Source organism: Castanea sativa, chromosome 11 (assembly GCF_040712315.1).
Source record: "Castanea sativa cultivar Marrone di Chiusa Pesio chromosome 11, ASM4071231v1".
Classification (NCBI taxonomy): Eukaryota; Viridiplantae; Streptophyta; class Magnoliopsida; order Fagales; family Fagaceae; genus Castanea; species Castanea sativa.
The window spans coordinates 45385634-45457722 of NC_134023.1; the positions used below are offsets into that span (position 1 = coordinate 45385634).

General features: G+C 33.6%; 3 protein-coding genes across 3 annotated transcripts; 2 read left to right on the forward strand and 1 right to left on the reverse strand.

The window, feature by feature from the left end:
* Positions 1-7010: 7010 nt before the first annotated feature.
* Positions 7011-22888, reverse strand: LOC142617216 (phosphatidate cytidylyltransferase 4, chloroplastic-like). Its single transcript, XM_075789983.1, has 7 exons — positions 22472-22888; positions 21349-21650; positions 16997-17187; positions 15668-15792; positions 12693-12826; positions 11977-12092; positions 7011-7832 (listed from the first exon to the last, which is right to left on the reverse strand). The coding sequence occupies exons 1-7, from the start codon at positions 22739-22741 to the stop codon at positions 7744-7746; spliced, it is 1227 nt and encodes a 408-aa protein (XP_075646098.1). The 5' UTR covers positions 22742-22888; the 3' UTR covers positions 7011-7743.
* A 14833-nt stretch (positions 22889-37721) lies between these two features.
* Positions 37722-41145, forward strand: LOC142615094 (uncharacterized). Its single transcript, XM_075787789.1, has 7 exons — positions 37722-38209; positions 39050-39145; positions 39300-39461; positions 39575-39635; positions 40037-40161; positions 40518-40630; positions 40743-41145. Exons 1-6 carry the CDS (start codon positions 37814-37816, stop codon positions 40584-40586), a joined length of 909 nt encoding a protein of 302 aa, XP_075643904.1. The 5' UTR covers positions 37722-37813; the 3' UTR covers positions 40587-40630; positions 40743-41145.
* A 7562-nt stretch (positions 41146-48707) lies between these two features.
* LOC142615690 (calmodulin-like protein 1) lies at positions 48708-49832 on the forward strand. The gene is made up of 3 exons (XM_075788450.1): positions 48708-48771; positions 49159-49283; positions 49717-49832. Exons 1-3 carry the CDS (start codon positions 48729-48731, stop codon positions 49783-49785), a joined length of 237 nt encoding a protein of 78 aa, XP_075644565.1. The 5' UTR covers positions 48708-48728; the 3' UTR covers positions 49786-49832.
* The last annotated feature ends 22257 nt before the right edge of the window (positions 49833-72089 follow it).

Here is a 72089-nt window from a genome sequence, read left to right on the forward strand (position 1 = left end):
TACATATTGGTTAAACCTTCAACCAATGCTGTCTTTCTCACCAATGGGTAGACCCCAAAAGTAGTTTTGAGTATGTTTAGAAAGTTACATCAAATGCCACCTTATTCAACTATTAGATTGTCCACACAGTTTTGAGCAAGCCAAATAGTGGAACAAAGCCATTGTTTCTCTTTTGACGCAGTTAAAGAGTTTAATTTTTATTAGAAATGCTTTAGAAACTTTTATTGAAGACGCATGGAATATGGCCTAGGGAGCAAAGAGAATTTTTCTATCTACAAATGGACTTTAATTAAAAGGTAATGTAGTAGAGTCATTTTCAGTTGAGGAATGTGTCAAGTACATTGAAGATGTGGAACTCTTGCCTTCCACAAATTTGTTGTATCCCCACATACATGTTTGGCCAGAGTAGCTTTCCAATGAGCTTATAGTACTTCATTAGGATCAAATCAACAGAAGGATAGAATGACCAATACTTTTTTCGTCTTTATCCAAGTTAATACTAAGAATACTGATTAGGGACTCAATTAATGGAACATGAGATGGTCTCAATGAAATTATCAAAATCTCCTCAATTAATATATATGGTTTTCAGTTTTTGTCTTTTGGACTTTGTGGCCCATTTGGGAGAGGAAAGTGAAAGATCACAAGCAAATTAAAGGAAAAGTGACTTTGCTTTTCTCATTCTCTCAAAACCAAATTTAATCCCTCCAGTATGGACCTGCCATTGTTGCCTTTAGTCACCTCAGTAGTTGAAAGCAGATTCTGTAAGTAAGGGAGTGAGCACCATCCAAGCATCTTGTAGATATGGAAGCCCATAAAAGTGACACTTTTATTTATTTATTTATTTTCAAGCTCTCCATAAAATCAACCTTCCTTGGAAAGTATAATGATAAAAAAAACTTTCCATTAAGGAATTGAAGTAAGCACTTTTGTCATGCAGAAGCTTCCTAGGAGTGAGGGATTCAGTTTTATTATTATGAAGAACAAAGATATGCTAAAGACTTAAAACCATTTGTCAGCTTTTGCATACAACTCTTCAAAGTTCAAAAATGTTGGGTGGGTCACAACTCACAAAAAAATAAAAAATAAAAGCCTAATTGAACAGACACTTTCAGTCCATTAAAAGCCCCAAATCCAATTGCTTCCCAACCTTAGATATCCTCTACAGATTTTTTTTATATTTTTTTTTTATTGTTTGTTTTGATAATCAATAATCTCTAGAGTTTATACAAAGCATAAATAAAAACAAATGGGACCCCATTGCTTGGTTAAAGAATATTATGGCACGTACAGAGAAAACCAATTTCTTACCCCAGGACTCAGTTCCTTTCTTCAAATGAGAGTGAAGCTTAATTAGTCAAAAGTACCCTGTGTAGTTGAATTCAATATAACAGTAGTCGATTACAAAAGTAACATTATTTCCACTACTATTTTATGAAAATGATAAGCTTATTTCTCTTTGATAACCATGAATCTCCAACAGTTCTTTTTTTTAGGTGTTTCATCACTAATAACTACAACCACATACGTCACTAGAGCGAATCTTATTCATGTGTAATCTCCCATCATTAGTCTAAAGATTTATTTTTATGCCTTTTAAAACATCTCAAAAACGTTCTAATTAGGTGCTTTAATTTTTATTTCGAATTTCGAATCTTCATTTGTTTTTTCAAAGGCCCTTTTTTTTTCTCTCACTCACTCACTCTCTCTCTCTTGCACCGCAAATTGGCAACCATGCATGGATGCATTGCACCCTATTACTTACATTAGTTGAGCCATGAATAAGTTATAGGGAACAAGGGTTGCCCAATTCACGTGGCATGAGCCATCATTTTGTCTTAACTCTTCAAGAAGATACAAATAAAATAGATTACAAAATAAGAAATAGTTAAAACAACAATAAATAATATGTAATATGTACATTATTATAAATAAATAAAAAAACAGAAAAAAACAGAGTGAGCTAAAGCCAAAAACCATGTGAGCATCCAAGGCAAATGGGCAAAGGAAAGTAATAAAAAGAAAAGCCAAAAGTTTGGTGTGTGAGGTGGAAAATTGTGTGGGGATGAGATGCATGAGTGTGCGTGTGCAAGAAAAGTTTAGGGTTTTATCATCAGACAATCTTTTACTTCTCTCTCTTTCTCTCCTTACAACTTTAGCTTTTATAGATGCTTGCCCACCATATCTCCCCATCTCTTTCTTTAAGTTTCCTTAAATGATTTTTTATGTTTTATTTCTCTCTCTCTCTCTCTCTCTTTATATCTTTTTCTTTCTATGATTTTTAATAGTCAGCTTGGAAACAACGCATTCCTTGCATCCCACATATTTTTTTTTCTAAATATATATACCAAAAAACCCAAAAAAGTAAGCACTCATATGATTGTCAAAAGTCACTTATGGTAGGTCCTCCAATAACATTACACAAACACTCCCAATTGGTCGCTCTCTCTCTCTCATCCTCTTCATGCTCACGACTCTTTCTTTGTCTCTCATAATAGGTGGAGACTCCTTTTGGCTCCGAAAGACTCAGCATGGGTGAGCTGGCTGCTCAGTACCCTCCAAATCTAATCCAGAGTCGTCTTTCTTTTTATCCTTTCTTCTTTATCATCTCCGGGCCAATATCTTGTACAATATTATCCTAGCTAGGTATGGCATGAAATACAATACCTTATGTATGGTTGAGATAACAAGTCGTTTGTTTTTAACTTCCATCTTATCCATCCAATTAAAGAAGGTAAAAATTAAGAAAGTAAAAACTTAAAAAGTTATTTTTTCACTCCATTCAGACAGCATCTCGACAATTTATGAGTATGCATCTCGTGCAATTCTTATACAATATTGCACGAGATCTAGCTAAATCATCTCCGTCTTTATTGTAATATGAAAATCTCATTAGGTTCAACGTACCTAACTAGCATTCACTTCTCATGTCCTGTCCTGATGTCTACTTTATATCTTATTTTCTTTATATATATATATATAGAGGACTATAAATAATTCAGGCAATTCATAAAAAGTCCGGTATATAAAAAGTTTTTTATATTTGTTTGTTTATAAACAAGCTAAGTCCGAGTCATAATTTTAAGTTTGTTTAATAAATGATTCAAGCTTAAGCAAAAAAAAAAAAAGGTTTATGAATAGCTCGTGAACATTAGAGTTCGATACAAAATAAGCTAAGCCTACACCTGTTTAATGGGCTTGTAATTAGCTAGATATAAGCTTAACAATTAAATCACATCTTACTAAGATTTTAAAGTAATTGGGAGTTGTGATTACTTATCCAAACCAAATAAATTTGATATGAGCTTGATGATGTACTTGTGTTGGATCTCATGCTCTTAAAAGCTTGATATTGAGCTCTAGTTTGAGCTAAATATTGAGCTCAAGTTTGCTTGACTAATGAATCAAGTCAAGCTCAAATTTTTAGATTTTTTGATGAGCTCAAGTTAAGTTCAAAAATTTTACATCCGTTGTTGAGCCAAACTTGAACACTCACTATTGAAAAGGCTCAGCTCATTTATAACCATAGTTACTGATATAAATTTTTTACAACAAATTTAATAATTTTTAAAGTAGTTGATTGTGAGTGATGTATAAAAAGCAATGGATCAGTAAATGTTAAATTTGTTCACCACTCATGGTCAACTAGTTCACTAATTATGAAATTTATTATGAAAAAAGTTGTGTCAATTATACAATTGTTTCAAATATTTAGCTGAGTAATACTATATACACAAACTATTTTACAACATTTTTACAAACTATTGATGTGACCAAATTTTTATTAGTTTTCATTTAGACCCACCATTAATATCACTTTTTCATTTACTAAAAATCATTCACCACATCAGCAATTTTTAGAATTTTTTGTAAAATAGTTTGTCTCTGTCATTATTCTATTTAGCTTAGGTAAATTTTGTTCCTTGTAAATGTTTCCATAATATTATGAATGTATAATGCATAATTTTTTTTTCAAAATTTAATTAAGTCCTTCTCAAAAAAAAAAAAAAGTCCATTAAAAAAACGTGGGTTTTTTTTTTGGGTGATAATTCAATAATGTATGGTATAAATTGGTTCTCTTAATGATAAAAAGGAAGTTATGTCATTGACCTGCAAAGCTCTCAACAACAAAAAGAGAAAATAAAAAGTTGCTCTCAATTACAACAATGCTATGGAGTATGGACATTCCTCAAGTTGCATGGAGTGGCTGCCGAAAGATTTTTTGTTGTAGTGGTCAAATATGAAATATCAGAAACTTATATAAGAAAACATTAATGTTATCTCCTCAAAATAAATAACAAAAAGCGAAAAAACGTCATTAGCTAGCTAGGAAGATAACAAGAAATGATAATTGATGCCTTCGAAAATATCGGAGGGAGAGACAAGTACATAGTTGGGCATGCCATGTCATTATTGGCTGCAAGTAGACACATATATGTAAGGCCAAGAAAAGAAGTTTAAAGAAGCAAAATCTCTCATGAAAATCAAAAAAGCTATGCAACTTCCCACTTTTAGTGATGTCCTTGAGTGGTTGTTGCCTAGAGAAATAATTGGGGACAGCTTTTCATCAATTATTTTAGTTCTTTCGGTTATAAGATAAGAGATTGACTTTCGTCTTTTATTGTTGTTCACTCAAATACAAATACAAAAACAAAAACAAAAATAAAAAAGTTGACTAGTAATGCTAATTCGTTTAGCCATGAAAACTAAACTTTAAAAGTGACATTGGTGGGTTATCTGAGAGCCCTTGTCCCAAGTGGACCTCTCTTTGCTTCTCTGGATTAAGGTTGACATATTTGAAGCAAAACCACTTTGGAAAGAAAAAAAAAAAAGTACTTATAATTTTTATGGGTCCAGGACTAGTGAAACCAATTGAATGATTGATATATTGAATTAATATTGGAAATGGGAAAATTTGACTGAGAAAAAAAGAGACGCCAAAAAGAGTGAGTTAAAAAGCATACAGAGGCCTAGAGGGGTTGGGAGTTGGGACCTCTCTCTCCACACTTTGAAATTTGTTTGTTTCTTTTTTATTTAACTTTGGGGGTGGACCAAATGGTCGTGTAACATAGGGTCATTATCATAACCTCTGAAATGAAAAAGTTTATAATTAAGATAGAAGTAAGGTTGTTATTAAGATTATTATTATAAATTGGTCATGTTTTGTTGACTTTAAAAACCAGTAATATAAATATAGATATAAATAAAGAACATAATAATTGAGAAGCCAACTACATGCCGGGGCACTTTGTTGAGGTGTTGTCTATATATGCTGGCGCACTTCTAGTGGTACAGATTGAGGGACGGACATATATATCATAAAACTGAATGAACATATTTTGTAAGGTGTTCATGCTAAGTAATGCAATATACAATAAGGTTGTCAATTTATTTTTATATACCTACTTGCATAAAAGTATGATGGTTTTATAATTCCAACTCATTAGATCAATCACTAATCTAATTATGACAATATAATGTAGTTGTATAAGTGACGTGATGATCACTTTACAAGGATAAGTTCTTATTGGGAGGGAGGATCAAGAGCCGAGGTTTAAGTTTTCAAAAAAAAGTTTCATACATATACACTTAAATTATGCTAAAGCAAATTTCTATCTTAGATAAAATAAAAAAAAAAAATTTAAAATGGCATTAATTAAGAACATGGGTTTAAAAAACAGTCTTTCATGTAAAGTTTTGCTCCAAAATTGGATTCATGGAACAAAGAACTCTAATCACGGAGAACTGTTCTTTTGAGCTGTCAATAATGCTGTAGTGTTCAAATAGATGCGTGATTCACGAAAAAAACATGTCTGCTCCTTCAACTCTTAAGGTTTTACCAACAAACATTTCAACAAAACATACCAGTTCATCCCATTGGAAAAAAAGATCTTGTGTGGAAATATATTTGGTCCAAATAAGAAAATTGATTTTGAAAACTCATTCTCAATTAGACTACTGGAATTTGGAAAGGCATGCATCATTCACGGCACATGGCAATTGCAGTGAACTTTGTGTGATTGGTGTACCTTTATATGAAAATTCATGATTTAATTATATTTTTTTTATTTATATTTCCTTGTTTTGGTATTGATGAGTTGTTCAATGATACTCGAATATGTACTTGTTGTGAGTGCCTATTTATTTTCTATCGATATCTATGACGTGATCACAAGTCCAAATATGGTTAGAGCCCTTATGCGTCTTAAACTTATACTAAATGCAGTTATATTTCCCTGTTTGGGTCAGTCCTTAATCTTGAAATGAATCGAAATTGATAAGGTATTATTCAATGATACTCAAACATGTACTTGTGAGTACCTGTAAGTCGAAATATGGTTAGGGCCCTTATGTGTCTTGAACTTATACTGAATGCAGTTAATATAAATTTTGTAACATTTTCTGATTTTTTTGATAGTCGCCAATTAAAAGGAAATATTTTTTCAATTTTTGTTATAGCTATTGCAGCCGCTGAAGCAGCTGTTCACGATTAAGTTCATTTTGGTTTATTTTTCAATTTATCTTGTGGTGTTGCAACCCAGCAAAGGAAATATCTGTTGGGATGGTGAGTACTGCAGGTGATAAACGCTCAATACTGCAAACATGTTTTAATCATTGCACCTAGTAGTACACTCCAAAGTGCACTAAGAAATGAGGTTGAATTCTTTGCCCAGAATATGATTAATCCTGCATGGGCTACACGAGCTCCAAGCAATTTCTCAGTAAGTTGGGCTTAGTCTAAAGGTCATTATTGAAACCAGGACTGTCAACGGATCAAACATAATGGGATCTTGAAATGACTACAGTAGATTTAGGCCCGAAGCAGAATTCTAAGTTCAATCAAGGCCTTGTGGGGCTGGTCATACATTAGACTAGTCATATGCAAATTCAGATACATGCATCTAACAAAAGTAGTCAAATCTAATAATGTACACTTCTAATCATATGAATGAAACAGCTCTAGTCAATAGACTAGTATATGCATATACGTCCAAAGCTTAGAAGATTACTGGGAAGAATCCAATGAGGTTTATTTCAGACAAATATAGTAGCCCAAACTCTTAATGACAAAAATAAATGTAGTTGCTTAGTCATAAATGTCTCCAATTCTCCAACAGCTCCACCTGTGTTTGAGGCTCCACACTTGCATCCGTTCAACCCCGAAGTTCTACCATGAATACGCATGATTAAAAATTTCACACCAACATAACATCAACCCTTTAGGAAGAGAACAAATCGCAAAATTTTAATTATCCAGCTATGTAGGGAATTACAGCAAGGCCAACAATACAGGATGCCCAAAGATAGATGAACGTGGTGTTCTATTTTTAACAAAGAAAAAAAAAATGAACTTCAGCACTTTAACCATAAATTTTTATTACAAAGTAGACATCCCATAAATCAAAATTCACTAGCAGGCATTGGCCTTACCAAGAAAACTAGTGTATTCACGGCCAAAAGTGACTTCATGTAGAGATCAGAATGAATGCGTTGACCCAAAGTCAGGCTCTGGTTAGCCTGAAGTGACCTCATTGAAAAGAAGTGTATAAAGTAGGCCCTCTTATATTCAGTGAGGATTATGAAAACCTGGAGTTGCAAATCTAATCTCAAGCCTCATCCCTAATAAGTTGATCCCCTACATGCTTGTTGACATTTAGAGTAAATGCTTATGTCTGTACTAGCTCTCCAGAAGAGAGCAGAAATTTCTCCTTAATTTCACTTTGCATCGATCAGAATTTTGAATTATACTCCATAAAGTGGAAGAATTTTGACAAATGAGTATGCAAGCGCACCAGTGAATATGTAACTGTCCACTCTGTCTAGTATTCCACCTGCACAAAACATCCCAAACAATGAACAAATCAAAATGCAGTCAAATAGATTCTAAAATTCAGACATAATAATACACAGAAAATACCTTTTCTAAAGCTCTAAATTTTACAGGACACAAGAAAGAAAGTTTTTAAGTACCAGTGTTCACTTCACACTCATGTTCAAGGCAACTTTTTTACCCCCCTTAATCCCTATTTTTCATTAAGGCAGCTCCAACTATGTAACTAATGTCCAAATCCAAACCACACTTGATGGTATAAAAAATTAGTCACAGAACTGAAGAGTATCTTTCTTTTTGATAAGTAGAACTGAAGAGTATCTTTCAATGGAGAAGGATGTTGTGGTGAAATCAATATGCCAAGAAAACAGTAAACATGACAGGGTGATTGCAAGAGAGAACAATCATTCCTAAATTTCCGGTACAATTTATAAGGGACATACTACTAAATAATAGGAAGCAAGGAAGCAAATAATTTCTAGTGCAAGAGATTCATACTATTAACCTGATCTTGTTTCTCTGCTTTCAGTAGGTAAAATCAGACGACCTAAATTTGAAACCTTATCTAGCCTCAGTTTAATTCTCGTTTTTATAGGCAACTCTATTCTAAAAATGTGGCTCATAGACCTGTCTTAGATGATGTGGAATTCTCTAGTATCTCGAAGGAAGATGCCCGTATGATATATCCATGGCATGCTTCCAATCTTGCTGGAGTGTTTTGAAGACAGAAATTATGTAAGTGCTTCAAAACCTTCATACTTAGACTCTGTTTGAGAAGAGTCTTAATGCTTCTTTTCTTGCCCTATTTCCAAAAAGGCGGATGCTATAAAGGTCAAGGATTTTCAGCCAATTAGCTTAGTTGGTGGGATCTACAAGATTATTTCTAAGGCGTTGGCTAATCAGTTTCGAAGGGTGGCACATGGGCTTATTTCAGATTCATAGAATGCATTTGTGAAAGGTAGACAAATCTTGGACACCGTTTTAATTGCTTCAGAATGTATTGATAGTAGGTTGAGGACAGGAATTCCAAGGGTGTTGTGTAAGTTGGATGTGGAGAAGGCGTATATCATGTGAGCTGGGATTTTTTAATGTATATGCTTCAGTGCTGTGAGTTTTCAGATAAATGGAGAAAATGGATAAAGTGTTGTATTTCAACTGTCAAATTTTCCATTTTGCTCAATGGTAGCCCATTTGATTTCTATGGAAGCTCTAGTTGGATTCGGCAAGGGGATCCCTTATCTCCGTTGCTTTTTGATATTGTTATGGAGGCATTGAATCGCATGTTAAATGTGGCTGCTAATGCTGGATAGTTCTCAGGCTTCTCTGTAGGTAATACGGCTGGTACATCGATAATGGTGTCTTATCTTTTATTTGCAGATGACACTTATTTTTTGTGATGCTGACCCTACTCAGATAGCTAGTTTGAGGTCGATTCTGGCTACATTTGAGGAGGTATCAGGTTTAAGTATTAACTCGGGGAAATCTAAGTTGGTTCCTGTGGTGAGGTGCACAATCTGGATATTCTGGTGGGGCTGTTGGGTTGTAGGCAAACTTCTCTTCCTTTGAAATATTTGGACCTTCCTTTAGGTGCTAAATTTAAAGAGTTTCAATCTGGAATCCTATTTTAGAGAAGATAGAGTGGATATTAGAATGTTGGAAGAGGTTGTATTTATCTAAGAGGGGTAAGGTAACTCTTATTAAAAGTACTCTTTCCTCTTTAGCTACATACTTTCTTTCCCTTTTGCCTATACCAGGGAAGGTGGCAAATCGTATGAAGAAATTACAGAGAGATTTTCTTTGGAGTGGAATTAGTGGTGAATCTAAATTACACCTAGTTAAATGGGCTAAGGATTGTAAGCCTATGCAGGTTGGGGGCTAGGTATAAGACGGTTAAGGAGCTTTAATTCTGCCTTGTTAGGAAAATGGTTATGGAGGTATGGCATGGAAACAGATGCTTTATGGAGGACGGTTAAAGAGGCAAAATATGGGAATGTTTGGGGCGGTTGGTGCACGAAAAAGGTGACAAGTGCTTATGGTGTTACCTTGTGGAGATTCATTAGAAGTGGCCAATTGAACTTTTCTTAAACTCTTTTTGTATGATGTGGGGGATGGTACTAGAGTGAAGTGAGTGAAGTTTTGGAAGCATGTGTCGTGTGGGGAATGTACCCTCCAAGAGGCTTTTTTGAAACTTTATTGTATTAGTGGGACAAAGGATTCTTTAGTGGCGGAGGTTATGTGTTGGTCTACGGGGAAGATTCATTGGGATGTTCGGTTTCGTCTTACACTACAAGATTGGGAACAAGAATCTCTGGATCTGTTTATGGATATGGTCTACTCTTCGACTATAGGGGGGTTTGGTCCTGATAAGGTTTGTTGGAAGCCAACAAAGAGTAGAGGTTTTGAGGTTAGAGGAATCTTTCTTTCTACCCTCCTACTCTCTTATTTTTCCCTTGGAGAATGATATGGCAATCAAAGGTTTCTCCAAGGGTAATTTCTTTTCATGGTTTGCTTCCTTAGGTAAGATTTTAACAAACAAACAACCTTTGCAAAAAAAATATTTTTGTTCTTGATTGGTGTTATATGTGTAAGAGTTGTGGGGAGTTAGTGGATCATGTTTTGATCCAATGCCCCATAGCTTGTGAGTTATGGTCGTTGGTGTTTTGTTTGTTTGGAATCCACTAGGTTGTGCCTCATAAGGTTATTAAGTTGTTTGAGTCTTGGCAAGGTAAGTTTGGGCAATATTGCAATATAGAATTTTGGAGACTTGTGCCTCATTGCTTGATATGGTGTATTTGGCATTAAAAGAATGCTAGAAGCTTTGAGGGATGTGAATATTCTATGCTAGAGATTAAGTCTTTTTTCTTGCACACTCTCCTTGAATGGAGTATGGCTTTGTCTCATTCTTCTTGTTTTTCCCTTCCTTTTTTTTTTTTTGATATGTAATAAGAATATTATTAAATCAAACTGAAAACAAATGAGAGCCACTACAAGGTGTTCATGATGGTGAACACAAGGAAAGGCAACAAACAAACAAATACCAACAAAGAACCAAGAAAAAACTTAAAGTGCAATACTAAGAGAAGAAATAAACTCGATGATAGTAGAGCAATCCAAGAAGCCCCAACACCTATACCAATCAAATAAAGTCTTCTGGCATAGCTTGTAATTGAACCAAGGATTTCTCGGTATCCTCAAAAAAGCGCCGATTTCTTTCCTTCCAAACAATCCACATCAAACAACTAGGAACCATATTCCATATGTCTGAATTAAATTTTCCCAACCAAAAACTCCAACAATACACCAAGCTTTCCACATTGCCTGGCATGACCCATTGAGTCCCAAAGATCTTAAACATATAAACCCACAGAGAATGAGCTACCAGATAGTGGAGGAGAAGATAATCCACAGTTTCCTCATTCCGATGGCACATTCAACACCTATTTGCCAAAATGCGCCCCTTAAGCTTAAGATTATCCAATGTAAGGATCTGCCCATGAACCGCTGTCCACACAAAAAATATCACCCTCCTAGAGATCTTAGCTTTCCAAACACCCTTCCACGGAAAGTTGGAGGCAGTTGCACCCCTAATGATATTGTAATAGGACCGGGTATCAAACTTGCCATTCCCTTCCTGTTTTACTTGATCATAGTTATTTTGGTTCCTAATTTGTACCCCTTAGTACATCCCCAATGTACTTGGGTTGGCTTTTTTACTAATAATGCTGCATCAAGGCATTTACCACAAATTGGTGGATAAGTTAATTCTAACCTGGTGCCGCATCATGGCATTTACCACAAATTGGTGGCTAAGTTGTACAAATGAAAGATTAGAAGTATGACATCCTCGTATCACAGTACAATGAAAATTGCAGAAAAATATAATAATGAAGTGGAGGGGAAAAAATCTCGATTCAAGTTCTAAGTAAGCATAATGATGATGCTATAAATGGACAGTTGAGTCAGTTGCATGCAGCATTTGAATACGACACTAAACCAGCTACCCAACTTTAGTTGAAATAACACACAAAAAAATGTTATTGAAATTTTTCAAAGCAATGTAACTAAAAATTTTTCCATCATCAGAGTTTCAAAAGAAAAATTCAAAGTTTTCTCACAGCTTACAGCCACAAGCAAAAGATAATTACCATGTCCAGGTATGAGGGACCCAGAGTCCTTGACGCCTGCGTCACGTTTGATCATCGATTCAGTAAGATCACCGAAAATGGAACCGAAGAAATTGAGAACCCCAAAAGCAATTGCACTGACAACCACCAGAAAGATATGTCAAATGCACATCAACAATTTCAAAAAGGTGTATATAAGGATATTGACAATTGATATAGAAATTATGCATGTTCATCTTAAAGGAAATTTTAAAAGAAAGTAAAAAGGAGAAACATTCTCCACTCAGTATAACAGGGGATAGAAGATTGGTCATGCTTTACTAAACGAGTGAACCAAATCATCAGTGCAACAAGAGACACAGGCACAATCTGTTTGTGCTCTGTAAATTTCAGGTTGTTATACCCTTCATGATTTGTTCAAGGAATAATCAGTTCATTGCGTGGTTGGACATAGGAGGTAAAATAACAGATCCATGATTTATCAAAAAGAATAACAACCTATTACATCAGTCTTTATCCACCACCTCATGAAAAACAAAAAAATATACAAACATTCAGAGGAAACTCCTGAAAGAATAAAACCAAAATAATATATAGCCTAGGAGATCTCCATGTAATACCATTGCAACATCCTGCGGCTAACAAGAGTATTACATACAGATACAGATACAAATGATTTTTAAATTAAGGAATCTATGTCCAATGTATAGATTGCACTTAAGAGGAAAATTTAATACCTTATTAAAGATGTTGGCCAGCAAAAAATCTTCGATAATATAATAGAAGTAGCTACACATCCACCCAAGCCTGTGATAGTTCCCTCCCATGTCTTCTTCGGACTGATACTAGTAAGTGGTGTCCTACCAAATGTCTGCATTGGAGTACAAAACTATCTCAAGGTCCTCATAGTTATGAGCCCAACAAATATTATGTGGTAAAGCTGTAAAGGAGTCCTCTGCACACTGTCCTGATGATGGTTATAAATGAATATCTCACTGTAAAATAACCCAAAACACTTGACCAGTTCTCAGCACAAAGTCAGCAAAGCCCTTGTGATTGCAACCCAGTGACCTAAAGAATTGCCATCTTTTTCATAACATAGGTACATACCGAACATAATATATCCACTATTAACTACTACAGTTTTTAACATCTATAGACAAAAACCTACACAATAGACAATTGTGGCCTTGAATGAACTGTATCTCAATAGTATGTCCAAAAAAAATTGCATTTAAAAAATAAAAAAATTGTGTAACAAGTAACAAAAATTTTTTTTTCAAACTGTGAAGTGATTACAAATTAATTTGCTACAACTACATAAATATTTTCACAGATGCCATAGGATGTCAGATGTTTCTTATTATTTTGCTAATTTTTAAATTTTGAAATTTTTTAGGATTTCCCTAGTCAAATCAGAATCATTTTGTGATAGTACATTGATTAGTATCTATTTAGAAATATTTTCACTTGGTATTTCAATTTTATGAAGACTATATACTAACTTTCGAGCCTGTAAACAAAAATAATAGTTTGAAATTCATTAATTGAGTTTCACTACTTTTTGGTGGATTCCAAACCTTTTTCTTATTGATTCAAGGAACCTCTCATAGATATAAGGATTTATGCCTAGCTAGAATGAAAGCTTGCCTATTCAAACTTTTTGTACCATTCAATTAGTATAAAAGACTGTAAGGTTCCAAGTATGCTGAGAGGTGAAGACAAAGACAACTACCCTGTTGATGATGATTGTGGGGCACAAACATTTAGGGTGCTGATTCAAGCTGATGGTGAGAGCATAACTTGTTAACTCCATGAGATTTGTGTCATGATATCGATATATGTTCAAACGTCATACAAAATTTGTGAAGACAGTAAGAATAATCCTACCTAAAAATTTCTCTTGCACTTGATTATTCTTAAATTCAACAGAATTCCAATTCTATAAGTTGATAGTATATCAAAGAAAGAAAACTTTATTAACTGGATTCTTGATCTTCTCAATGGATAAGTCACATTCCATGGCATATATAATGAGGATTGCTATTGCTTGTTTTAGGTTCTTCTACACCTTAATTGGCCATTTTTATTGGACCTTAATAGTAATACCCCCAATACTAAACTAGCCCACCTTAGAAGAAATAAGAAAGCTATCCTTTAGTCCTAGTATTTTTCAACACAAGCAAATATAATGAAAGACGATAATGCCAAAAAACTTCAGTCATCTCTCTCTCTCTATCTCTTAAGCTCTTGTTTCTCTCCCCTAGGCTCTAGCATCAGCATAAACTTCTTTCTCTTTGCAAACAAGGAACCTTCTCCTAAATATAATGCCTGCAATGCATTGGAGATCCTATGGCTGATACAATTCTTAATCAACAAAAGAAAGATCCCAAACTCATTTAAGAATCATATCAATTTTGCCTATATTTTTGGTGTCTCTCTTAGATTGTGGAAGTAATCAAGTATAGCTCGCTTTTAGGCCCATGGAATTTGCTTTCAATGCTTCAGAACAACCCTCTCACATTATCACACATCAAATTTAACCTGATGCTTTGACATCCAAAAATCCTTAAATACTGAGAGCTAAGAAATTTGTTCTTACAACTATATCTAATTTCTGACACTCTTGTTCCCCTTCATCTTCACCTTTTTAATCATTTTTCCAATCCTTATTGTCAGTACAAAAGTTTTTCCTACAAAAAGTAATATATGAGGAAAGGGGTCACATATTCCTTTGTGCAGCATTTAATGAAACATGAGCTAATATGGGAGCTGGAGACGTACATATTCAGATTGTGCTGCCCAAGAGCTTGCTGCAAAGGGCATAATAAAAGGCGAGGAGATCCCCTACAATAGTTCAGTAGCGGGCAAGTAGCCTGTGCTTTGGCCACAATTTGTTGTCAAGACAGATATTATATGTCAAGTAATTTCCTGACCCAGAAGAAACTCACACCACAATAGGGATGATGGCAAGTATCTATGGGAGCAGAATGGCATTATGGGTTTGTGTTTGTGTGAGAGAGATTATCTATCCCTCTGTTCTTAGAATTTGATATATCTTTCTCTTCTTTTATGTAATCCATATGAAAGAAGAAATAAATGGCCAGACTGTTGGCTTCCTTTCTCTCTGTTAGAGAAAAAGTGGAATTATTGTTCAAAAAATTGACTGATAAATTGGGGTGTGGAAATATCACCTCCTTTATATATTTTCTGGAATTCCTAACCATCACTTTTGTGCAACAGATCAAATCAAAGAAATTTTCATTACATGGTTCGTTGTTGATTTGGATATTTCATAAAGGATCTTCTAATCACCATAGTTTTTTTTTTAATAAGTAAAAAGTAATAATAATCACCGCAGCATTTTTTTGACTCGTAGGGCCATTCTGTGAACTTCTGTTGGCAGAGCTCACCAAAGCCCTCAGAAAGGTCACTGACGTGGCAATTTCATATCTATGATTTTCGTAATCCAAGTAATAATAATCACCGCAGCATTTTTTTGACTCATAGGGCCATTCTGTGAACTTCTGTTGGCAGAGCTCACCAAAGCCCTCAGAAAGGTCACTGACGTGGCAATTTCATATCTATGATTTTCGTAATCCAGCATTTTTTAACTTCCAGCATAATTGTAATAAGAATCAGTGAATCACCACATGTAATAATCATACTTAATAAAAATAATAATAATTATCATATTTTTATTATAAAATACCTTGCCGCCCAGAAAAGCATATGTATCAGCTGCAATTATGCTGCTGATAGAAATCAAGCATGCTACAAGACCAATGGTCCAATGAGCTTGGCCACCAAGAAGAATTGGCCATGATGCTCCTATTCCTGCCAAAGATAAACTGGTCAGCAGATAAAGCTTGATAAAAGCACTTACAAGGAGACACATATGCTTAGAGGAGATTTAAGAGAGAGAGAGAGAGAGAGAGCAAGGGGAGGAGAAGAATTGGTCTTCAAATATAAAGAGAAAAAGAACGGCTAGATATACACACTAAAATTTCATCAGCAGTAGAATATCAAATACAATGGATGGAAAACAATTTCTAATTTTTTCCAAGATACCAGTGCATCACGCCCAACATCCTGTTAGTAACATGTACACAAGGAGAAAATTTGATGTCATTAATGGTTGAGTGAGGGCCCAAGTGACCCACCCCAGTGTCCAACTTTCTGTCCAGTCAAGCTCAGATAACTGTGCTCCATACTCTCAGTTTGTAAAATTCTTAGACTTCATAACAAAGAGAGATTTCTTCAAATAACAGAGTTGTGTTCCCTATTGATTGGCCTTTGATAACATAGTTGTCAGATGATATGGCAGCAACATTTAAGCAATCCATAACAAGAGATGCAGTTTCTTAAGCAACTGAAGGGTACAGTAAATCCAACCAACAATAGCAATGCGGAAACCATTGCCATCACTTTCCAAATGTCTCATGTGGATAGCTTATGATCCATTAATGACTTCACTGATATGTAGCTTTAAAGTAACTTCAGGAAAGTCCCCCACTTTATTGTTAGGCAATTAAGCATTGACAACAATAAATTAAAGAACAATGTCATCCCAGAAATGTGACCCCCATAAAATTTGTCCGCATGGAAATAGCTGAAACAGGCTATCATGATAACTGATAAGTTGAGTTCAAATTAAGAAAATTCTGAGTGGGAGATTCAAAATTGTAATCCAAGTCTATTACCTAATTTGATGAAACCCCCTTGTAAGTTTAAATCAGTGGCTTCTACCGCCTCCCAAAAAGAAAGAGTAAGAGCAGAGTAAAGAGAGGGACTGAGTACCCTAGGCAGTCTAAAAAATATTTCGGAAGACTAGCACATGCTGAGTACCATAAACCTATACAAAATAGGAGGATTGAAGCTACTCTAAACTTAGTGAAATTTTCTTTTTTAACACTTAAAATACAAAAAAGCACTCAATTTTCAAGTTTCAAAATTAATTTATCTTTGTGAGTGTTAATTTTTATAAATCTCCTTAAAACTATATACGCTAACAGATAAGCATAAAGGCTCAATTTCTTACTAGTGTTTAAGGCTGGGGCAGCTAAGCCACATCGAAGTTTAACCCAGAAAGAAGGAAGATATCCGCAGTAAAATAGCCCAAACATGGTACTACTGAGCTGTGCGAAACGAGGATTTCCTCTCTGTAAAAGCAATGCCATGGCAACAACAAAGGCAGCAAATGTCACGGAAACGTCAATTTGACCAAAATACCTGGCCACATATGAGAAACACTAATCAGAAACATACATTCATCACCCTCCCAAACCTGAAGAATGCATTTATAAAAAATGAGATAGAAAGTTTCACTATCATGCAAGTCTAAAGAATTCTTTCTGGAGTCAATTTAATGATAGAAGTTCAGTTTCTTAATGTCATTTGAAAATTAAGGGAAAAGAAAGAATAGGGTAGTCCTGTGACAAATATATCCCATATCAGACATCAGAAAAGGCAGTATATCAGTAGTAGAGACACAACCTTTTGAAGTCAAAACAGATTAAACACAATTGTCCAATATCAGCTGTTTTCTCACTCGTTCAGCTACTCTCTTTTTTTGATAGGTAATCAGAGAAATAGTATTAATGAAAAAACAAAAAGGGAAAAGTACAAGATGTTCATCATGATGAACAAGAAAAAAAGAGCACACAACGCAACACAAAGAGGGAGATCAGGAAACTAAGCTACGGGAAGACATAAACTCAGAGAGAGAAGAACAATCAGTAAAACCCCAACAACGAGACCACTCCAAAAGACTGCGATGACTTAAAACCTTTAACTCATCCATCATCTTCTCTTTATCCTCAAAAGATCGGCGATTACGTGCCAACCACACAGTCCACATTAAACACCCTGGAACCAAATTCGAAATGTCCGAATTATACTTCCCAAGCCACTGATGCCAACAATATAACAAACCTGCCACTGAACCTGGCATAACCCAATGAATACCAAAAGCCTGAAGCATAAGAGACCATAGGGAATGAGTGACAGGACAATGAAGAAGAAGAAGGTGGTCCACCGACTCCCCATCTTGGCAACACATAACACACCAATTGGCAAGAGGCGACCCTTAAGCATAAGATTATCCAAAGTGAGGATTCGACCATGAGCAGCTATCCACAGAAAGACTGCCACTTGTTTAGGAATCTTTGGATTCCAAATCCCCTTCCAAGGAAACAAAGAATTTGAAGCACCCTGAATCACCTGATAGTAAGACCGGATGTCAAAATTACCATCACCTTTTAGTCGCCAACAAAGAGTATCTCTCCTCTCACCCCGAGGAATACGGGTTTGGATAAGCTTAAGTAGAGAATAAGATGCAGTCAACTCCCAATCTTCAAAAGCTCTATGAAACCTCAAATTTCACACTCTAGCAGTGCCCCCTTTTGGAATCCACAAGACCTCAGAGATGAAAGCATCCTTGACCGCTGAGCACACATATAGCTCAGGATAGAGATCTTTTAGAGAAATATCACCAATCCTTCTATCATGCCAAAAACGGATACAAGTGCCTTCCCCCGTTACAAAAGATAGACGCTTAGAAAAGCTCTCCCACCCTTCATGAATGCTTCTCCATAGGCCACACCCATGAGTCCTCCCGCAGACTTTAGTGCACCACCCCCCTTGACCCTCGCCATATTTAGAAGAGAACTCTCCGCCAAAGATGAGTAACTTCATGACCAAATCTCCATAACTATTTCCCTAATAGAGCTTGATTCACACTTCTCATCTATGAAGCACGGGTGCGTTTCGGGATGCGGGTGCGGGTGCAGGAGCGGGTGCAAGACTTGGCAATTTTTGAAAAAGTATGGTGCCGGTGCGACGGGGTGTGGCGATTAAAAAATTATTAAAAATATTTTTATTTATATTTTTAATATATTGCTAAACATACTTTTTTCACATTATATTAATATATACCAAATTTAAAAGCAATAGTAAATAATAACTAGAATACAGAGAATGAGAGAGAGCCTAGCTGAAGAGTGAAGGAGGAGTGGGAGAGAGGCGCAAGAAAAATGAAGAGGGAGAGGGCTGGGTCTTGGTTTTTTTCCAAACGGTGCGTTTGCACCTTTTTTTTTTTTTTTTTTTTTCGGCCATACACATCTGTTGTTGTTGTTTTTTGTTTTTTGAATTTCGACTGGTATCGGCAGATTTCGGCCAATATCGGTCGATTTCGCCGGTATCGGTTTTTGCCCGATACGGATTGAATCGGCCCGATTTCGCGCACGTCGGCCCGAATCGGTGCCGTATCGACGCGAATTACGCCGAAAAAATTAATTTTTTAATGACCGACGCGGCACAAACGCGCAGGCAGTGGCGTCGCCTGCGCGTCCCCGCGTCGGACGCAGGTGCGGCGGCCCAAACGCCGCACCCGTGCTTCCCAGCTTCTCATCCCCAATCCACCCATCTCAATGGGTGAGCATACCTTATCCCAAGCCACCAAAGGATACTTGAAACTCCCCTCAGAAGACCCCCACAGAAAATTGCTCTGAATACTTTCCAATCTAGCAGCCATAGCTTTAGGAATAGTAAAGAGAGATAAAAAGTATGTTAGGAGACTAGAGAGGGTACTGTTTATAAGCATAAGTCTACCACCCTTAGAAAGATAGAGACGCTTCGACCCAGATAGTTTCTTCTCCATTTTCTCCAAAATAGGATTCCAGATCGAAGCAGTCTCAAAAGAAGTTCCCAACGGCATCCCCAAATATTTCATAGGCAACCTGCCCACTCTATATTGAAGGATATTAACCAAAGCATCAAGATTATTCGCCTCCCCAACAGGGACAATTTTACTTTTCCCAACATTGACCTTAAAGCCAGTAAAAGCCTGGAAACAAGACAACACCAACCTAATGGGCAGCAACTGTTCCCTAGAGGCATCACAAAATAAGATAGTGTCATCAGCGAATAACAAATGGGAGATACACACACCAACAGTGTTCACAGCTCCCACATGAAAACTCCAAATAAGATTACACTTCTCAGTCTTCTTCAAGAGCCTACTTAAGACCTCCATTATCAATAGAAACAAAAGCGGGGATAGGGGATCCCCTTGTCTTAGCCCACGAGAACTTCCAAAAAAGCCTTCAGGGAAACCATTAACCAAGACTGAAAAACGGACCGATGTAACACAAGCCTTAATCCACCCCCTCCATTTCAGCCCAAAACCCATGCGGCCCAATAAATAAAACAAGACCTCCCAGTTCACATGATCATAAGCTTTTTCAATACCAAGCTTGCAAACCACACCCGGAATTCTGCTCTTCAACCTACTGTCCAGGAATTCACTTGCAATAAGCACTAAATCCAAAATTTGCCTTCCGCCAACAAATGAATTTTGGGACTCAGAGATGAGCTTATCCAAAACCACCCTCAACCTATTAGCCAACACCTTGGACAGCAGCTTGTACACACTACCCACGAAGCAGATGGGGTGAAAGTCCTTAATGTTAACGACCGTCTTCCTCTTCCTTCCTGCCCATCTCATGTCAGGTAGTTATCCCATTTAGTTAGTTGCACAACTGGTTCTTGTTTAGATCTCTTATGTCCTACTCTGGTGTATTTCAGGATCACTTACATGGTTCTGCTTGGGGTACAAGAAATAGTTGGGGGAAATGAAGCAGATAAAGTTGTTGCATTTTTTGTGCTGCTCCAACATTTCATCCTTAATTGATTTCCCCAGAGTTTACTCAAGCATATTGCTTTGCTTTCTCTTACTATTTCTTCCTACAATCTACTCATAATAAATTTGAGTCAATTTTCATTCTTATTTTTGCTCTTTCCTCTCCTCCCTTGTGTGGATCCTTGTGACACCAACAATGAGTTGCATTTCAATATAAATTTGAGTAACTATCTGGATTTACTGTGGGAAATATAGCTGCATCTGGAAGAACTTTTTGACTTAAAGGAAGGATAAAAAACTTAGATGGAAAGCAGCTTGCCTTGCAACCAATTTCATTGTAAATGATATGGACAACAGGAAGGTAACTTGTTGATTAAATCATTCAACTTTTCATTTTATATATTTCCCCTCACCAAATCTTTTTTGTTCCTACTTTTAAAGTTAGCATGCGCAACTTACAACTACAAACAATAAAATGTAACTGCATATGAAACAGAAGCATCTAACATATGAAGCACAGCTTTGGCACTATATATAATATGAAAATAAATCCCTAAATGAACATGCTTCAATTATTCCCACAAACATTAGTTTACTGATGGAAATTGAACAACTCCCCCCCCCCCCCCAAAAAAAAAAAAAGAGGAATTTGATTATTGATGCAATTGTCTCTATTTTCTGATTATTAAAGTGGCATAGTACCCAGAAAAAACAAAAACAAAAACAAAAACCACTAGAGATGCATAACTTACAAGGTAATTATGGGCATGACAGCACAAATTATAGAGCACACTCGTGACACATATCGAGGAGGGGGTGTCATTCCTGCAGTGATTCCACGACTCCTAACTAAATCAAAATACTCACGTGCACCAACAAAAACAGCAGCAGCCATGAATGCCGTGAAAACCCATCCTCCAGCCAATACGACACCCCCAACAGAGACTCCAATGCCAAGTCCGAAAACAATTCTTTTCCTTAACTGACTAGCTTTCTGTTGCTGCTCAGAGAGCAAATCCTCATTTTCTGACAATTTATCACCTTTGTTGACTTCCTACAACATATCCGTTTCAGCGATTCCACTCAACCATACATCCATTCTCACAAAGATACATAATTATTTTAATAAGTAAAAATTAAAAATAAACCAAAGCTCCAAAAAATTTCACATCAACCATGGCAACCATCACAATCTTTTCATCCATAACAAAAAGCCTAAACTTACACCATATATTCCAATTTTCCCTAATTATCCTACATACCATGAATATTTTATGAAATTCTATTATATAAATATATATATATATATATATATATATTTTCTTTATCATCCATTAATTTTTTAGGCTAAATTACAAATTTTACATCCTCTTAACTTTGACATGTTTTCAATTCAGCTCTTTAAATTTTTTTGCACCATTATTTAAAACCTTTATCGATCAAGTTGGACCGAACTAGACGGCATAACTAAATTGAAAACATATTTGATTGAAATTGAAAGAAAAAAAAAATGAAATCTTACAATAGTGAATTGAAAACATGTCGAAATTAGACGCCGTAACTTATATTTTAGCCTTTTCTTCTGACTAGCTTTCTTAGCAGACATTAAATTCAACCAAATAACCTCACAAACACACATAAATTTAAGTTTTTTAAAAGAAAAAATTTATTTTTCAACACCGACACATTTTTTTTTAAATGAATTCTTTGAAAATCGAAAACAGATTAAGTTACAAGCAAATTCACCAAAAAATTTTGAAACTCACAAGCAAATTCAGCAAATAACAACCACACAAACAAACATAAATTGAAGTTAAATTCACCAAAAAAGAATTTTTAAAATTTATTACAATCTCAAATTGAAATTGAAAGAACCTGATTAGCATTCTCCTCGCCGAGCTGTTCCGGCTCAACTCGAGCCACGGCGGTGATGACGCGCCGGCGAGCCAAGCCACCGTCTCGGCCGAGCCGAAGAACGCTTTTGCGGCCGTCAAAGACGAAATTGAGCTTCACAACTCTAGGCCGAGCAGGAACTAGGGCTTTTGACGGCGATGAATGGCAGGGGCAACTGGTTATGGAACACAGAGAGAGCGGAAGAAGCTTGTAGTTGTAGCGTCCAATTCCTGAATACGACGTCGTCGCCATGAAAGCCACCGAGTACCACCACTACTGCTCCTACGGATTTCGCATTGGTTGAGAGAGAGAGAGAGAGAGAGAGAGAGAGAGAAACTCTTTGTAGTGTTTAATTTTGTTTGTGGTGGTTTTGGAGAGAGAAGGAAAGATCTGAGAAACCGAAGAAGAGATGATGGAGCTCAGATCGATCGAGGCTGCTCGTCTTTGCGTGTGATAAGCGATAGGGGATCTGCCACGTAGGATTCATTTCTTTCTTCTTTTAAAGGAATCTTGTTTTCATCGTTAAAAAAAAATTAGAATTTAGAATGAATCTAATAAATTATTTATGGGTATCTTTGGTGTAATAATGGAATAATTATTAATAGTCATTATATTACTTGGTTACGTTTTTATTATTCGAAATTATTTTTTTTTAAGTAGTTGTAAATTTGTAACAATTATTCTTTTATTGCATGTAACTGGGTTTAAAATTAATATATTTCTAAGCTATATAACTTATGAATAGTTATTGTCCTTTTTTATATTGAGTTTAGTGTTATAATGTTTAAAAATGAGATAAAGATAGTGACATAATTCTTAAAAAAAATTTCTAAGTGAGTTTTTAAAAAAATAGTAGAAAATAATATATTCTTAAGAACTTTTTACAAAAATAATAAATTATTCTTTTAACCATTTGTGTTTTAAAATTTTAAATGATTTAACTAAAAGATAGAGATATTTTAGAGAATTTAAGAATTTGTGTGAGGATATTTTAGTATGCAAAACAATGAAACTCAAAATTATTACTTATTAGTAGTATAGATAATATCTTCTATTACCGGTAATAAAGATTAGTATTCTTAATGTAATATTTATTTAGTGGTACTACATGCGCCTTAGAAATTAAAAATATGAGTAGTGTTATGTTAATGAGTCTAGTTAACAGATATCATAATAGTAAATTATGAATTATTTAAGAAAATTTTAATTTCACTTTAATGGGAAATATATAAAATAAAATAAAAGGTCAAAAAAATCAATTTATATTTTTTATAAGAGCTTCTAAGAACATTTTCTAAACCAATGCCCGTAAGGGCTAGGGCATCATTAACTTTTCCCCATGTTACTTACTAGACATTGTTTGATATCGTGTTTTTAAATAACAATGTTTATCAAATTTATCTATGTATTAAAACGTGTGTAAAATAATGTGTAATAGGTTTTATTGTAAAAAGAAAATCAAATTAATTAATTAAAAAAAAACTTATTTATGGAAGCCTCTATATGAATTGGATAAGAGTTATTATACATAATCCAATATTAGTTGTCATTTCCATTAAAAAAACTAGTTGTCATTCATTAAAATTTAAATTTTGTTAAGAGCTATAAAACACTATACATTTACCATACAATATCAAATTATTTATTTCACACTAGTATATAACTCATGCTACCGCACAAGAATGAATATAATTTAATAAAATAATAAAAATAAATATATTGTATTTTATTATTTAAGTGATACTATTGGTTTTGTTTTTATTTTTATTTTTATTTATTAATCATGAATTTAGTCATGTTTTAAAGACTTAGTTTATTCATGTTTTAAAACTTAGCATTATGTAATTTTTTAACAAATAATTTTATCATACAAAATTCTAATGAAAGAATGCTATATAGACATATATATTCAAGGTTGATTCATACACAGTACATATAGCTATGATTAAGTTGCTTTATCACAAACAATTTTTAGCAAAACATTTTAATCAATTAAATGTGAATCTCATATCGTGCATCTCATAACAATATATAACAATAGAATAACGTAAATCTCATAAAAAAAATTAATCAATTAAAAATCATTAAAATTATCAGCATAAAACGTAAAGACAAACAAATAGGATAAGTACTAATTCTTTAAAAGAAAACTTACAGTGAGTTGAGAAAACTACACAAATAATCTTTGATGTTTGAAGAATGATGGGATTACAACTTCCTTTCGAAATTGGATAGAGACTTGTGCTGATAACGTGTTATGAAAAAAAAAAAAAAAAACATGCAACATCAATGATAGGAAAACAAAACAATTTTATAATTAAACAATAAAAATTATTGACAAAAAGGAAAGAAAGTATAGACAGATGAAAGAAAATAAATATGCAACATCAATAATAGGAAAACCACAAAATTATATAATTAAACAATAAAAAATTTACACAAAAAGGAACAACAGTATAGGCAAATGAAAGAAAGCAGTAATCAAACCTTAGGAATGGTTGGAATTTGTTTTGCAGAGCATAAACCAGGACCATGAAAATTGTAAAGACAAGTACAATCGGAATATCTCGAGAACCTCTTCTTATATAAGATACGAAAATACCCAAATACATGCATCATTGTTACCAAGAGATTCTTTTGAAATTCCATAGCATTGATTGAAGAAGAGGGGAGCTGTATATTAAGGTGCCTGAATCAATATGGAAAAGGGAGGTGAACCCAAAAATACGTGGGTGTGGAAAAGGGAGATAAACCTGAAAATACACAAATGTGGAAAAAAAAAAAAAAGCACATCGGAATTACAACAGATGGAGGAAAATTAGACTCCAATTTCATATTTACATTGACACGTGGCACAATATTGATTAGAATTCTAATTTAGAATTGCAATTGGAGCTTCTCTCTACTTCGCCTATTATATTTATATATATATTAGATTAGACACAATCACTAACTAATCCAAAATATATGTTAATTAGGATTATGTCAAAACATTTGAAAAAAAACCTAGGTATATTTATACTAAACACAGTCCTAAGTCCTAACATAATCCTCTTCTAAAAAAAAAGTCCTAACATAATCCTAATTAATATATATTTTGGATTACTTAGGGAGTATGTAATAGATAATTTTTTGAACCATAAGATTTTATAAGAGGTTTTTATATAATTGAAACCCTAATGATTAACTGGAACTAAAATTACCATTCATCAGTGCTAACGCCATAATATTTTTGCTCCTATTTTCTTTTAGAACACAATCTTCTCTTTATAATTGTGCTTTGTTAAATAACAAGATATCTTCTTATTATATAATTGTTGGCATGGAAACTTGCTGAAATTATTTACCCCAGTCTTCCATCACACTTGGTGCACATCTTCACATGATAAAAGCTTGGAGTATTTCTTAATTGGAAATATTACAGTAAACCTATCTGTGTTTTGGCCCATTTGCATTTTGTCTACCCGTGATTTAAAACTTAACACTTTGCCCACCTGAGCTTCATTCGGTTTGCTCCCCGTTACCCATCTCACCTTCAGATGTTAGAAAAACACGTTTTTAATAGAAATCACAACATAAGAAGGCAAAACCACTTTCCCTTAAAGACTTTCCTCACAAGCCCTAGAATCATGAAAAATCCCCATCTACATTTGATATACAAATCATGCTACAAGAATAAACCGAGATGAGCAACAGCTTGTTCAAGGGACCCAAATCCAGGTAATAAATCAGTCATTGTTTGGGTTTTTGAACTATTTTTCTTTGGGTTTGTTTGGATTTTATAATTTTTTGAGAAATTAGTCAATGTTACAAGTATTTATTTGTCAAAGCTCATCACTATTGAGAATGTTACATGAATTTGTTGATGTTTATGAAAAATGTGACCACCTGTGGATATAATTTGTTGATGTTTATGGGCATTTTGTCTATCGTGGTCATTATGCCTCATTGTGGACCCTACGAATCTGTTGGGTTTTAATTTTGGAAAATTCTTAGGTATTCCTGGAACACGGGGAAATGGTTATCCCTCTTCTCACATTCATGGTAGACTCCATCATGAATTTAATGAGTGGACCCCACTATAAATGTGTGAGGAATGAGCACCATTCTCTATGCTCTGGGAGTACCTAAGAATTACTCTTTAATTTTAGTGTTTGCATGTATTTATTAGTAAAACAGAAACATGTGGTCCTTGGCCCTTGTGTGTGTTGCCTCCCAGAAGCAAAACAGAAATATACAAGTGTTTATTCTTTATGTGTCTATTCTTTTACGATTCGTTAATTGTCTACGTGTAAAAAGGTAATTTGTTATTGCAGATGGATGATATAGACTTCAAATTCGAGGTTCATTATGTAGGTACTTTTCTGTGGAACCCAAATTTAGAATATTTTGGTGGGAAAGTTGAAAGTGTATGATAAAGATCCTGATAGGCTTAGTTATTTTGAAATAGAAGGTATATGTGATGATTTAGGGATTGATGAACCATATAGGTTTTATTATTTAGTTCTTGGGGGTAACTTGGAGCAAGACTTGAGGCTCATAAATGATGATGCAGATGTGGTGTCTATATGTAAGTTTCATGCAGAATGGCCAATAGGCACCATCTTATTGTATGTGGAAAATGGTCATACTCCCTTTGCAGTTGAACTTCCTAAAGGGGTTGGTGGAGGGGTAAATGGAGGGTTTAGTGGAGGGGAAGATGAAGATGGCTAATTGGAGAGTGATGGTGATAGTGTGGTGGTAGAAGAACCACACAATGCAGTAGCTGCTGTTGAAGAGGAGTTTGATTGGTTGAATGAAGGTTTAGAAGGAGAAGACTTTGATGATGATGTATTTGGTATGGTTTATCCACCTCACAGTGTTCCGCCTAAGCCTAAAACTATTCCACCTGAGCCTAATAATGATCCACCTCAACCAACTACTAATACATCTTAGCCAAACATTGGTCCACCTTCATATATAGATGTAGATGAGGAGTGGCCTTAAACAGCTCTAAAGAATGACATTGCAAGTATGGATGGTTCTGATAATGAGCAGAGGTCTGGCTACCTAGAATTCAATGAGAAGACTGATATGAGAAACGTTAAATTGGTAAAAATGATGAAATTTTCAAACTCCAAGGTTTTTAAGAAGGCTCTGAGGGAGTATGTTATTCAAAAGCATATTGATATCAAGTGAAAGTTAAATGAGAAGAAGAAGATTTTTGTACATTGTAAGAATAAATGTGAATGGAGGTGTTATGCTTCTATGGTAACTGGAGAGTGCACATTTCAGATCAAGACACTTAATCCTGAGTGTACCTACCCCTTAACATTTCAAAATAGTTAAGTTACATCAGTATATGTGGCAAACAAGTACCTGGAAGATTTTAGTAGAAATCCTAATTGGGAGGTCTCAGGTGTCCAACACCATGTCATGTAGCAAATTTCAGTTGATTTAAGTCTTAGTCAAATGTATAGATCAAGAAAGGCAGCTAAGGGTTTGATCACTGGGAATGAAAAGTAGTAGTATAGCCTACTTAGAGATTATGCAAAAATGATAAGAATGACAAATGTCGGAAGTAAGGTGATATTGCAAACAGAGGTAGAAGATGAAAATGCACAACCCAAGTTTAAAAGGATGTACATTAGGTACAATGCTTAAAAACAAGGGTTTCTAAGTGGCTATATACCATTTTTTGGGTTGGATGGATATCACTTGAAGGGTAGGTTTAGTGGGCAATTACTGTTTGCCACTCCTAAGGATGGAAATGCCAATATATTCCCGGTGGCAATGGCTGTGGTTGAGCAAGAGAACAAGGACAGCTAGATCTTGTTCTTGGGGCAGTTTAAAGATGATATTGGTAGGCAAGAGCAACTAAATCTAGTATTCATCAGTGATAAGTAGAAGGTATTCTCATATTGCTCATAATAATTACTTACTTGTGATGTTCATATTGATCATACTGCTTATTTGTGATTCTGAACTTGCTTGCTTGTAATACTCGGGGCCTTATACCTGCAATGGAGACTCTATTCCCAATTGTAGAGCATAGGTATTGTGTGAAATACATATACTTCAAGTAGGGGTGACAATTCATGTTCGCGTGTCGGGTTCATGTCGTGTCAAGTCATGAGTATTCGACTACATAGGTCAACACTAACCCGACATGTTTATTAAACAGGTCAAGATTCCTCAACCCTAACACGACTCATTTATTAAACGGGTCAGTCGTATCGACCTGTTTATCAGATTTTATCAAAATGAAAAATAAAAATTAATGAAAAAACAAACAAATAAATATTTTTAATATAAAATTCAAAACTAACGAGTAACTGCATCACAAATAATCATTCAAAATTAAAGCATATCCCAATATCACAAATAATCAATCACAATTTGTCAAAGAAAATAAATCACAACAACTAATAAGTTTATATACCTAGAGTTTGAAGGGTATATTGGTAAAATATCATTTAATTAAACGAGTCAGACGGGTCAAACGGGTTCTATGGGTTCAACACTAACCCAACCCATTTATTAAACGGGTTAGTCGTGTCAACCCGAATATGACACGAACCCATTAAGCCTCAACCCATAACCTGCTAATTTCGTGTCGTGTCGTGTCGGGTTCGCGGGTCGTGTCAAATTTTGTCACCCCTAACTTCAAGGTTAACCACAAGGGTATGAAGTTGAAGAGTTTATTGTGGAGGTCTGTTGGCACAACATCAGTTAGGGAATTTGAGAGAGGGATGCAATATTTGAAAGATTTGGATGAAGAAGCTTGTAAATATCTTGCAAATATAAATCCTGCACAATGGACCAGATCTCATTTTAGTCCTAGGGCTTTGATTGATTGTATTGTCAATAATTTGAGCGAGAGCTTTAACTCCATGATTTTAAAGGCTAGAGATAAGCTAATCTTATCAATACTGGAATGGATTAGGGTTAGGCTTATGAGTAGACTTTACATAAAGAGGAGTGGCATAGAAAAGTATCGTGGCAAATTGTGTCGAAACATACAAGACAGGCTGGAGAAGTTGAAAGTAGAGTGTAAGGGCTTCTGTGCAATGTCATCTGGGAGGTTTGTGTATGAAGTTGACAATAAGAGGGAAGTCATGTGGTGGACTTGGTAAGGAAGACATGTAGTTGTAGAGTGTGAGACTTGACTAGAATCGCCTACGAGTATGAAGTTGCAGCCATTTTTGTAAATCGTGAGAAATCAGAGGATTACACCCATCCATGCTATTACAAATATGCTTAAGTAGAGACATACAAGACACCCTTACCTCCAATGCCTAGCCAATCTGAGTGGATTCTAAGTGGCCTACCTGTTCCTGTTGCACCTAATGTCTATAAACTATCAGACAGGCCACCTATAAAAAAAAGAGGGATGTTGATGAGCCAAGGAACCCTTATAGAATTTCTAAAGAGAACAAGCCCATCAAGTGTGAGAGATGTCAAAGGGAAGGGTACAATGTAAGAGGATGCAAGGCTAATGTCACTGGTGAGACACCATGGGAGAGGAGGTAGAGAATGCAAAAAGCTAAATCAGTAAGTATTTTTTATGTGTTCATTTAATTGTTACTAGCAATACATCAATAATTGCTTTAACATGTTGAAATTTGGTTGTAAGCAAGGGGAAGGGCTTTTACATGCAAACAAAGATCCCAGGCCCTATCTTCATCTTAGGCCCCATCTTCATCCCAGGCCCCATCCTCATCTCAGGACCCATCTTCATCTTAGCCCCCATCAATTCATCTACCTTATAATATGGCCTTCTCTAACCATACTTCAGGGTAAGAGCCACCAGCTCAATGGTACTCTTCAGACTTCAAGTACACAGTTAAAGAAGGTCCATAGTTCTCTTCAAGCTAGCCAGCTCTATACACCTCTGCAGAAACATGGGACACTAGAGCACCATCATTACATGTACTATAGTTTTATGTTTGATGTTTATTCATAAATTAGTGAAATGAGTAGCTAACATCTCAATTCTTGTATTTTGTAGCTTACAAGACCACCTGCTACTAGAGGAACTACTTTCAGAGGAAGAAGTAATGCACCAAGAACACAAAAATGTAACACAAGAGGTGGAAATGGCAGCTATGGGAGCAAAGGCAGTCATAGGGGCAAGGGTAGTCAATGAAGCAAGGGCAAAGCAACCATGAGATTATATGTGTCAATTAAGTGTTAGTTTAATATTTTGTAAACAAGGGTAGGGCAAAGTGTTAGTTTATGTACTATTGGGGTTATATGATTAAGTGTTAGTTTATATGCTGTCAAAACATTGTTGGAGTTTGTGTTATTTTTGTAAGATTTGTACCAAATGCATTATATGCAATGGTCATGGTAGGTGCAACTATTTTGTTGTTGTTGTACCAAATGTCTTATTTTGACTGGTGGTTGATGAAAGACAATGTTCAATGTCACTTTAAGTGTGTAGACAAATTCCCAACTTAATGGCAGGTGTTTTATATGATTATTTTGAGTAGTTGTTGTCATGTAGTTGATTATTGCAGTTGAATATAGCAGATTTATATGTGTACATGTTGAATACAGCAGGTTTATTATTTTGAGTAGTTGTTGTCATGTGGTTGATTATTGTAGTTGAATATAGTAGGTTTATGTATATATATGTTCAATACAACATATTTATTATTTTGATTAGATGGCATTGCATTTGTTTTATTTTGCAAGTTGACAAATGGTTGTTATGCACTTTCAACACAAACACCAGACAAAATTCACTTTAAACAATGCAATTTAAACAATTCATTTTCAACACAATTCACTTTACACAATGTACTTTCAACATAAACACTAGACACAATTCACTTTAAACAATTCACAGCATCCAACAAAACACAAGACACAAGTTGCCAATTCACTTTAAACCATAGTGCTATTACAAAACAAAGTGGCTTCAAGCCAAAATTGGCCAATTAAGAAACTACTTATACATTACAACCCACCAGGCAAACTCAATCTCATCATTCCAACATTCTCACTTGAGCCAAAACAAAAAAACAACATAACCAAAAAAAAAAAAAAACCCATTAAAGAATTAGTGCAATTCTGGACTTTCTCTCTTGCTCTAAAGCTCTCGCTGCTATCTCCTTGGCTTTAACAGAGGTAGCTTAAAACTTCCTCTCCCTCTCAATAGATTTAACTGCCCTTTCTTGAGCAATTTCTGCCATTTGAGTAGCTTCTGCTGCTGTTTGGGTAGCTGTTCTTTCCCTTTCATTTGCAAGTTGCAGCTCACTCCGCAATATAGATAGCTTTTGTTGCACTAAAGGGGTAGCTTCATTCCCACATATACAAGTGAGATTATTAATCCAATGAAAGAAAGGGCACTTGGGACTAACCTATTCATAAATTTAATTGAACATATCACTTTCCAAACTCACTTCAATCAACTAGATTAACTAAAAACTAAACTTACCTTATATCGGCTACAACCCAAAAACCTTCTCCCAAAATTATCCACTGTCAGACTTGTTCTCAGTACACAAGTCTCATATGTACTCATATGCCCACTTGAACCTGAGTAATTTACACTTGAAGAAGACATTGCTTATTAACTTCTGCCCAAATTTCCTGTGAATCAAAACTACACATCAATGGACTTCTGCCCAACATAACAATCTTTCAAAAGGTGAAAACCCAACCCAAATAAAGTAGAAAATTCGTTCCTAGATTGATGTATCTTCAAATTAGAAATGCCTCAAGACAACCCAAAGTCAGAATGTCTGGGATGATGAAAATTTTATGAAACACATGCAGAAAAATGAAAAACCTAGCTCAATACAAAGATTTTTCGTGATTCTAGGGCTCGTGAGGGAAGTCTTTAAGGGAAAGTGGTTTTGATCCTTCTTATGTTATGATTAATATTAAAAACGTGTTTTTCTAAAGTCTGAGGGTGAGGTGGGTAACAGGGAGCAAATGGAATGAAACTCAGGTGGACAAAGTGTTAAGTTTTAAACCACGGGTAGGCAATGTGCAAATAGGCCAAATCACATGTGGGTTTACTGTAATTTCCCCTTCTTAATTTGTACATTTTCAACAAAACCACAAATCTTGGTGTAGTTTATTTTATTTTATTATTATTTTTATATGGTTACTAAATTGATTACAAACAGGAATGCACTTACAGTTTTTAAATACTTGCAGGACCTTGTTCAGTTTTGGTTGTTGATGAGCTGTACATAAGTAACAGCTAATAGACTTTAACTTAGTGAAAGAAAATATTCAACAAAATGTTTTGATGGTGTTTACTTAGTATTGTCATTTGTTTATAATGTCAAAATGAATTGTAGTTGTTATTATGTTAAGGGGTTTAGTTTGTTAAATTGTATTTGTTTATTTTGTTAAAAAATTACGGCTTAATTGCTTTTACTCTAACTTACCTAAGTGCGGAATAAGAGTAAATAAAGTGCAATAAACCAAAACTACTTTAGTGCATAAACAATAAATGTAAAGCACAAAAAGTAAGGGAAGAGAGATGCAAACACAAAATAACACCAAGACGTATTATCGAAGAGAAAACCAAAGAACTCGACAAAAAACCTCTCCACGACCTTCCAAGTCGAAATCGATCCACTAGTAAATAAGTTGAAGTACATGAATAACAAAAGACCCTCCAATCCTAGTTTACCCAATATAATTAAGCCCTCCAAGCTCTTGCTATCAACAGACTTTTCAAAGTCTTGCCTTCACTAGCTTTCCAGATCCCGCAATACCACCGGATTGCATTCGCCAAGCCTCAGCGGCTCATTTTGGCAAATCCCTAAAGTTATCCAACCTCCAAAACACTCACTACACTCTGAATAGGTGTGGATTGTGTTTGGTTACAAATCTCCTCTTAAGGTATAAGAATGAAAGAGGGAAAGGAGAAGAGACTACAATGATTTCTTACTAAAAGATGAGTAACTCTCTCTCTAAAAGGTGGGTGTGTTATGTTGTAAAAACCTATCTAGGGCTTTCTCTCTGAATAGTCTCTTTTACTTTTGTGGGTAATAGGGGTGTATATAATATGGGTGAAGGGTAAGAAAGTCACACTTAAAATCCTCCAGGCAGAGAGTTTTGCAGGTACCTCGCAAGATGGCCTGTCTCTTGAAGTACTTGCAAAATGAAGCATAACACTTGACTCTTTAGCTTCTAGCATGTACTTCTCACATGGCCTTTTCGCGGGAACCTTTACTCGCGAACTTCTTGTGGGCTAGTTGCGAAACTGCACTAATCTTCATTTCATGCTCGATTTTTCACCAACTTAATACTAAACCCAATACAATAAAATCCCACAAAATACAAGGAACAAAAATAATACAATTACAACACTTTTTTTCATGGAATAAAGCCAACATAAACCATAGTTGTAAATCATAACTTTTCAAAGGAGATAGAAAGTTCAACTTTTAAGGATAAAAAAGTGTTCCATTATCTTAGATATAGCCTTATAATAATAATAATAATAATAATAATAATAATAATAATAATAATAGGTGAAGATGAAAGAAACTCAAATTAGAATTCCAAATTAGAGGTCTAATTTTGCACAATGTGTTCTAAATTATTTATTCTCAAAGAGTTTTATTTCTTAATTTTAGAATAAAATGTGGGACCACATCATAAATATTCATCCAACTGAGTTATTAAGTACAAAAATCAAAGAGTTTAGAATAAATGAATCGTAAAAAAAAGTGCTTCACAATAAATAAATAAAAAACATGGACAATTTACATTTTATATTACGCATCTTATTGTATATTTTTAAATGTATTCATGCATATGCATGAGGTTATAAGCTAGTTTATTATAAATTTTGCCATCCATGGCTCATATAAATAGGTCAAATTGGCTTTTGGCAATGTATCAACATGCAAGGTGAAACTATTAATCAACATATTGTTGGGTAAAGTAGCTCAATATGAATTCCTATTGAAAATTATATCGTTGGTGGTTTTTAATTTATTTAATTTTATCACATTATCACTTCTAGTATGAGTTAGGGAGTAGACAAAAAAAAGGAAAATTTTATATGTAAAAAAATTTGTTTTTCTTTAATTTTTTTGTTCAACTTTTAGATTTTATGTGTAACTTTTTAAAATTTCACTTTTGTTTTATTTTTAAGTATACGTTTATTTTTGCTCATTAAGAGATATATGTAAAGTTGCTATTGTAGTACAATGGCTTTGGCAGTTTTATTTTTATTTTTACACAATAACTTATTTTTTAAAACAATTTAAATTAAGCAATATACTATGGTTATTCTATATAACAAATTACAATATCTCTTTTTTTTTTCTTTTTTCTTTTTTCTTGCATGGTTAAGTGTTTAGTGTCATAATTTTTCATTCATCCCAATTTGAAGTTTACATGTTTGTCTACTATATTATGCATTTAAAACTACTAATATAACTAGGAGTGTAATGTGACTATCTCTAAAAAATGAACAAATCCACATATGAACATATGATTTCAATGCTATTTCGGTGTTCATATTTTGGAGTTAGTCTCATCACACCCCAACCTTATTAGTAGTTTGTGGTGGGCCTTTTTGAGATGGTGGGCTGGGCTTCCTCCTGCCACACTAAGGCCCAAAGGTTTTGGGTAGAAGAGTCAGGATCGGCCTGATTGCAACTCACCTCAAACCGGCTTATGCGCAAATTAGAGCCCTTTTGTTAATACCTTGGTCACGTGCCTATGGCAAATGAGATTGTTATAAGAAAGTTATGGCAGACAAGTATAATATAACAACGGTGAAGGAAATGCACTTACTGTTAGTCAAAAGAATTCCCAAAAATAAAGCAAAGAGCAGTATGGCAATAAAGATATAATAAAATGACAATAATGAAGATGAGATAACACCAATATTTAATCAATAAGAAAAACAGAGTAGGAACAGTTAGTTTGTCGCACTTGGTTGCCTTACGGAGGTAAGACCAAGTAGGGAACCACTTTCTCAATGTGAGTAACCTCACAAGAAAGTCCTAGTATGGAGACTACCCACTTTGATGGAATGGGCCTGAATGGCTTATGCTCCAGAAATCCTTAATCCTCAAATAAAGGGTAGGCTTTTAGAGGGAGAGAAGATGATTAGCCTATTGGTGTATGCATGTCGTCTCACTCTTGCCTACTCTCTTTGTTTTTCTTTCTTTCTTTTCTCCCTAAGTTTTCTGCTTTATTTCTATTTTACTCTCTTGCTCCGTGTTTTTTTTTTTTTTTTTTTTTGTGGTGATGTGTTGTGTTGCGTGGTCTTTCCTGGTTATAGTTGTGTTGTTCTTTTTGTCTTGTTCTACAATGTTCTTGTTGTTACCTTGCACGGCGGAGGTTCCTTTTATACTACTTGCCGTGACTGGATTTCTACCATTTCACCTCTTAACCACTTTTGTCTGGGTGTGGGTGTCATTCCAGACCACCCACTGGTTTGCCAGCTGTCCTGCCACCACCACTTACTTATGCTGGCTGTGCCACATCCCATTATCAGACAAAGGGTCTTACTTTGTTTGCTTGTTCACCGTGGCATTTCCATTCAGATAAGGGTAAGCATTCTCTATCACTATCCCTCATGGCATGCACCTAGTGATTCTAACTTATCTTTCCCTCTTTTGGGTGGTATGTCATCTTAGCAGGACATTTCCCCCAAAAGAGTTTGAGCGGGAACTCCAGAATAGGCTTCTCCCCCTTCTCCCCATCGTTTGATTATACCCTCTCTTACCTCTGACCTATGACCCACCATTCCTGTATTGGTTGGGTACAGGTTTGTGGTGCTTGAGCCTTGTGCGTGCTTCACTTCTGTGTGTGTCCATAGCTTGTCTGCTGCTCATGCGTTTGCCATGACTTGAAGGCTCGTTTGTGCGTTTTGTTGCTCATTCTTGGCCTCTTGTGGCATGAATGCATTTCTAAGCCTTTGTTCTTTATAGCTTGCTTCCCTCCTAGACCGGGCCTTGCTTGATGGGCTTTCTTTCGAGTTTGTTGTACACTTTTCCTCTACTTAATTCCAAGGCCCAGTGTTATCATTGGGGTAGTATTCATACTAGTTTGGGCTTTCTCGACCCGTTCCTTTGCTTCCGGGCTTCCTTGGCCCATTTCATCCATTTAGACATCCTTGACCCATTTCCTTCTCTTGGGCATCTTCGGCCCATTCTAATTTTTCACTCCCATGGGCTTTTGCTAAATCATTTGGGCTTCCTCGACCCAAATCTCGCGTCCTTTTCCTTTGGGGGTTCATAGGCTTGCCATTACCCCATTACTTAATTCATTTGCTTCAGGCTTTTTTGGCCCATTCTTACTTGTTTTTTATTCCTCATAGTGCCCATGAGTTTATTACTTCTCTATCTAAGTTCGCTTAAGTTCACGTGCTTTCTTTGAGGCCCGTTTGCTATTTTCTAGGCCTATAATCCATTATTTTTGCCATTCGGGCTTAATGAGTTTTCTTTTTAATTTACTAACTCTTTTTTCTCCCATATTGTTGGGTTTCTTCCTACCATTGGGCCTTTTGCCAAAATAAGCATCAACATAGTTCTAAATGCATAATATAGTAGACAAATGTGTAAACCTCAAATTACAATTATATATATATATATATATATATATATATATATATATATATATATATGGGTAAACTACATATTTAGTCCCTAGCCTTTACATCATATTTCAATTTGGTCCTTAACCTTTCAATTGTGTCAATTTAGTCCTTAACCTTTTAATGTCGTGTCAATTTGGTCTTTGCCATTATATATTAGATGAAAATTGTTTACATAGAAAATAGCCAAAATAAAATTTTAGTTTATTATCATATCAACAGAAGCTAATTTTTTATTTTGGCCATTAGACATGTCATTAATTTTTATCCAAAAGATTACTGTAAGGATTAAATTGACACGGTAAAGAAAGATTAGAGACCAAATTGACAAAATTAATATATATATATATATATATATATTATTTAATAAGATTATTTAATAAAGATTAGAGATCAAATTGACACAATTAATCTTATTATTTAATCTTATTATTTAAGATTAGAGACTAAATTGACACAATTAATCTTATTATTTAATAAGATTAGAGACCAAATTGACCAAATTTACCCTCTCTCTCTCTCTCTCTCTCTCTCTCTCTCTCTCTCTCTCTCTCTCTCTCTCTCTCTCTCTCTCTCTCTCTCTCTCTCTCTATAATTTTATTTTGTTTGAGGAAAGTATATTTAAGACAATATTATTAAATAAATCACGTGAGCAACACTAGAGTCCGAGAAAATTTCCTAGAACTCCGTCCTTAGAGGACCAGTTAAAGTATAAAACAAAATTCAATCCGATTCCGATACCCCCATTAACCAAAATGTCAAAACATAGCCACTCAGGTTCCGAGTCCGAAGAAGACAATGAAGAAACCCCCGAAAATTCAGGCTCAGACTCCGAACCAGAGGACCCACAACCACAAACACCCAGCAACAATGGTGTGTCAGAGTACGAAAAACAGAGGCTATCGAGAATTGCAGAGAACAGGGCCAGAATGGAGGCTCTGGGCTTGCCCAAGTTTGCTTCTTCGTTGCTGGGTTCGGCTCAAAAAGTAAGCAACAACAACAAGAACAAGAACAAGAAGAAGGGAAAAGAGAAGGTTGATGATGATGATTATAGACCCGATGAGGTGGAAGATGAACTGAGTTCTTCGAGCGAAGAGGAAAAAGATGGTGATGAAGATGAAGATTACTCTTCTGGGTCACGTAGAAAAAAGGTCTGGCTCTCTAATCTCTGTGCGTGTATTTGAAATTTACTTTGAAGTTTTCTTCTTTCTTAGGTTTCAATTTGCTACCTTAGTAATTTCCCAACTAGTTTGTTCGTATTAGTTTTTATAAAAATGACAAAACATGGTTACAATATTTTAGGTGTAACTTAGGTTCTCCAATTAAATTCAACCATGTAGCTAGCTGTACTGACCAAAAGCCACATTGAAGATAACACCTTTTGTGTTGTATTGATCAATACAATGACATGGTTGAATTTAATGTAGGGAAATTGTAGCCGATTTAGTCACAAAAATGCCGAGCTTGTTGTTGTTGATATCATGAATATGGATACTGTAATGCATTCTGCTAATACTTATCAACCAACGACAGAAATAACTAGTTCTTGCATTCACTAAGAGACAGTTTTGGGTACTTAAAATTAGAGCTTTTCAGTATGGATGTGCTCTGGTATTAAATAAAAGAAACCATAATACTGATAAGATTAGTGATAGATGACACAGTTTGTGAAATTGAATGAAAAAATGTTCCTTTCTGGAATTTTATGGCTTTCATTTGTCTAAAGATTTCAATCAAGTTTTAGATTAAAACGTTCTTAAATACCACTTTAGAGTCAGAGAATGAATCCTCATCGAAGTACCCTTTACAAGGAAAAGTAATTAGTATAAAGTGCTACGAGGGCTCTTTCAATCTATTAGAACATGAGAGTTTCTATCAGTGTCTCTGCTGTAATTGGCATGTGTTTTCAGTAATTATCTAAGATACATAGCCATGAGCACTGTCTTGACATAGTTTCTGAATACTCTTGTTTTGCTTTCATTTTACTTCAGGTTAGGAATAAAGGTGCAAAACCTAAGAAGAAAGTTCCTGCTCATAAGGGTTTGAGCAAGTCAGATTACATTGATAATGATGATGCACTGAGGCAGGCAAGTTTGAATGAATTTCTTAATAAATATTTTTTTCCATTGCCAGCTTTAGGTCGAGTGTTTGTTCCAGTAGACCATTAAACAACTAATGCAAGAATGGCCCTATGCTATTAGACAGAAAGAAGTATACTAATTCTTTAGCATTAATATGCAGGCAATTGCTCTTTCCTTACATGAATCTGCGGGACTTTCAGGTGTGGACCATTGTGGACCTTTGAAATGCTCTGAAGCTGATGTAGTGAATGCTAATCTTAATGAGAAGAAGGGACATACACGAATTCAGGAAGATACAGGAAAGAGGAAGAGAAAAAAATCGGTTTGTTTTGGGCTTAAAATTATTTTACCATGCACAGATCTTTTTCCTTTTTTCCCATTCTTTGTTCTCTCACCTTTTTTTTTGATGATTTGCTTTTTATTCCTGGTGAGCAGTTTGCTAGTCGGGTGCAAATGACTGAAGATGAACTGGTTGTGAACTTCTTTCAGTTTGATGGTAATTTCTGCTGCCACTGTCTTGTGTGTGCGCGTGTGTGTAGAAAGAGATACAAATGGAGAGAATCTGGTATACAGGTTCAAGAACCAAGTAATAGGAACTATATAAAGATTTATAGGGAAAACTATAGCTAAAAGATGTTTTGATATTTGAAAAATGCAGGTATGAGCAGGGTTCGCATTTGAATATATGTTTTTATACACTAGAAAAAATGAGGTCTCTTTAACTTATGCTGTAATTTCATTTTTGTTAATTTAGTTTAGAGGTATTTCAATTCAATTGGACAGATTAGGTCTTACTTTCAAATCTTTACCAGCCAAAAAAGGAAATATTCCTATTTGTGGTATTATTTTGTTTACTTATAGAGATTTTTGGTCACTGATGAGAGTATTGGCATGCAGATACATGGAAGGGGGGCATAACTGTGAGGGATATCGAAAGAGTAGCAAATGCTCATGATTTTATGTGGACTAAGCAGGAGTTGTCTGATATGATTCATTGCTTCGATAGTGACAGAGATGGAAAGGTCCATTCCTGCTGCTCTCTGATCTCTCTCTCTCTCTCTCTCTCTCTCTCCAGTTAATATGAATAAGTAAATTAAAATTGTTCAAAATTTTTCTGAATTCTAATAGTATGCCCATGCGATGAATGAATTAATGAATATTAAAGAAAAATATTTTACTAATATCATCAAAATTGAACAATAAGAAAGATACCAAATTTAAATAAGTAATATATATTTAAAGTTCGGTAGATTACTACACATACTATTAGCTAGTTGCTGCAAGTACAGTGTGCAGGTCACAACATATATTTTATGATGTTCATACTAATATCTTCTGATGAATTAAGTCTCTACTTCTGTAACTGATTTCATTGCAGCTAAGTCTCGAAGATTTTCGAAAGATTGTTGGTAGATGTAACATGATAAAAGGGCCTGAAAGTTCTTGACTGGTTCTAAGTATTGACAATCTAATTGAACAGATCAATTGGAGGTATGGTTAGGATGTGGCGAATATGTGTGATGTGATGATTTATTGATCTGTTTATTTTCTTTCCCTACCAAAAACTAAGATAACCTTTTTTCCCTCTTCACTTTTACTACAGGCAAGTAGGTTTTCAAGCTCAGCAACACATTGATATCTAGAAACAAGTTTGTGATTCTTTGGATTGACTTTGTAGCTAAGCAATGAATGCATCCTAGAATATATAATATGTTTACCTTGTGAAGTGGAAAAGGCTACATGCCTGGTGCATTGCCTATAAGGAGCAAAGGGCTGTTCCAATATGAAGAAAAAGAGGCCCCATGATTTATTAGCAATGATTTTATCATTTTCCAGGTTTTTGTTACTTTTTCCATTGTAGGAATTTATTGGTAAATATTAGCTAGTGATTTTAGCTCATAGTAAAGTACTTTATTTGTCTTATATGTTTGCCGAAGAGTTTGTCTTTCTTTTGTTATTGGACCTAGGATGATCGTACATATATGAAGGCCAGTAGTTATATCTTATATGATTATGCATGTTGAATTTGGTTGTGAATTGTTGTTGGTTGCCATGATATGCATGTGCAGCATGTTGCTCAGCCTCATTCATTCATCGATTTGCGAGCATGAGTTGAAACTTGAAGGCATAAATAAACACATTTGAAGACTAGATTATCAGTCAATGTGTTAACCATGTGTCTAATTAGATTCAATTAGCTCCAAGGGGTGCTCGAAAGTGTTTGAAAAACATCATATTAGACAAAAATAAAATGTGATTCAAAGTGCCAGGGTTAAAACACTAAAAAATTGCTAGCATTACAAGTTAGGGGGAAAAACTCTCAATTCTAGGAGCACGGTGGACTGGAAAAGTCTGGAATATGTTTTTTCCATGAGCAATTTGGACCATTTCCATCATTTGGCCCAATGAGGGTGAGTGGAAATCGGATGCATGAAACAAGACTTGGAAAAAAGTAGCCTTTTGATTATCATTCAATTTTTAGCCATAGCCTAATAAACATCATTGGTTCGTAATTGTTAATAAACCATATTAAGAAAGTTTTGACACTATTTTCATAGAAAATATTAAAAAAAATTTAATTATTGTATCCTTTTCTCATAAAACATTTTTAAAAATAGTTCATAAACCAATGCTCTATGACATTGGTTAACATTTTCGAATATCATTTGATTTGTCAAATTTGTTAAAGTTAATGATTTCAATGGAAACATTTAAAATTCAAATCTCCTATTCTCCAATTATTGGATTATAAAAAATAAAAAAATAAAAAGAATCCTAACTCAATACCCATGATCAAGCCTTTGGAAAGTTGAAACCTAAATCTCAACTAAAAAAAAAATCATTTTAAGATAGAATAAGAACCAAAAAAAAAAAAAAAAAATCCATCCTAAACCAAAACAGAAACCGTACGTTTTCCCCACATTAAAGGTTAAAAATGAAGCTCTCTTTATTTAACCACCAATCATGCAATGCAATGCATTGCCTCAGACTAAATTCAAACTCAAACTCTTAATTTAAGCCTCTAAGGGTAAAAAAACCCTCAAACTCTTAAAACTGGAGCTTTTCTACGTGCTTCAAGTGAAGATTTTAAAATTAGATAAATTAACACTTAAATTTGTTGATAAAGATATTGTATTAAAAATAAAAAATAAATATTGGTATGTAGTTCATAAAGTGAAGAGGAAAAATAAAAAAGAAAGAAAGAAAAAGTTGATATCAACAATTAAGTTTTTGTGTCTATCCAACGAATTTATTAAACATTAGAAGAAAATTTGATGGAAACAATTAAGCTTTTGTTTTTATTTAAAAAATTATTGTAAATTAATGCAACCACTTGGTAATTAAACAATTTTTTTTTTTTGGTTAAGAGGTCATTCATTAAGAACTAACTAGCCAATATAGGCAAAGTATTGGCGCATCGCCTTAAATACAGACCATTCACATCACAAATTCTGGGGTGGGGGTACATTATAGTTTTCAAAATGCATTGGCATCGTGCATCCCCTCTTCGCGAGCCAATCTGCACATCTGTTCACTTCTCTAAAAACTTGGCTGATTGTGGCTTGCTGACACTAGCTTAGAAGGTACTTACAGTCATTTAAGAGAGGTGAATATGTTACAATGTGGTTTGAGTTAGCAAGTAAAAGCTAAACAACAGTTTTGGCATCCAATTATACTTCTAAGTAGTTAATTCCCAACTGTATAGCAATTTGCAGCCCATCTCTCAAGGCCCAAAATTCAGCTAATAAACTAGTAGCGTAGCCTATTCTTCAAGCAAATCCTTTGATCCATATCACTCTGTGATCCCTGAGAATTCCTCCACAACCTGCTCTCCCTGGGTTGCCCAAAAGGCACCATCAGTATTGAGTTTTGGTAATTAAACAATATATCCACTTGACGCGACCACAGCTAAGCTTAACTTTATTAATATAATAATATATAGTAGATGATATGTAATATATGCCCATATCCACTAGGTATTGACCAATATGAATCAACATAATATCAATAAAGTATATACAATTAGCTATATAGTTTAAGAAATTCAATGCCTTAATAGTCAACACATATCAAAGAATTATATCCCAAGGAGAGGGCTATAGTCCAAACTCTTCAACTCCTTCCACTCTACCTAAGGCCTAGGTTAACCTCAAAAACTTTGAACCTTGTTGACTTGTAAGTCCAACTATCAACACCACCAAGTTCCTCTACTTTTGGAAATAGATTATTGTAAATCCTTTTGTCAAATCCCCTCCCTCGTGGTATTTATAAATCATGGTGCATATGTACATAATTTCTTACTTTTTGGTTTGTTAGGCACTCTAATGTTAAGAAAACTAGTATGTAGCCCATGCTACTGCACGGGAATGGTTATAATTTAATAAAACAATGGAAATAAATATATTGCATTTTATTATTTAAGTGATACTATTGGTTTTGTTTTTTATTTTTTTATTTATTAATCATGAGTTTAGTCATGTTTAAAAGACTTATTTTATTCATGTTTAATAAAACTTAGTATTATGTAATTTTTTATCATACAAAATTCTAATGAAAGAATGCTACATAGACATATATATTCAAGGTTGATTCATACACGGTACATATAACTATGATTAAGTTGCTTTATCACAAACCATTTTAACAAAATATTTTAATCAATTAAATGTGAATCTCATAACGTGCATCTCATAACAATATATAACAATAGAATAATGTGAATCTCATAAAAAAAATTAATCAATTAAAAATCACTAAAATTATGAGCATAAAACGTAAAGACAAATAAATAGGATAAACACTAATTCCTTAAAAAAAAATCTTACAGTGAGTTGAGAAAACTACACAAATAATCTTTGATATTTGAAGAATAATGGGATTACAACTTCCTTTCGAAATTGGGTAGAGACTCGTGCTGATAACGTGTTATGAAAAAGAAAAGAAACATGCAATATCAATGATAGGAAAACAAAACAATTTTATAATTAAACAATAAAAATTATTGACAAAAAGAAAAGAAAGTATAGGCAGATGAAAGACAATAAACATACAACATCAATTATAGGAAAACCACAAAATTATATAATTAAACAATAAAAAATTTACACAAAAAGGAACGACAGTATAGGCAGATAAAAGAAAGCAATAATCAAACCTTAAGAATGGTTGGAATTCGTTTTGCAGAGCATAAACCAGGACCATGAAAATTGTAAAGATAAATACAATCGGAATATCTAGAGAACCTCTTCTTATATAAGATATAAAAATACCCAAATACATGCATCATTGATATCGAGAGATTCTTTTGAAATTTCATGTGGAAAAGGGAGGTGAATCTGAAAATATGTGGGTGTGGAAAAGGGAGGTGAACTTGAAAATACACGGGTGTGAAAAAAAAAATAGAAGCACATCAGAATTATAAATTAGACTCCAATTTCATATTTACATTTACACGTGGCACAACAATAGATTAGAATTCTAATTTAGAATTCCAATTGGAGTTTCTCTCTGCTTCACCTATTATATATATATAATCTCATCTATATGAACCTCATATATATATATATATATATAGATGAGGTTCATATTTTTAAAATGTATATACATATGTTTATACATGAAACAAAAAAAAAAAAAAAAATTGCATTTGGAAAATTTAAGATTTAACTTGAAAATAATGGGGTTCTTTGAAGGAGAGTACTTTTGTTCCCAGAGGTTTCAAGATTTAACTTGGGAATAATGTCAAGAAAAAAATTATAAAAACATAGATAAAATTTCTCTAATAATTATAAAAAAAAAACACAAAAATACATCCATGATCACCAAAACTATAATAATTTAAAAATTCATAAGGTGACAAGTTTTTACATTGTCAAGGTTGATAAAAACAAATTAAAATCTTCCTATGACCAACTAAGTTTACCAAAATGAAGCTTGCAATGTAGCCAAAATACTTAATAGACTGGCGTAGAGTTTGAATTTTCCTAAATCGTAACCATTTAAATGCATAATTTCTGGAGCAAAATTGATTACTATACCAGAGCCGACGGTTGTTGCAGCTAATGTCACATCATGTGATTACATAATAATAATTATTATGAATTATATATACTACTTTTTCAGGAAAAAAATCCAAGGCAGAGCAGACATGGTCTCCTTGATCGTTACACAAGTTTTATCCCAAGTTGGTATAAGTGACTGATTTTTTAGTCCCAAGTCAAGCAACATACTCTTCAATATCTTAAACCCTTATTCTCCTAGTTAATAGACTATCCTTAATTAGTCCTCCCATTTTAGGCACAACTTGAATTTTAATAAATATTTCAATAATCAAAATTTCAGTATGCAAGAATATTTTGTGATTGTAGTTACACAGCCTCATTATTGTTATTGGAGGAAATATGTTTCTATAGATATAAATTGATGTGTTCCCATACCCAACAAGTAATTAAAAATGTAACCATAATAAAATACTAAGCGTAAGATTGCAAAAAATTTCTCAAACTAGTTTTTTTATTAGGAAATCAAATGACAAATATTTAAGAAACAATATACACATACGCCATGTCTTTTTATATATTTTAATTAAATTGATACTGTTTATTTATGTTTATGTGTTTTAGATCACAAAACATAATTTTTGAATCATGTATACATACTTTCCCTCTTTAGCTCTAACGAATAAAACATACTAGTCCTTTGACACCATTAAAGAATTTGAATTTATAAACATATGTTTAGTCATTATTTAGATGATCCATAGTTAAATGCTAATTTTTTTTCATAATTTCTTTTGAATTCAGTCATTGTAGTTTTAATTATATTGAAAACATATTTTCACAACTTTCACCTTCCAACAATACTAAATTCTATTACTTTCCTTTGTACAATTAAAAAGGTTTTCCAAATATCTATGCTATTGATGATATGGTCTATGCATAATTTCAGAAAATTTTTATTTGACTTATTTTCCTTGATTTTTCAAATTAAGTTGATATTTGTTGAAAAGTAATAAATTATTAATAATTTAATAAATTTATAATGCATCAATTTGATATACTCAAATTAACACTTAGTTTTTTTGAGGAAAAAGTAATCGAGCATATTATTAATTAGCTAGTAAATCAGTTGCAACCATTAAAAATAAATGGAGAAACAGACTCCATCCAAACAAACAGCAAAAAAGATAATTTTGCTTTTCTGGTTTAGGTATGAGCAAAAGTATTACCTTTCCTAACAGTATAAGAAAAAGAAAAACTTTTCAATAAGCTAACAAAAAATAAAATGCCTCTAAATAAATGGCCAAAAGAGGAGAGAGCTTATGCCCATATCACAAAGAATTAATAACAATCTCAAAATCCTCTTCAAAAAGAAGATTGAGTAATTCCTACTTCATGTGTAAATAAAACATCTCTTCTAGCTGCTAGAGATTCCAATATAACCATAGAGGGAGGCATTGGAATTTTCACTAATATAGCTGCAATAATTTCACCAGCAGAGTTTCAAATAACCATACCAATTCCAACTTCGAAAGTGTCTCAAAAAATAGCTCCATCGAAGTGTCTTTTATAAGAATCTGAAGGTGGAGGTATATGAGTTTTCTTACTTGAACATGTCTTCAGTTTCGGCTTAATGACTTGACTTTGTTGAAAGAGTTCTGTCCAAAGGAATCAGACATTCATTTAGCCGAGAATTGTTTCGGTGAGTCCAAATGTACCAAGCTGTGACTGCTAAAGACTCCAACATTTGCGGTTTCTCCTAAATCAGTAAAATTAACTTTAATGCTGATTTTTGCCGATTCACCCAACTGAATCTCGTCCTAAACTTGCAGAAGCCTATCACACTCCTAGAGAGCGTACATACCAGATTCTTCACCCTTGTCATACAAATGGCATCTAGAGTTGCCGCAAATTATCCTCTTGAGCAAATTCAATTATACTGGTAGAGAGTTTGTACAAGCTCTCCACATAAAATGTTTGACCTTCCCAGGAACTTGAAGCATCCGAATACTTGTCCAAATTTTTTTCATAGGATCAGGATTGGAGGCAGATGGTTTATCCCTTTGATCTTCCTTGCATAACAACGTATAACCGGTTTTCATTGAGTGATCACCAATGCTTGAGCTTGGCCAAAATAGAATATTAGGTTGATGAAGAGAACTGAGGGGCATGGATTTAATTCGTTGGGCATCGAAAGGAAGAAAACATTAATCAATGATAATAGAATTCCACCAACTCGATTTCAAATTAATTAAAGAGTCAACTGTTGAGTCATGAGAGAGATGAGAAGGGGGAGATATCACTTTACTTGAAGACTAACCTAGCAGCCACCTATCTTCTAAAAAAATTTATTTTCCGACTGTTGCTACCCATTTTTGACAGTTATGGCATGAAGGCCCAACGGCAAAAAAGCCCAAACCAAATCAAGAAAAAGAAGGGAGAAATTAGATAATAGAAGCAAAGCAATAGGGCCACATCCCTTAAGGCCCAGAAAGTGAATAAGCATAGCCCAAGCAAGGGCCCAAAGAGAAGGAATAAGGCACATTGGCCCATTTCGGTATATGGGCAATGTGGAAGAGTCCGCTACAATGAGATGACCTTCTTTTAGAAGTAGGAATGGGCCTTGAATGAGCCCAAGGAAGAAGGAATGAGATAAAAGGCCCAACAGGCCAACCCGGTAGAAATTAATGGAAAGTAAAAAAAGAGGGGCCTTAAAAGACCCACGGCCCTAACCCGGTCAAATGAAGTGAGACAAGCCTAGTAAGCCCACATCATCCTCTCTAAAGATTTCAATCAAGTTTTAGATTAAAACGTTTTTAAATACCATTTTAGAGTCAGAGAATAAATCCTCATAGAAGTATTCTTCACAAGGAAAAGTAATTAGTATAAAGTGCTACGAGGGCTCTTTCAATCTATTTGAACACGAGAGCTTCTATCAGTGTTTCTGCTGTAATTGGCATGTGTTTTCAGTAATTATCTAAGATACATAGCCATGAGCACTGCCTTGACATAGTTTCTGAATACTCTTGTTTTGCTTTTATTTTACTCCAGGTTAGGAATAAAGGTGCAAAACCTAAGAAGAAAGTTCCTGCTCATAAGGGTTTGAGCAAGTCAGATTACATTGATAATGATGATGCACTGAGGCAGGCAAGTTTGAATGAATTTCTTAATAAATATTCTTTTCCATTGCCAGCTTTAGGTCGAGTGTTTGTTCCAGTAGACCATTAAACAACTAATGCAAGAATGGCCCTATTCTATTAGACAGAAAGAAGTATACTAATTCTTTAGCATTAATATGCAGGCAATCGCTCTTTCGTTACAAGAGTCTGCAGGACTTTCAGACGTGGTCCATTGTGGGCCTTTGAAATGCTCTGAAGCTGATGTAATGAATGCTCAACTTAATGAGAAGGACGTACACGAATTTAGGAAGACACAGAAAAGAGGAAGAGAAAAAAATTGGTTTGTTTTGGGCTTAAAATTATTTTATCATGCACAGATCTTTTTCCTTTTTTCCCATTCTTCGTTCTCTCACCTTGTATTTTGATGATTTGCTTTTTATTCCAGGTGAGCAGTTTGGTAGTCGGGTGCAAATGACTGAAGATGAACTGGTTGTGAACTTCTTTCAGTTTGATGGTAATTTCTGCTGCCACTGTCTTGTGTGTGTGCGTGTGTAGAAAGAAATACAAATGGAGAGAATCTGGTATTCAGGTTCAAGAACCAATTAATAGGAACTATATAAAGATCTATAGGGAAAACTATAACTAAAAGATGTTTTGATTTTGAAAAATGCAGGTATCAGCAGGATTCACATTTGAATATGTGTTTTTATACACTAGTCTCTTTAACTTATGCTGTAATTTCATTTTTGTTAATTTAGTTTAGATGTATTTCATTTCAATTGGACAGATTAGGTCTTACTTTCAAATCTTTACCAGCCAAAAAAGGCAATATTCCTATTTGTGGTATTACTTTGTTTTCTTAAAGAGATTTTTGGTCACTGATGAGAGTATTGGCATGAAGATACATGGAAGGGGGGCATAACTGTGAGGGATATCGAAAGAGTAGCGAATGCTTATGATTTTATGTGGACTGAGCAGGAGTTGTCTGACATGATTCATTACTTCGATAGTGACAGAGATGGGAAGGTTCGTTCCTGCTGCTCTTTGATCTCTCTCTCTCTCTCTCGATAATATGAATAAGTAAAGATAAGTAGTTTTCAATGAAAAGTGTGTAAAATTTTTCTGGATACTAATAGTGTGCCCATGCGATGAACGAATTAATGAATATTAAAGAAAAATATTTTGCTAATATCATGAAATTTTTTTTTTTTTTTGCCAGTATCATGAAAATTGAACAATAAGAAAGATATCACATTTAAATAAGTAATATATATTTAAAGTTTGGTAGATTACTACACATACTAATACATGTGTAGACATATATATATATTTATATTTTATGATGTTCATACTAATATATATATATATATATATATATATATATATATATATATATATATATATTACATTTTAATCGTCTATTGAATTAAGTCTACTTCTGTAACTGACTTCATTGCAGCTAAGTCTCGAAGATTTTCGAAAGATTGTTGGTAGATGCAACATGATAAAAGGGCCTGAAAGTTCTTGAATGGTTCTAAGTATTGACAATCTAATTGAACAGATCAATCGGAGGTATGGTTAGGATTTTGCAAATATGTGTGATATGATGATTTATTGATCTGTTTATTTTATTTTCCTACCAAAAACTAAGATAGCCTTTTTTCCCTCTTCACTTTTCCTACAGGCAAGTAGGTTTTTCAAGCTCAGCAACACATTGATATCTAGAAACAAGTTTGTGATTCTTTGGATTGACTTTGTAGCTAAGCAATGAATGCATCCTTGAATATATAATATGTTTACCTTGTGAATTGGAAAAGGCTACATGTCTGGTGCATTGCTTTTAAGGAGCCATGGGCTGTTCCAATATGAAGAAAAAGAGGCCCCTTCGACTTATTAGCAATGATTTTATCATTTTTCCAGGTTTTCGTTACTTTTTCCAGTGAAGGAATTTATTGGTAAATATTAGCTAGTGATTTTTTTGAGCTCATAGTAAAGTGCTTTATTTGTCTTATTTTTTTGCCGAAGTATTTGTCTTTCTTTTGTTATTGGACCTGGGATGATCATTCATATATAAGGGTTTGGCTTATCTCTAGTATTTTTTAAATTGGAAATATCTTTTTGTTTTAAATATATAATGACAAGAAAACAAAAAAAAAAAAAAAAAAAAAAATATATATATATATATATATATATATATATATATATATATATATAATGGCAAGCAATGATGAATTTTAATTTCTACATTTTATTTAGTTAGTGATTGATGTGGCAATCTTTCATTAAAATAAAAGGAAATTTTAGTTTAAAAAGTACTAAAGATATGCCAAACCCCATGTATAAAGGCCAGTTATTATATGATTATGCATATTGAATTTGGTTGTGAATTGTTGTAAGTTGCCATGGTATGCATGTGCAGCATGTTGCTCAACCTCATTCATTCATTGATTTGCGAGCATGAGTTGAAACATAAAGACATAAATCAACACATTGAAAGACTAGAATATCAGTCAATGTGTTAACCATGTGTCTAATTAGATTCAATTAGCTCCAAGGGGTGCTCGAAAGTGTTTGAAAAACATTATACTAGACAATGTCATTCAAAATGCCAGGGTTAAAAGACTAAAAAATTGTTAGCATCACAAGTTTAGGGGAAAAAAAAACTCCCAATTCTAGGAGCACGGTGGACTGGAAAAGTCTGGAATATGTTTTTTCCATGAGCAATTTGGACCATTTCCATCATTTGGCCCAATGAGGGTGAGTGGAAATCGGATGCATGAAACAAGACTCAGAAAAAGTAGCCTCTTGATTATCATTCAATTTTTAGCCATAGCCTAATAAATATTAGTGCAAGACTTAGATACAGTACTTCGGTGTTGTTCCTTAGGTTTTCCTTTTAAGATTCTGCCTTATGAATTTTTTTTTCATGAGATGAAAGTGTATTTTTTAGTTAAGTAACCACATAACTGAATCTTAAGAGAGGAGCTTAAGGAACAACACTTAAAGTATTGTACCTAAGTTTTATCTTAAATATAATTGGTTTAAAATTGTTAATAAACCATATCAAGAAAGTTTTAACACCACTTTCTTAAGAAATATAAAATGTTGTCAACAAAATTAATTGCTTTATCATTTTCTCATAAAATAATTCATAAACCAATGTTCTAAGGTATATGTTAACAATCCAATATCATTTGATTTGGCAAATTTGTTAATGGTAATGATTGAACAACTGGTAAAACCTGAAACAGAGAGCAATATAAATGTGAATTTGCATTGCCCCCGTGAAATTTATGGCTTGGATGCACTTCAAAAAAATTTCAATCACTCCCAACTTTCCAAGGCAATCAAACTCGGCTTGAGCTTGACATGATCTTGCTCATAAACAAGGGCTCGTTATAAGTCCAATTAGTTGGAACTAGGTTTAGCTTTGCCCAACTTGCTTCACTAGTTGATTTTAGTTAAAGCTCAAATCATGTCCTAACTCGATTTCTATCAAAAGTCTTGTAACTTAATTAACACTTCCTAATGATTTCAATGAAAACGTTTAGAATTTAAATCTCCCATTCTCCAATTATTGAATTATAAAAAATAAAAAAATAAAAAGAATCCTAACTCAGTACCCATGATCAAGCCTTGGAAAGTTAAAACCTAAATCTCAACTAAAAAAAATCATTTTAAAATAGAATAAGAACAAAAAGAAATCCATCCTGAACCAAAACAGAAAACCGTTTTCCCCACATTAAATGTTAAAAATGAAGCTCTCTTTTTCCAACCACCAGTCATGCGCGCAATGTATTCCCTCAGACTAAAATCAAACTCAAACTCTTATTTCAAGGGAAAAAAAAAACCCTCAAACTCTTAAAACTTGAACTTTTCCACGTGTGTCAAGTGAAGATTTTAAAATTAGATAAATTAACACATAAATTCATTGATAAAGATATTGTATTAAAACTAAAAAAATAAATATTTGTAGGTAGTTCAAAAAGTGAAGAGGAAAAATAAAAAAGAAAGAAAGAAAAAGTTGATATCAACAATTAAGTTTTTGTGTCTATCCAAAGAATTTATTGATCAGTAGAAGAAAATTTCATGGAAACAATTAAGCTTTTGTTTTTATTTAAAAAATTGTTGTAAATTAATGCAACCACTTGGCAATTAAACAATATATCCACTTGAAGCAACCATGGCTTATAAACTTAACTTTATTAATATAATAATATATAGTAGATGATATGTAATATATGCCCATATTCCATTAGGTATTGACCAATATGAGTCAACATAATATAAATAAAGTATATGCAATTAGCTATATAGCCTAAGAAATTCAATGCCTTAACCGTGAACACATATCAAAGAATTATGTCCCAAGGAGAGGGCTATAGCCCAAACTCTTCAATTCCTTCCACTCCACCTAAGGGCTAAGTCAATCTTAAAAACTTTGAACCTTGTTGTCTTGTAGGTCCAACTTTCAACCCTACTAGGTTCCTCTACTTATGGAAATAGATCATTGTAAGTCCTTTTGTCAAAATCCTCTCCCTCGCAAGCCGTAGTTGTGCCTTTTCTTTGTGAAAATAGTGACAAATCATGTGATGATTCCACAGTACATGTGCCCTTGGGACATAACATTCCCCTCCCCTTTAAAGAATCTTGTACTCAAGATTTAGGAGTTACTGTTGCTAAGTTTGGGTGGCTCTCTTCACCTTCTCTTTTAAACCCCATTGTGGTTTAAACCATGTAATCATAAACTATATCATCATTTAATAGTGGTATTTATAAATCATGGTGCATATGTACATAGTTTTTTTTTTTTTTTGGTTTGTTAGGCACTCTAATGTCAAGAAAATGGGGTTCATATTTTCAAAATGTATATACATATGTTTATACATGACCAAAAAATAAAAATCAAATTGCATTTGGAAAACTTAAGATTTAACTTGAGAATAATGAGGTTCTTCGAAGGAGAGCACTTCTGCTCCTAGAGGTTTTAAGATTTAACTTGGGAATAATGCCAAGAAAATGACAATTATAAAAACAAATAAAATTTCTCTAATAATTTTTTTTTTATAAAAAAAACACGAAAATACATCTATGATCATCAAAACTATAATAATTTAAAAATTCATGAGGTGACAAGTTTTTACATTGTCAAGGTTGATAGCAAACGAATTAGAATCTTCCTATGACCAACTAAGTCTACCAAACTGAAGTTTTCAATCTAACAAAAAATGCTTAATAGACTCGCGTAGAGTTTAAATTTCCCTAAATCGTAGTCAACAAGCTCCGATATTTTAAAAGCGAAATTGATAACAGCATCAGAGCCTACGCCTGTTATAGCTTATGTCACATTATATGATTAAAAGAAAATAATAATTATTAATTTTATATATATATATTACTTTTTGAGGAAAAACATCTAAGGCAGAGGGGTCATGGCCTCCTTGAATGCTACACAAGTTCTATCCCAAGTTGGTATAAGAGACTATGATTTTTTAGTCCCAAGTCAAGCAACATACACTTCAATATCTGAAACCCTTATTCTCCTAGTTAATAGACTATCCTTAATTAGTCCTCTCATTTTAGGTACAACTTGAATTATAATAAATATTTCAATAATCGAAATTTACATATGCAAGAATATTTTGATATTGTAGTTACACAACCTCATAGTTGTTATTGGAGGAAATATGTTTCCATTGATATAAATTGATGTTGTTCCCATACCCAACAAGTAATTAAGAATATAACCATAATAAAATTCTCTAAGTGTAAGATTGCAAAAAATTTCTTAAACTAGTTGTTTTTATTAGGAAAAAAGTGACAAATATTTAGGAAACAATGTACATATACCCCATTTTTTTACATATATATTTTAATTAAATTGATACTGATTACTTATGTTTATGTGTTTTAGATCACAAAACATAAATTTTGAATCATGTATACATACTTTCCCTTTTTAGCTCTAACGAATAAAACAGACTAGTCCTTCGACAGCATTAAAGACTTTTAATTTATAAACATATGTTTATTCATTATTAGATGATTCATAATTAAATGCTAATTTTTTTCATAATTTCTTTTGAATTTAGTCATTGTAGTTTTGATTACATTGAAAACATATTTTCACAATAATCACTTTCCAACAATACCAAATTCTATTACTTTCCTTTGTACAATTAAGAAGGTTTTCCAAATATATATGTTGTTGATGATATCGTTTATGCATAATTTTAGAAATTTTTTATTTGACTTTTTTTTCTTGATTTTTCAAATTAAAGTTGATATTTTTTGAAAATTAATAAATTGTTAATAATTTAATAAATTTATAATGCATCAACTTGATATATTCAAATTAACACTTACTTTTTTGAGGAAAAAGACATCAAGCATATTATTAATTAGTTAGTAAATCAACTACAACCACAGGAAAGTAAATTTAGAGGAACAGACTCCATCCAAATGATTAGCCGAAAAGATAATTTTGCTTTTCTGGCTAAGGCATGAGCAAAAGTATCAAATGTATGGAAAAAAGAAAAACTTTTCAGTGAGCTAACAAAAAATAAAATGTCTCTAAGTAAATGGCCAAAAGAGGAGAGAGCTTATCCACATATTGCAAAGAATTAATAACAATCTCAAAATCCCCCTCAAAAAGAAGATTGAATAATTCCTACTTCATGTGTAAATAAAACATCTCTTCTAATTGCTAGGATTCCAGTATAACCACAGAGGGAGGCATTGGAATTTTCTCTGACATAGCTGCAATAATCTCACCAACAAAGTTTCAAATAACCATACCAATTCTAGCTTTGAAAGTATCTTAAAAAACAGCTCCATCGAAGTTTGTTTTATAAGAATCCGGAGGAGGAGGAATCCAAGTTTTCTTACCTGAACATGTCTTTAGTTTCTGCTTAGTGACTTGACTTTGTTGAAAGAGTTGAAGATAGTTTGAGGCTGACTTAACCACTCTGTCTAAAGGAACCAGACATTCATTTAGCCGAGAATTGTTCCAGTGAGTCTAAATGTACCAGGCTGTGACCGCAAAAGACTCTAACATTTGCGGTTATTCCTAAATCAGCGAAGTTAACTCTAAGAATGAGCCTAATGTTGATTTTTGCCGATTCACCCTACTGAATCTCATCCTAAACTTGCCGAAGCTTATCACACTCCCAGAGAGTGTACATACCAGATTCTTCACCCTTGTCACACAATTGGCATCTAGAGTTGCTGCAAATTTTACTCTTGAGCAAATTCAATTTTACTGGTAGAGAGTTTGTACAAGCTCTCCACATAAAATGTTTGACCTTCCCAGGAACTTGGAGCTTCCAAAGACTTGCCTAGAATTTTTTTCACAGGATTAGGATTGGAGGCCGATGCTTTATCCCTTTGATTTTCCTCGCATAACAACTTATAACCGGTTTTCACTGAGTAATCACCGGTGCTTGAGCTCGGCCAAAATAGAATATCAGGTTGAGGAAGAGAACTGAGGGGAATGGATTTAGTTCGTTGGGCATCAATAGGAAGAAAACATTGATCAATGATAATAGAATCCCTCCAACCCGATTTCAAATTAATTAAGGAGTCAACTACTGAGTCAGGAGGGAGATGAGAAGGGGGAGATATCACTTTACCCGAAGACTAACCTAGCAGCCACCTATCTTAAAAAAAAAATTATTTTCCGACAGTTGCTATCCATTTGTGACAATTATGGGCATGAAGGCCCAACGGTAGAAAAGCCCAAACCAAGCCAAGAAAAAAGAAAGGAGAGACTAGATAATAGAAGCAAAGCAATAGGGCCACACCCCCTAAGGCCCATAAAATGAAAAAGCATGGCTATGAGAAGGAATGTCCATAAAAGAACAAGGAATAAGGCACATTGGCCCATTTTCGTATACTGGCAATGTGGAAGAGTCAGGCAAAGTGAGATGATCCTCTTCAAGAAGTAGTGTTAAGGGGGACCACAATTTGATTTCTTACAACCACTTTAAAAACAAGCCTGCGTGGTGTGATGTCGAAGGCCATAAAAGATTTGAGTTTGTCTTTCTCATCACTAATTGATTTTAAGGTGGAATGACATAGCTCACAGTCCGACAAATGGTATCAGAGCCAAGGTCATGAGTTCAAGTCACAAGAGTGTCATTGTGAGGGAGGGATTGTTGGGGGGACCATAATTTGTCTTTTTACAACTACTCTAAAAATAGTCCCGCGTGGTGTGATGTCGAAGGCCATAAAATATTTGAGTGTATCTTCCTTATTACTAATTGGTTTTGAGGTGGAATGACACAGCTCACAATTCGACAAGTAGGAATGGGCCTTAAATGGGCCCAAGGAATAAGGAATGAGACAAAAGGCCCAATAGGCCAACCTGATAAGAATTAATGGAAAGTAATAAAAGTAGGAGCCTTAAAAGACCCATGGGCCCAACCTAGTCAAACGAAGTGAGACAAGCCTAGCAAGCCTACATCATCCTCTATAAAGGATGAATATGAGGGGAAGTCTCTGTCTGATCAAAGAAGAGAAGGGACAAAACCAAATGATAGCGGTAGAAAATGTGTGGGTAAGGAAGAAAACAAGGCGTGAATGGAAGCAAGGATACAATGGTCAGAGCACCACCAACCTATAACCTAGCCAATGCAAGGAAGGTGGGCCCACAGTCAAAGAGATTACAGATGGTGTGGTTTGGTGGAGGAGGGAAAAGAGCATATTTCTGATATCTTGCCAGGATCTCTTTTAAGAGGTGTTTTGCTAGAAAAACATATTTACCCAAATAGGTAGTAAACTGACCAAGACCACTTAATGCATTCTAGAGGGATTGGTAGAGAGACCTAAAGTTTTACCCTTCAAAGGGGAGAGAGTTACACGGCAGAACGAGATCGATAAAAATTTATTATGGGATGGGTAGTGGAAGAGAGAGAAACATGTACATGCTCAGATGTAGTGGAGGTTGAACCCATACTGCCAGAAGGGTAATGGGCACCTCTGAGGTGTGTTTGCAGTGGACAAAAATTGTCGGTAATCAACAAGGGTAAAAAAGAGAAATCATGTAAGCTTGATTTAGTATAAATAAGAATAGTACCCATAAGAGGAAACAAGATAGTGACTAAGGTCATCAGAATAGAGAGTCAAAAAGAAAAGGAAAGAGAAAAGAGAAAGAGTGAAGTGAGACTTGGAAAGATAGAAGAGTATATACAGCAGAAACAACATACATTAATAGACAATATTTTCCCTCCCTTACAAAATAAACCCGTTCTTTGTAATCCCATCAAAATGAAAAGTAGCTTTCTAGAACCATCCTCCAAAATGTACAACTTTGTGACTTAATCTAGTAATAAGGTTGTACAAGTTGGGGTTCGGGCACTCTTTAGTTCACTTTCTGTGGAGACTCCTTATTTATGTATTGTGATTCTGTTGCTCTAACTATGTTTAACTGCTAATTATTTGGACTAACTTTTTTGCCATAACATATATATATTGATTTGTTATTTTGGGGTGTTTTGTCTTGTGCACAGACTGGCTTTAAGCAAGGTCCTGCAGAGATAGTGGGCCAGACCCAACTTTCCTACCCATAGCAGAAAGCCTTAGCCTAAAAGCATAAAAGACCCCTACACCGACCATCGCCAACTCTCCATCTAGCCCCCAAAGACACCTAATTTAATACTTACTTTAATTGGTATATACATGTTTCAAATGTTGACAACAAAACCTAAATAAAATATTTTATATTTATTTAAATATATCTAGGTTAAATATGTCAAAATATCAAAATTGAAACACATATCTTATTGTTGCGACAATATATTATAAGAAAATACATTTCCATTCAAGAATTGAATATGTATACACACACACACACACACACACACACACTAACCTTATCACATGCACTTTGCGTGTGCAATAAGGCTCTTTATTTATTTATTTTGGGTTCAATGCTATAATTTTCCATCCATTCATTCTTATAACTTAACGCAAAGTCAATATTAACCATTGATTGCAAAAGTAACATTCTTTCATAGTTTGATCCAAATCGTAAAGGTGTATAAACTGAATTATACACCAAACAAAACCAACATTTTCCAAATTAATTTAGGTTTAATGTGATTGTGTTTATATTTAGATACATGTTGATTTGGTTTGGTTTGGTTTTGAGTGACAAAATAAAAGCCTATATAAAGAAACAAAAAAAAAAACAAGAAAAAAAAATCGTGTGAGATGTTTTAGAATAAAGATAGATTGTGCTAATTTTAAGGAAGTCATTTTTTTTTCCTAGAGTCTTAAACGCACAGTTCCAGTTTTCCACAAAATTTGTACTGTTTTTAAACTTTGAATTTGAAAAAAAAAAAAGGTGGGTTGGTTTTGTGTGTGTTGTGGATGGAATCGTGGAAAATGGGTGGGAGTTATCCTATCCAATGTTTTTTTTTTTAATTAACTTTTTTTCAGAGATAAACTTATGTAATAGTTGTTGTTAAGTTATGGTTCTTCACATAACATTTATGTTGGCTTTATTCCATGACAAAAAATGTTGTAATTGCATTTATTATTTTCTTGTATTTTGTGGGATTTAATTGTAATGGGTTTAGTTCTATGTCGGTGAAAGTTGCTCAAGACAATTGATCTCGCCACTAGCTCAGGACTGCAGCACTAGTGAAAGGCCATGTGAGGAGCACATGAGGTAGTTCAACAATCAGTGTGTTTCATGAGTCACTTGCGACTTGACTAACCTGTGAGATGACCCGTGAGATACACTGACCAGCTGGATTTTAAGTGTGACTTTCCTACCCTTCACCCACATTATATATACCCTCATTACCCACAAAATTGTAAAGAAGCTATATAGAAGAAAACCCAAGAAAGGTTTCTATAACACACCCACCTTGTTAGAGAGAGCTACTCATCATCAATAGAGAAATCCTTGTAGTCCATTCACTTTTCCCTCTCCCATTGTTATACCTTGAGAGGAGATTTGTACCTAAACACAACTCACACTTATTCAGAGTATAGAGAGTGAATTGGAGCTTAGAAAGCATTGGGGATTTGCCAAAATAAGCCGGTGAGGCTTGGCAGATGCAATTGGGCAGTATTGATGGATCTGGGAAGCTAGTGAAGACAAGACTCCGAGAAGTCTGTTGGTAGCTGGAGCTTGGAGGGCTCAAGTATATTGGGTAAATTAGGCTTGGAGGGTCTTTTTGGTATCCTTGTACTCCAACTAATTTATTAGTGGATCATTTTGACTTGGAGGGTCGCGGAGAGGTTTTTCGCTTAGTTCTTCGGTTTCCTCTTCGATAACACGTCTTAGTGTTATCTTGTGTTTGCATTTCTCTTCCCTTACTCTTTAAGCTTTACTTTTTTTTTTAAATTTATTTATAGTATTTTCTTATGCCTTAGAGAGTTTTTTCGATTATTGCGTATCATTTACTCTTGTTCTGCACTTAGATAAGTTAAAGTAAAAGCAATTAAGTCATAATTTAAAATTGGAGGCCTAAACAAGCTATAGTGTTTTACACTATTTGAACTTTTTGTTGTGACAATTGTATAAGTTTTATATTTAAAAAAAAGAGACAATAAACATTAGAGTTTATCTTTTAAAATATTTGAATTTGATTTTCTAATATTTCGTGAAAGTAAAAAAAAATTGAATTTGATAGTAGAAAAAGTGGAGAATGTTGGTAGATTAAATTTTGGGTGGGAAGTTATTTGTTTGAGTTTAAAAACCAACTGGAGTGTGGTCATAATTTGAAGGGAATTACAGATGTGGGAGTTAGAGATATATTTTTACCAGATTGTCCTTCAATTTTGTCTCTACTTAAACCTAGGGGTGTAAGGGTATTTTTGAACTAACGAAATGTCCATCACAAATAGTGAAAGCCCCTTAAATAGTGTGTGTAGATTAAAATTTCTAGTAAGTGTTAATTTTTCAAGTATAAAATGGTTATTAGTGACTATGAATTTTGAGACCCAAGTCTCATGCTTCATGACTTATCTTTATGTATTATATTTTTATTTTTAGATGAATAATCATTTGTTGCACTGTGGCATTACACTTCTCAAGTAATAAAACATGAAAAGACGAACTTCAAATAAATGATGGAAAATGACAAAATAAACATTAGTTATTTGAACAAATAAATAAACATAAGTTTATACATTACTTCTTCTACATTAAAACATTACTTGTGGTACCACCATGCACCTTTGGCGTGATTGTCACTCTACAAATATAAGTTCTTATAGGATGGAGGGGTGTTGGGGGTGATTTTTTGCGCGTAGCCACATGTATTCCATTGGTGGTGTGACTTTGCTAGACCCGGATTTATTTTAGGGAGTCCAATTCGGAACTTGACATTAGGCCACATAGACCAATGACTTCTGGCGCATTTTTAAGCCTACAAAATAGATAAAGGCCAAAGTCTTAGAATCATGATAATGGTTGAAATAAATAAATAGTACATTTAATTGAATAGCTTTGATTAAATGATTACTTGAACATCATTTTTATGTTTATTAAATGATATCCAATATTAGAAAGTAATTAATTAAGTGTCATAAGTCCAATAATGAGATGAGTCTAATAGTCCATATCTAGTTGTGGTATAATTCATATCCAATATAATAAGATATGTCCAATAATGATCTATGTCCAAATAAGGTATGTCCAGCAATGTTTTATGTTCAAATTATATATGTCAATTGGTGGTATATGTCCAGCGGTGGTTTATGTCCGAATAATATATGTCCAACGGCAGTAGATCAATTTAATAATATGTATGTTCATTAATGAAGTATTAGTGATACCATGTTTTATTAAATAATGAGATGATATTAAAGTAACTTGCATATAGAGGTACAATAATAATGGGTTAACATATACTTAATAATGTAATTTCAAAGATGGAGAAAACATTGACTTTTCTCTTATGTTTCTGACTCCAGCGGTATAACATCATTTTATTCCTTATATGATTTGTGGCTCTAGCCATATAGCATTAGTAAGCTGATAACATTCCAGCGGTATAATAATATGAGTACAGCGGTACAATGATAATAAATTAAAATATACTCGATAATATAATTTTGGAGATAAAATATAATGACTTATTTTCACAGTTTGTAGCTCCAGTTGTATAACAGCAGTGGACTTATAACATTTTAGCAGCATAATAAAATGAGTCTAACAGTACAATATGATATTATGAGTCTTTTCATGGTGTAACTTCATAATTGAAGGGGAAAAATAGGTGCAATTGGAGGGAGAGAGAACATGTCCAGCTGTGTGCATAGGTTGGTTAAGTTTATCCTCTTTATCATGCACTTAAATAATTTTCCCCATATAATACTCTTTTAGTTTTTAGTCAAATATAAGTGTTATTGCCTTCCATAATAAGGACTTTTAGTATTAAAAATTTATGTCTTTCATGAAAATGACTTTAATATGAAATCATTGTGCCTTCTAAGAGAAGGACTTCTAAGAGAAGGACTTCTAGTCTTTAATGTTCATATGCTTTCCATGAGAAAGGGCTTTTGTAATATGTTCTTGGAAGAGTGTTTGGTATCTTTTAAGATGTATGGAGATGGTAAGAAATATATATGTTTTGTGAGATATGGTGTTTGTAAGATAGATTATAAATATATGTGAGAAGTATGTATGGATATTTTGTGAGGAATATGTTTGTAAAATATATGGGAGTATGAGATAGATATATGAAGGTTAAATATGGTAAATAAATGAGCTTATAGTTGCCGCTGGAGTTGTTTTTTGTGTTATGACAGTGGTTATGTTGCTTTCTAAGAAGAGAGGTATTGTAAGAGAAATAGAAAAAGAGATGGAGATGTGTTTATGGGCAACAAAATGATGATATTTTAGAATAATAAAGTGTGAGAAAGATGGGTAATGGATAATGGTGTGGTGTAATAGGTGTGTTGTAATTGTGTTATCTAAAAAGAGATATTTTTGTAAGAGAGATGGAGAAGTATGGAAATGTTTACAGATATGGGCAGCAAAATGAATGAAGTTTCAAAATAAGGGGGTGAGAGAGGGATGAATATTGTGTCATAGTGTGTGGCTTGGTTCCCTTTATATAAAGCCAAGTATGTAACTAGATTAGAATTCGTTGAAGGAAAATTTAACAAATAAAAAAAAGTCTTTGACAAAGTAAGTGGTTTCATTAGTAGGTTTTGGTTTTTAGCCAAAAGAAAAAGGTTTGAGATTTTAAGGTTGTTGGTGCAGCAATACAGCAGTGGCTGCTGTTGCAGCTGTCAAGTCTACAGCAGTAGCACAACTGGATGATGCCAGCTGTGTGAGGTCTTCTGCTAGAGAAAATATTTTGCATTAAATTCATGGGTTTGGTTAAAAATAGTAAGATAACCTTTATGGAACCTTCCTATTTCTGGTACTACAGCTGGAGATTAAGGATCTTAGCTTAAAATGATATGATTTCTTTTATAGGACCCTTGTTTTTTTGGGTATGGTAGCAAGCTGCTGGGATTGGGCATTAATGGGTTGATGATGTTACTTTTGGACATGCGTCAGCTGCCTAAGCTGCTGCTGGAGCTATTGCAGTTGCTGCTGGAGTTACTGTAGCTTTTGTTGGAGCTGTTGTAGCTTCTGTTGGAGTTAAGGCAGTTTCTGCTAGAACTATTATTGGTATTTTTGGCTAAGTTTCATTTTTTAGAAAATTATATGTTTAGTTCATATATAATTTTAGTAAGTAATACATTAGTTGGTTGATATTTGATAAAGTTTTAGAGATGTAATTATGGTCTCTTTGTATTCTGACCAAATCTTGGAGAGCAAGGAGAGTATTTAATACTAGATATGAGATATTAATATAGATTTAGCCATGTGCTTAGGATTGATTTAAATAAAAATAATAATATAATTTATATGAAATAGTATGATTGCATTTTTAAACTTATATTATGTAATGAACATCAATTTTTTCTGTAAAGAGCATAGAGAGTTTTATCATTTTAAGTGTTATGTGATATGAGAGGCTTACAAGATACTACCTATTGCACACTGACTCGTTAGAGTTCATGAAATTGGGGAAGACATACCAAGCAACATGTTTTCCTTTATCAACTTTGAACCAATGGAGTTTTACTAAACATACTTCTAGGCTCTCCAAACCATGACTCCCAAAATTCTCCCAATGAGACTCATAAGATTGGATCATGAGCTGAAAATGAGATGGCGTGCCATGAGCTTGAACTATGGGCTTTGATAAGATTATATCGCCATGAGTTTTGGACCATGGGCTTTGGCATCATTTTGTGAATATGGGTTCTTTTAAGTTTTAAAAGAGGTTTTTTCAAAATCCATAATTTGTTGATGTGGTGCTAGTTGCCAATGAAATAAATTCCATGTGGTGTGAAAAATTTGTCCTCGACAAGGGGCAAGGGCCAAGGTTTACTCTAAAAGAGAGTTTCTCACACATATATACTTAGATTAGGCTAGGGTTGGATGTCCATCTCAGTTAAAAAATAAAATACATTATTTATGGCCAATTCTTGAAGTATAAAGATATATTCTAATACTATGTGGTCACAAAAGTGAGATCAACTGTTTCAATTTTGATTTGATGACAATTGTAGCTTAGATATAATTAACAAAAACATCTAGCATTTTAACCTTGCAATTTCACGAGGCAAGCACACATTTCTGTACAAAAACATGAAAAATGACAAAAATAGCATTTGGATTCGCAAATTGTCGATGACATTTTTTAAAACAACAATTTTAAAACAAAATAAATGTTTTTGCACCACACATTTTTTAGGTTTCCAATTCCTAAGATACTCTCAAATATTTGCTAAGCGACTAAAATATTATAGCAAACCCCTCCATTTCCCTTAGATTCATCTCACCTATCCTCTCTCATCACCATCTCCGTTGTCCTCATTGCTATTCATCTGTCACTCATTGTTTTGTGCTACATGTCTATATCCATGATAGTGTGACATAGAGTTTATCATAATCATATTTTGAATTAACGTTGTAAAGAACAATAATCTTATATCTCACTATTGATAATCTTATATCTTAAATTGCATTTTAAGTCGTTAAAAAATATTTGATGATATAATCAAGCCACATATGTAGTAATCTTCGACTATAATGAGCACCACCACCCACCACCATTACATTTTACATTCTTAAAAGGTAATGTATTTTAATTTATGTTTTCTTGGGTAAAATTTTTAAACCAAATGAGGCACATGAGTATTTCATACCGTATTTGTATATATTCCATTCTATATATTTCTAACTACTATAAATTTCAAACAAAATGAATCTCAACTTGTAAATTTTCTTATTGTTGAATAAAAATATTTTTTAAAAAAATTATGAGAAGGAACTTGAATTTGAATCATGCCTAAAAAAAAATTATTAATATATTGACCCAATGATAAAAGAGCAATAATCATGGAGTGAATGTTAAAAATTTTCAAATCCTATTGTGTGTGTCTATATATATATATATATATATATATATATATAGCGAGAGAGAGAGAGAGAGAGAGAGAGAGAGAGAGAGAGAGAGAGAGATTCTTTTTTTAATCTAAAAATGGAATTCATTGTCTACATATCAATATTAGAACCTTTTAGTAGAAGGTAAAACAATGAAAACAATCACATGTATATTTGATTTACACCCCTTATACTCCTCAATTTTATCTTCAAATTATGAATATGGTATTTTGGTTGAATTAATCATTAAATTGATGCAATGATTGGTTTCTATTGTAAATACAATTGTCAACAATTCAATCATAGGTTGATTATGTTTTCAATAATGACACCTTAAGATAATAAGAAAATTTATGATTAAGTTGAAGTTAAGTAATTGAGTGATTGAAAGAGAGAAAATAGAAAATAGAGATTAGAAACAAGGATTTTAACCTAGTTCGTTGTAATGACCTGCATCCAAAGGTGAAAGCCCTTAACAACTATATTTTGATTATTTAACTTGGTTGAAATGAACCCAATTTATACACTAGAAAATCCTAGGTTAACCCCAAACTAACATAGTGTTAATTTGTTTGTTTTACAAGTACATGAGTTTATAATTGGTTTAGATTTGGACGTCTTCAACCATGATATCTATAACAACTTAATCATTAAATTAATGAAATAAAATATTACATTAAGTTTAAAGTAAATATAATTAGTAAAGTATTTATATTTAATTAATTTTTAAATAATCATAAATGTTGTGATAATAATCCAACCATCACACCAAACATAGCATCAATAAATTTGCTAAACAATAATAAATGAGTATTGGGTTTGGGGAAAAAAAACCTCCTCTAACATAGAGGATATCAATCTCTTATAGATTTATAAAATAAATAAATAAATAACAAGGCGAAAAATCCCTTATGTAACAATTAGGGATGTCAATTCGGGTTAGCGTGTTGGGTTCGTGTCGTGTCAAGGTATGGGTATTCGACTAAATAGCTCAACCCTAACCTGACCCATTTAATAATCATGTCATAATCCTTCAACTCTAACTCAACCTGCTAATAAGGCGGGTTGACCTAACGCAACCCATTTGACATGATTAATAAACGAGTCGTGTTGGGTCGGCACGAATGTAACACAACCCATTTCAACCTGCATAATATTAAATATAACATCCATCTAGAATTAATTTTTTTTTACATCCCAAAAGGAGTGCATACACTTCAAGTCTTCAACCCACATTCAAAATAATATAATTCAACAAAAATATAACATTCATCTAGAAATAAGTTATTTACACTCCGAAAGAAGTGAATACACTTAAACCCAAATTCAAAATAATATAGGTTAACAAAAATAAAATAACATAGTTCAACAAAAACAAGTGGGCCATATCATGCAATCAAGAAAAACACAAGGCACATGGGTTCAAAGTTTGTTGTACAAAAGCATTATGTAGAAAAAATAAACACATAAGAGAGAGAGAGAGAGAGAGAGAGAGAGAGAGAGAGAGAGAGAGAAATAACCGGTTTGAGAGTTGACACTTTGAGTTTGAGAATTGGGCATGAGAAGAGTAGTACAACTGAAATTAAAAAAAGGAAAAAGATATTTATAAAAAGGTTTAGAGATTTAGGGTTTGTAGGGTTTAGAGATCTAGGGTTTGTAAAGTTTCAATTTCCAATTATATCCCTTGTAAAATTTTGTAATTATTCACTTTTCTTTTTAAATTTAAAATATATGTTGGATATAAAAGATATTTGATAAATCTAAAATAAGATGAATATTTATTTGTTATACGAGTTAAACGGGTTATGTTAAGTGGGTCATTTCGGGTTAACACAAGTAAATTGGTGTGCCAAACGTGTTTACTGCGGGTTGACCCGCTTATGACACGTTTCTTATTGTATCGCTTTCAGGTCGACCTGTTTATGACTCAAACCCATTAAAGCCCAACCCTAACCCGAAAAAACCCGTGTTGGGTTTGTGTCATGTTCACGGGTTGGGTCTAACATTGACACCCTTAGTAAGAATTTTTTCACTTAGGGTTTGTTTGATTGGGAGGATAGAAAAATGAGAGGATAGAAAATAGAGGGAGGATGGGAAAGTGGGAGCATAGAAAAGTTTTTAGTTTCCTTAGTCGTGTTTGGTTGAGAGGGTGGAAAAGTAGAAGGATGGAAAACTTTTTGGTTTGGTTGAAAATAAGGATTGTATAAATTTACCATCATGTCCCTCTTAAATAAAAGAGAAAGTAATATACTATACTTTTAAAAAAAATTGTGTATAGATGAAAGTGGACATTTCAAAAAAATAGCATAAGAAATCATCCAAAAGTATTTTTCTTAAAAAATAATAAAAATAAAAATTAAGAGAAAAAAAGAAAGAAAAGAAGAACCCACCACCTGACAAAACAAAAGAAAGAAAAAAAAAAACCAACATTACTGTAGAAAGTCAAAAGCAAAAAAAAAAACCAACGTCACAGTGGGGGGAAAAAAAAAAAGAACCAGAAAATTGGGGGCAGTTTTGTCAAAAAAAATTCTCACTTTTCACTCAAATTCTCTCCAATTTGGAGAGATTGTATTTTGAAGGGAAAGAGAGAAAACTTGTGGGCCCCACCACTTTTCTCTCCCCTTCCCCTTCTCAACCAAATAATGAAAAATGTCATTTTCCACCCTATTTTTCTCTCTTTATTTTCCATTCTCTCTATTTTCACCTCAACCAAATACACCTTTAAAGAGTTAAGACAAATTAGGGGTGGCAAAATTGGACATGACCCGCGAACTTGACACAACAAGACACGACACAACACAACACGAAAGTAACAGGTTTAGGTTGAGGCTTAATAGGTTCTTGTCATATTCGGGTTGATACAACTAGTGGCAGCTCTAAGATTTTTTTTTTTTTTTTTCTAGGGGGTCAGCAATGACAAAGCTAGAAATTTGTCATTGGGGTAAGTAAAAAATAAAATGATATATTTTTCTTCTGTTTCATGCAACTTTCATATTATATACAATAATCTAAAATAGCATTTTGAATACAAAACAGTATACAATACAACTTTATTGTACAATAATCTAAAAAAATTATTAAAATTTTAAAGATCGGATTGACAACAAATATAATGAAATAATTAATCATACATTTTTGTCAAATTAATAATAACTTATTATATTTATATGTATTATCAATTAAATAAAAATAAAAATATATGATAAAGAGGAATAGTAACACACCTAGGAGTAGAACTAGGAGTAAATGTGAAACTAAGGAAAAAACATAGTAACTAATATAAGTTTTTGCTTTTGAAGTGTATGGTTTTTTAATCATATACGTGGTTGATCAAGCACTAAAAGATTTATTGGAATTGAAAATCTATAGAGTATTTAACAAACTATTTGATCAAATAAAGAGAAAAACTAAGAAAATATAGAAGAGAGAGAGAGAGAGATAAAGAGAATGGCAAAGAATCACATATGTAGATAGAGATCTGTTATTATAACAGTAATGTAATTTTTTGCTTATGAAGAAAAAAAGTGCAGGGAAAGCAACTTCATTTTATTGTCAACAGTAAAGTAAGCTGGAGTCCTAGAGAGAAGGTTTTTTTTTTTTAATAACGAATGAGCAAAGATTTGAAACATTTTTTTTAAAAATAAAATTCAATACACTATAATTTCACAAAATTTTTATACCAATCTAGGTGGCAAGTTGTTAATAATAGGTAAAAAATGATGTTAATTGTGGGACCAAATAAAAACCAATTACAACTTGTCATATAATATTTATTGTGAAAATAACATTAAGATGATCATATTCAAATTTATTTTAGTTGGGTTTAAATAAAATTTAGGGTTAGGGTGTTCAAAATATTTTTTTAGGGGGTCAAAACAAAAGTTAACATATATATATATATATATATATATATATATATATATATATAAATAATTTGACAAGTCAGGGGGTTCATTTGAATCCACTGGCTTGAACATAATGCCACCCCTGGACACAACTGGCTTATTTAATAAATAAGTTGGGTTAGTATCTATCACCTAGAACCCGTTTAATTAAATGACATTTTACCGATATACCCTTCAAACCCTAGGCATATAAACTGATTAGTTGTTGTGGCTTAGTTTCTTTGGCATATTATGATTGATTATTTGTAATATTAAGATATGCTTTAGTTTTGAATGACTATTTGTGATACAGTTACTCGTTAGTTATGAATTTTATATTAAAAATATTTAGTTGCTTGGTTTTTCATAATTCATATCAATTTGGTTAATACTAAAATTTGTTGTTGTTGTTGTTGTTTTTTTTTTTTTTTTTCATTTTGATAAAACCTGATAAATGGATCATGCTAGGGTTAAGGAATTTTGACCCATTTAATAAAAATGTCGAGTTAGTGTTGACCTATATAGTCAAATACTCATGAGTTGACATGACACGAACCAAACACACGAACACGAATTGCCACCTCTAGATAGATAAAACCTTGGGTCTCCTTTTTACCTAAAGATGCATCACTAATTCCATATAAATGAGTAGAATTTTTTTTCTTTTTTTTTGGCGCTAATCAATGAGTAGATATCTTCGCTTTTGGGGGGTGTGGTACCCACACAGATCATGACCATAAATTTGGTGGAGTTTTAATCCCAACGGTTTCGTTTATTTTAATGGGGAAAATTATTAGGTAATGCGCACTCTCCCCTCTCACATGAATTGTGGGTCCCACCATGAATTTAATTAGTGGGACCCACAATTATGTGAGAGGAGGGAGTATGTATTTATTGTAATCCAGGAGTACTCAATAATTTCCCTTTAATGGGTTACAAGTTACTGGTAGAGTAGGTCAAATATATAAACCTAAAATAAAATTCAGTTTGTTCCTTTCACGCCGTTCTCCCTTGCCTTCTCCGAGTTTCATCTCGATTGCTTCTTCAGTTCTTCTAAAAAAACCAGATTGCTGCTTCTTGCATACTTTCTGTCACTCTCCTTTAGCACCTCTTCGACTTACTATCTAATGAAGGGTTCTTGAGATGATCATAATCTCTTTGATTTTGTTAAAGGTAAGGATCAAACAATGAAACCTAGTTTCATTGCCATTGTTTTCTATCCCTTTTTCTTTGTTGGTTTTTCAGGGCTACCCATTTGAAAAGGTAGATATATGCAATTATTTCAAAGGATTAATGTCGATTTTTTTTTATGGGTATTGGGTATGGGGTGGGGGGGGGGGGGAATCTTTAATCTTCTCCATGATTTGTTATATGAGTTGATTAACAGTATCAATATTCATTTGTTATGCTCTATTATTATTATTATTTTATTATTATTATTATTGTAAACTTTCGCATATAAGGGTATGTGGGTTTCTAGTGTTTGTGCCTGTTTGTTCTTTTGAAGTAGCATGTGTATGTGGGTTTGTGTTGTTTCATTGCTTTGCCAGATTATACCATTTAGTGAATATCCAAAGTAGGCATTTGTTAGTTAAACTCACGAGCAAGACAAAGCTTTATGGGTTGGTTCTTATAAATTTGACTGTGCAGGTATTTGAAATGAAATTAGGAGCAGAGGTAGTAATATGGAATGGTGGAATTTACCGTGGTTTAGCTTGGCCATTCCCAAACATTCATTTGTTGGTTGGATAGTTATTCTTAGTAAGCTTTCAACCAAAGCTAGAATCTTGCAACTGGGTCTTCCAAGTTCCAGTGGATGGTTTGTGTGTTTTTAGCAACTCTAGCATTGAGTTTAGGGACCATTTATTTTTCGGTTCTTCTTTTACCAGGAGGGTCTAGGAAATTACAATTAAGTTGTTTCTAGTATCTTTTGCTAAGAATGATTGGCAGGATAGTATGAGTTAGGGGAAAATAATCTTAAAGGAAAAGGCTTAAGAACAACCCTTTGCAAACTAGCTTTGTGGGCTACTATTTATCATGTATGGAAGCAAAGAAATTCTACTATATTTTCTGGGAAGGTATACACTGATGTGGCATTTGGTACGGGGTAATGTTTTAGAATTCTCAGGAATGTTTAAAGATTCCTATGTTTAGTTGCAAATTACGCTAGGGAATCAAATGCTAGGAGAATCTGGATTCCCCCTTTAAACCCCTCTCAGTAGGAATGTGGATTCCTTTTAAAACATATAGGTATTCAGATTTCCAAGCTTAAAGGAAATTGTATTTTTTCTATAAATTGACAATTTTAACCATTTTTCCTTATCATTTAAGCAATTAAGATAAAATATAAAACAAATCATCAATATTTTTTCCCTTGTCTTTATCTTTTCCCGCCAAAATAATATGAACAAGATATACAACTCTGTTGATATATTATTTAACAAAGTTCTATTTAGGTTTCACGTATGGAAAAAAAAAAAGTTTGAAAGGGACCTTCCATTATTGCCACGTATTCACTTTTGATGTTGTGTGTGTGTTGCTCAACAAATTATTAATAGTTTATATTTTGTTTTTCATTATTTATTTAGAGGAATTTTTTTTTAAAGGACTTTGTAGTTCACATTCAAATCTAAGGATATAATGGGAAAAATAAATAATTCATTTAAGATTCTTAGGAATAGACCAAACATTATCATTTCACATTCCTAAGAATCTTAAGAGATTCCCAATGAAACCAAACATAGGAATAGCTACATTCCTAGGCATCCAGATTGTAAGGAATCACATTCCTAAGAATCTGGATGCTAGGAATAATGTGGATTCCTCCGTACCAAATGCCACATGAAGATCAACTTATTTTCATTATAAAGAAGGATGTTCGAGGGAGACTAGAGAGCAAACTATGCAGTTGTGACTCAATGCTTAATCATATCCTTTGCTATTAATGGGGACTCAAATTTGAAATGCATACTACATTATCAAACTAGTGACTGATCTATCCTATGATGGAGAATTATTAAAATCTTGGTATTGCTGGATATCTTGTGGTGCTCTATTATTGTCAAAGTCTGGTGGATCTGTTGTTTCATTGCTCAATTGTGACATGTTGTTGCTATGTTAAAAATTTGTAATAGCTTGATGATGTTAATGTATAAAATTTGTTGTAGACTGTGTTTTAGGAATGACCAGTTTTAGCTTGATTTGTTGAGATTATGGCACACTGTTAAGGGGTGTAAGCTGTCACAGCCTGCTGTTTTGTTTTAGTGGGTCTGTTATAAACTGTTTTTTATAGAGGCTGATCTTAGTTTTGCTATGGCTTGGTTGTTTTCCTTGTATTTTGGTTGATTCATTAGTCAATAAAAACCTCATTGATTCATCAATAAAACTGAAAAAGGAGGTGGTAAATGGTGATGAAAGACAAGGACAGGAGAAATTGAATGATAAAGAGAAGATAAAATATCACAAAAAGGCCAAGGAATT

Bases quoted from the DNA above. Each gene is read 5' to 3' on its own strand.
- LOC142615094 (XM_075787789.1), top strand. From the start codon at position 37,814: ATGTCAAAACATAGCCACTCAGGTTCCGAGTCCGAAGAAGACAATGAA. The intron at 38,210-39,049 runs GTCTGGCTCTCT...ATTTTACTTCAG, and splicing joins CTGGGTCACGTAGAAAAAAG to GTTAGGAATAAAGGTGCAAA. The intron at 39,462-39,574 runs GTTTGTTTTGGG...CCTGGTGAGCAG, and splicing joins AGAGGAAGAGAAAAAAATCG to TTTGCTAGTCGGGTGCAAAT.
- LOC142617216 (XM_075789983.1), bottom strand. From the start codon at position 22,741: ATGGCGACGACGTCGTATTCAGGAATTGGACGCTACAACTACAAGCTT. The intron at 15,793-16,996 runs GTAAGAAATTGA...TATCTTTGGCAG, and splicing joins TGCCCCAGCCTTAAACACTA to GAATAGGAGCATCATGGCCA. The intron at 12,093-12,692 runs GTATTAAATTTT...GGTGGTTGTCAG, and splicing joins TGGCCAACATCTTTAATAAG to TGCAATTGCTTTTGGGGTTC.
- LOC142615690 (XM_075788450.1), top strand. From the start codon at position 48,729: ATGACTGAAGATGAACTGGTTGTGAACTTCTTTCAGTTTGATG. The intron at 48,772-49,158 runs GTAATTTCTGCT...ATTGGCATGAAG, and splicing joins GAACTTCTTTCAGTTTGATG to ATACATGGAAGGGGGGCATA. The intron at 49,284-49,716 runs GTTCGTTCCTGC...ACTTCATTGCAG, and splicing joins ATAGTGACAGAGATGGGAAG to CTAAGTCTCGAAGATTTTCG.